The 71,593-nt window shown below is 44.9% G+C and overlaps 1 protein-coding gene and 1 pseudogene across 1 annotated transcript; one reads left to right on the top strand and one right to left on the bottom strand.

The window, feature by feature from the left end:
* Nucleotides 1–15,487: 15,487 nt before the first annotated feature.
* On the top strand, nt 15,488–31,856 carry Psma6 (proteasome 20S subunit alpha 6). The gene is made up of 7 exons (XM_034513736.2): nt 15,488–15,676; nt 23,193–23,287; nt 23,727–23,808; nt 24,874–25,029; nt 26,818–26,996; nt 28,631–28,725; nt 31,638–31,856. Exons 1-7 carry the CDS (start codon nt 15,601–15,603, stop codon nt 31,693–31,695), a joined length of 741 nt encoding a protein of 246 aa, XP_034369627.1. The 5' UTR covers nt 15,488–15,600; the 3' UTR covers nt 31,696–31,856.
* A 13,351-nt stretch (nt 31,857–45,207) lies between these two features.
* Nucleotides 45,208–45,697, bottom strand: LOC117717057 (small ribosomal subunit protein uS9 pseudogene; annotated as a pseudogene).
* Nucleotides 45,698–71,593: the final 25,896 nt, after the last annotated feature.

Below are 71,593 nucleotides of genomic sequence, written 5' to 3'. Positions count from 1 at the left end.
AGAGTGCAGATCAGCTTGTTCTGCGTTCTGGGTCCTAGGAAACTAGTTATCTACAAGACAAAATAGATGATAGATTGAATAGAGTTCAGAGCTGGGAGTTCAAGATAGCATGACCAAGTGCTATGGGTACCAAGAACTAAAAACTGACCATAAGATAGATTAAATAGGGTTTGAGCTGAGAGTTCAAGTTAGCGTTCTTGTGCATCCTGGATACCAGGAACAAAACAAACCACAAGACAAATTGAATAGTGTTTGATATTTCCCCCTCGTTTCCCTGGGTTGCGGTTCTTATTATAAAAACTCTATCTTTTCCCTAAGTGGGGGTCGTACTTCACTGCTTGCCTCTGCGTAGGACAGGCTGGAAGTGCGACCTCAACGCGTTGATTGAAATATACCTTTTGCTGTTACATCAAGTTTGGTGTCTTTGTGGTTATTGGGGTGGCCGTGAATTCCCAAGAGCAGGGAGGGAGTTCCTCCCTACCTGTCGGGCCTTACATTAGTATTAACATCTGAAAGGTTTTTGGTAACTCTGGCAAGAAAAGATCTTTTCAACTAAGCTAAAATTAATATGTCAGTCATCTTTTTAGTGCTGTTTAAAATCTACTCCAAGAAGCAAATGCCTGAGAAGTCACTGCTAACAACTTAATCTCTAATAGGTTAGAGAAATAAATTCAAGATGTCAGGTCAGGCGGCTTCATCAACTCTCAACTGAGCGGAACATTATTAGGAATCAAGTTCACCTGCCATCTAAATACTTAAAGTCCATTACTAAAGTTCTCTCAGAGTGTCTATGACTACATAAGGATAGAATGTCTGTTGTGTCCACTACGTGCCAATGGAATTCCAGACAGTTCTATCCATCTGGCTTTTCTGGGGCTCAGTTGAGTCCTAGGTTGAGGGGCTGGGACAAAGCATCCACCTCCACGAAACAGCTTCATTTAGGTGGATATGGCGGCCAGTCTCCGAAAAAGTAAGTGTCTCATTGTTGGTTATTCAGGCTACTTAAGAGACAGGGAAGGCTGGCTTTCCCTGCTGTGGACTCCCTTTGTAAATTTTGTATACTTTGTAATCTTTGTAAACCCTCAAGACAGGAAACTGGCCAGGTCCATGCGGGAGGAGCTCCGGCAGCCGGGCCCCTCCCCCAGACCTCCCTAACTGTCATAATTGCGGTTCCAGCCTCTGTAACTGTCATCTGCAAAAGGCATCTCCAGCCCCTCAACACTACCTCCCCAGATTATGCTAATTTTAGGTGAAAAGTCTGAAAAAACCCCACCAATCCCTGAACAGGAAAACCCATCAATCCTGTCAATTAAACTCAGGACTTTAAATCACATCAACCAGCCGGGCAATGGTGGCGCACGCCTTTAATCCCAGCATTTGGGAGGCAGAGGCAGGCGGATTTCTGATTTCGAGGCCAGTCTGGTCTACAGAGTGAGTTCCAGGACAGCCAGAGCTACACAGAGAAACCCTGTCTCGGGGAAAAAAAAAAACAAAAAAACAAATAACACCAACCCTCACCCTGGAAATCCACCCTAGAAAGTTACACACACACACACACACACACACACACACACACACACACACACACACCTATATAAGAACAACTCCTATATAAGCACTGCACCTTGTCCAATTTGCTGCTGTTTGCTCATTCCCAGGAGCACAGGCAGCCACTTCTGGATTTGTCCCTCCTCTCCCTGGACTCTCCAATAAATCTCTTTTATGGGATTCACTACCTGGTGTGACCCCTCTCATCTGAGGAAAACAAGAAGCAAGAGAAGAGAAGAAGTGACTGGGGGGGGGGGACGGACATGATCGGGGCTGAGGCTCAGCTCCTCAGGTCAGGACAGCCCTTTGTGAACTATGGCCCTCCCCTGGGAACTGCAGCGCCTCTGCTGAGGAGGCTCCCTCTCAGAGCTCTGTGGTTCCTGGGCTCCCGTGTCTCAGGATACCCTTCCATTGGGGAGACACTGTTCTACCTCAGAACTGTGTGGTTCCTGAGCTTCTGAGTCCCAGGACACCTCCCTATCTGAGCACAAGGGCCAACACTGGCGTCACTTGTTGCGTAAAATCTGTATCAGTGGATCTTTGCAAAAAAAAGAAATTATTCTTAGACTTTCTTCCTCTTTAGTGACCTTGCTGTAGAATTCCAGGTTCCTTTTCTTTTTGAGACAGGGTCTCCGCTCTATAGCCCAGAATACACTATGTAGATGAAGCTAGCATACATATATACATATATACACACATTTTTCTTGTTCAGTCTTCTGGCATATTTTTATATACATTATTGTTATTATTAGTATTGATGGGGGGGGGCGCGAAACAGGTTTTCTCTGTGTAGCTCTGGCTGTCCTGGAACTTGCTCTGTAGATCAGACTGGTTTTGAACTCAGAGATCTGCCTGCCTCTGCCTCCCAAGTGGGATTAAAGGTGTGTGCCACCACTGCCTGGCTGTTCTTCATATTCACTGTCATATACTAATAATGATGTAAATTCATAGAAAGAGATGACTGGAGTCAGATGTAGTGGTGCATGCCTATAACCCTGACACTTGGAGCTGGAGGAAGAAGGTTCAGGAGTTCAAGGTCATCTTTAGTTACTTAGATCAAGGCCTGCCTTAGCTAGTCTCTTGACATGAGACCCTGTCTCAAAATAAACAAGAGTTGACTGACTTAAACTAGGGCACTCCATATAGTGTAACATGCTTCTCTTTGTGACCACATTGTCAGACTCCTACTCAGGGCTAGCTTGAGTTCAGAAGAAACTGTTCCCAGAAGCGGTCTAAAGGGAAGGTCTGCATCCTTTGGCACTTAGTCTGTTCCAGCAGGAGTGGTCACATCCTTGATGAAATAGGTCCTTTCCAAGTCAGGCCCTCTGATCTCCGGCCTATAGAGAAAACTCTGGCCAGGCTGTGTTTGTGAAGAGAACTTCTAAAGAACATAAAGAGCTTTTTGTTATTCAGAGCAAATCACGTGGCTTTTGTTGCTGTTAATCAGGGCACAAAGGGAAGTTTAGATGAGAAAGTCATTACTGAACAGTTTGTACTTCGCAAATGTCAAGAGATTATTTTTCTTTCACTTCCAGAATCACCAGAGTCTCGGCCTCTTACCCTAGTGATTCTTGGCCCTCTGCGTAACGGCCCCTCTCTTTCTCCCTCCTATCTTTGCCTTCTGGTTTTTGAGCAGGATCTCTCACAGCCGAGGCTTGCCTCTAACCACTTTATCTTTCTGCTTCTACCTCTACTTCCCAGATGGTGGGATAACAGACATGCTTCATTATACCTGATTCTCTCTCTCTCTCTCTCTCTCTCTCTCTCTCTCTCTCTCTCTCTCTCTGTGTGTGTGTGTGTGTGTACACATTTTTTATTTTACAAACGGGCCACATGTATGCAGATGTGCACAGAGGCTGGAGGGGGCATTGGATTCCCAGGCTGCAGTAACAGGCAGCTGTAAGCAGCACAGTGCAGGTGCTGGGAACTTGCAATTTGGATCCTCTCGAAGAGCAACAAGTGCTCCTAACTGCCAAGCCACCTCTCCAGCTTTTGGATGTTTGTTTTGTTTTGTTCTTTTGTATTTTGTGGGTTTTTTATTACTTAAAATAGCATTAGTTTCAGGATCTCGAACTTTTCTTCTACATTCATTTGTTTATTTACTTGCTGTGTGCTCTTGCACACATGGAAGACGGTCCAACTTTTGGAGTAGTTGGTTCCAGGCATTGAGTATAGGCATCGAGTTTGGAAGCTAGCACCTTTACCTACTGAGCCATCCCACCAGCTCAGGATTTCCAAGTTTAAAAAAGATTTTTTTTTTTTTACATTTATTTTTCGTGTGTGTGTGTGTGTGTGTGTGTGTGTGTGTGTGTACATGTGTGGTGGTGGTGTTGAGATTGAACTCAAAGCCTAGTCTCTCCAACCTTACAAAGTCTCAACTGCCTGGCCCCTTCTGGTGTCACCAGACTTCCCCCTCCCCCTCAGAGCATTCCCAAGACATCACCGACAGCATAGTCTTCCGTTCGACTCACTTGCTACAGTGTCTGTCTTTTCAATTCTAGTAGTGGATTTCTGCTGTCTTCACCGCTTTATCTCTTACCACGGTGTTTCTGGGAAGGCCGTGAGGTTATGGTGTTGAACAGCACTCTGCTTTGAAAAACCCTCTTGTCATCTTAACTCCTGAAGGTGCTTTCCCATTCTTTTCTGTCTTAACTTGAAAATCAGCTAGCTGGTTGAGCCTTCATCTCCTGTTCCTGAGGAAAGTGGGTGGGGTGTAGCAATGAGTCCCAAACTGCAATGGGCTGGAATGACCTAGGGATCTAACTTCAAAGGCTGGTTCTAGCTGGAAATATAACTGTATACTAGAGAGTGTGCATAGCCTGGGTTCAGTCCCCAGAACCAAAGGAAAATGAGACTATCTCAGGAAGAGCACCCCTGGAGACGCCAACACTGAAGTTTATAATTTGAGTAGAAAGGGCCTCAGTGAGCTCCAAGATTTTATTAACTACATTTTAGAATTACAGTTGTGTAGTGAGAGACAGAAAACAACCTCAGCTGTCATCCTCAGGAATGCTATGTATCTCCTTTGTTACAGGGTCCTTCATTGGTCTGGAGCTCTGCTCAATGGCCTGACCAATGAGCCTCAAGGATCACACTATCTCTTCCTGCCCTGTGATTGGGATTACAACCGCTTGTCAGGCATTTTTATGTTGGTTCTGGAGATAATATTCTGGTCCCTGTGCTGCTGAGGCAAGCACGTCACTGGCTGAGCTATCTGCCCTCATCTGTTTGGAATTTCTTTTATAGAATTTCATACTCTTAACTTCTGAATTGTGATTTTGTTAAAATGACCGTAGGATTGTGTTATCTAAGGGGACCAAAGATGGACCGGAACTTTCTAGAGCAGTGGTTCTCAACCTTTCTAATGCTACAACCCTTTAATACAGTTCCTCATGTTGTGGTCACCCCCAAACACAAAAGCATTTCATTGCTACTTCATAACTGTAATATTGCTGCTGATACGAACTGAATGTAAACATCTGATATGTGGGACATCTGACCCCCGAAAGGGATGGAGACCCACAGGTTAAGGGCTGCTGAGAGATAGCAACTAGAAAGAGAAGAATGGGAAAACAAAACTCCATGTTTCCTGTTACAGTCTGTCTCACACTTGCTCCAGAAACACCGGTCTGCCCTGTCCCCAACTTCTCTCTCCATATTGAGCATTCGGAGAGGTTCCAGGCCAGGCCTATTACAAATAACCCTGCTTGTGACTAATAACAGGGTGGTGGGAAGCTAACGTCTGGAAGACGTTGTTTTCTGCTTCCTTACTTTAAAAGGCTACTCGTAAAGCCTTCACTTGGACTGCTAACAGTAGCCTCCTGGTTCACATGTCCTGACCTACTGACCCACTACCTCATGTATCTGTCCAAAGCATAAGTCCAGTCATGCTCCTTACTCTGCTGCTCAAAAACATCAAAGAGCTGAGCTGCGGTTGTAGCTCAGCCTAGCATGTGCAGAGAGCCCTGGGTGCAAGTGCCAACACCATACAACCAGGCAGGATAGCTCGCACCTGTCAGCCTAGCACTCAGAAGGAGAAGGAGTAGCAGGAAGTTCAAAGTCATTTTCATCAGAGACTATAGGAGACCCTGTCAAAACAAGCAAGCAAACAAACAAAAAGCCAACAGTGGTTGCATTTTCCTGTAATCTTAGCACTAGGGAGGTAGAGGCAGGAGAATCAGAGTTTAAGGCCATCCTTGTCTACATAGCAAGTTTGAGACCAGTTTGGGCAACTGTGTGCCGCTGTCTCAAAATCAACAATTAAAAAAGAAAAGTTTCAATTCAAGATCTCCCTGTTGCCTTCCAGCTAGAGTATAACCCCCCCCCCCCCTTATCTAGTCTCTTACCTCTGTGTGTGTGTGTGTTTGCTTACACAAGCATTTTGCAAGCTATTTTCTTTCTCTGCTTTCTGAACCCTCCCCCACCCCACCCCCACAAACTCCCAGCTCTGACATCTGCCACAACCTGTTAGAATCCTTGTCCTCCCAAGCCTGCCCTCTAGTGGGCAGTTTCTGGCACACCTGCATATAAACTTACTTCCTCCCCGACCTGCAGTGCTCTGAAATGCCCTATCAAAATTAGCCTCTCTTTCATCATCCTTCATCTTCAACCCCAACCGAGACCCCACCCTGTGAACTCAGTGGGACCCTACTGGGTTCACTTGTAAATCTCTCAGAGCAGGTAGGCCAGTTCCTTGCCCGTAGACATGGTTCAGTTAGCAGTGTTGAACTGCTATGGAGAAGTTGTTTGAAAATGTTTTCCTGACTTTTACCACTCTTGGCCACTTCTCCTTTGAGTGAATTTGCCCGGCTCGTTGGCATTTTGTATGTGAGCTGGGTGGCCAGAAACTTAATCTTTGATGTCTCACTGATCAAGAAATGATATTTTCTTAGAGCCTGGCATATTGGCATACCACCCGTTAGTCACAGCACTTGGTGGTTGGTGGAGACAGGAGAATCACCAGTTCAGCCAGCCTCATCTACATAGCAAATCTGTGGCCAGCCTTGGCTACATGAGACTCTATCTTCATAAAATTAACTTCTTAATACTATCTTCCATAATCATTCTATTTAACAACCCTCCACCCACCCAGAGCTGAAATGAATTGGATTTCTTTAGTAGGCATCTGTGCAGGAGCATGGTGCCGTGGGAGCCGGGCTGTTATAAGACAGAATTCCAGAGTCTGACATCATTCCCATGTTTTCATGTTTAGATCTGCTGTCTCTGGCTGGTTTTTCAAACATGTTTTACTTCCCCACTATGAAACAAAAGTCAATTCAGAGTAGCTAGAGGAAAAACTAGAGTGTTCTCTGCCTTTCCTGCCAACAACTGGATTTTCAAGACGCAGTTACTAACTCCGCACTCGGGAGGTAGAGGCAGGAAAAGTTCAAAACCAGCATTGGCGACATAGCAAGATCTAGGCCAGCCTAGACTAGAGAACCTGTCTCGAAACCAAACCAAAGTGGGAGGGGAAAAACAAACCCAAACCAAGCAACACAGCCTTGTTTCTAAATCAGTGAATGAAAATGCTTGTTTAATGGTCAGAAACCTCATTCTGCATTCTCCCTCTCTCCAATGACCCCGAGAGGATATGGTCCTTTGAGCCTGCCCATGTCACTTTTGTGGCAAGAAAATAGGAATTAGAGGAGGCCAATTCGGAAACCTCAAAGAAGAGAAGTGTCTTTAGGCTGAAGGCAAGGCTGCGGAGTTTTATTTCCTCTCTGTTCTTGACACTGCTGGTGGTCCCCCACCCACACGCCCCAGACAGGAAACGAGGTCTGGGATGAACAATGGAAAGTCTACAAGACTCCAAGGTGCAAGGACCCACCACAGCTGTAACAGTCCCAGTAACTGATTGATGTTTGCAGTTCTACAACCTGCCCGTTCATGGGTACAGGGAGCTGTATGGGGCGGGGTGGGTAAGAAGTGGCTGCTTTTACTGCTGAGTACCAGCAAGCACACTCAGGTCTGTGCGGCTCCTGGCTTCTCCGTTTGCTGGGAATAGAGCATATTCATGCTTGTTCACCAACACCATTCCCAAGCAGAGAGGCTGAGTCCAAATCTCGTAATACCTGGTTTTATTTTCGTTGTAGTAATTAATTTGGATTTTTTTTTTTTTTTTTTTTTGGTTTTTTTTTTTTTTTTTTGGTTTTTTTCGAGACAGGGTTTTTCTGTGTAGTCCTGGCTGTCCTGGAACTCACTCTGTAGACCAGGCTGGCCTCGAACTCAGAAATCCGCCTGCCTCTGCCTCCCAAGTGCTAGGATTAAAGGCGTGCGCCACCACCGCCCGGCTCAATTAATTTGATTTTAACTTTGCCTTTAAAGTAGAGATAGAATGTTCCCGTTTGAGAGACGAGACCACAGTGGTGGTCAGTAGGTGGTAGCCTGTAGAAAGGTTCAGATTCAAACACTGTTTTCTAGCCTTGTGTTCACAGCCCACAGCTTTGTCTCTGTCTTCCCTGGCTTGCTTTTTACAGAACTGTTAACTGTTCTCTGGAGCTCTGAGAAGCTTCCCATGTTAGCATGCCTAAGGGAAAGCAGTGTGTCACAAACCATCAATGGCTAAGACTAAACCAGCCGGGGTCTTCCAGCATCTGGGCAGACCAATGAGACTTCTCAAGGAATTCACAATCTCTTTGGCTTCCAGAAACTTCAGCTGAGCACTGGGTCTTCAGTTAAGGCAGTCTGGAAAAACAAAGAGAAATGTCACAAGTCTAAGACGGCTACAGTGAAGCTATAGCTAAAAATCAAGGGTGAGCTGCAAAACTGCAGGTCTTGGCTGTGTAGAAGGAGTCGGTGAATGGTTATAGTTAAATGTCTGTGTGATTGAACCAATACAAAAATCAAAGAATATCATTTATCATTGTTGGTAGTTGCTGCGAGAATCCAGGCACAGAATTATATTGATTGGTAAGGAAGGAGATGACACAGAAGGGAAGTAACAATACATGTGTCTGCTGTGTTAACAGACACAGCATTAGAGTGAGAGCCACACTGCACTGGACAAGGGGAGCCAAGGAGCCCTGCTGGAGCTTTAATGTATTCAACGTCTACTTTTACTGATGGTTCTTAAATGCTTTAACTTCCCTTCTAGCCCACCACCCATCAAAGGTAGTGGGGAAGAAAAAACAGGATATGGGGAAGTGGACCTGTTTAGGGATGGTTCTTTGGAGCAAATCCCATCTGTGTTGTCAGGAAATCAGCAATTCAGTTCCCAGGTCAGCAGTGGCAGCTGGATCCGCTTGCAAACACTTCACGGATCCACCAGCAGTCCAGTTCAGTAGTGTCAGGATAACAGCAGTGGTAGCACGGCCTACCAGGAACAGCTAGGCCTCGGGCAAATTGGCACGAGTCTGCAGGAGGGAACAGGACCAACAGGAACACCAGGAGCAGCTCTTTGCTGTGTCTCTCTCAATAAAGCTAAGATCAGCGAAAACGTAAAACCAAGGAGTGTTGCAGAGCTATCTCTACCAGCAAGCCCCATTCACAACCTGTTGGGTCCTACTTATACTCCCTCCAATCATCGCGTGTCCTCCCACAGGTCATGCCTAAGCACATGAGTCTGTCTTATCAAAACTCCCTGTGAGTCTGTATCAGCTGACATCATTCTGCCAATCAGCCATTGTTCAAGGAAGCAGCAAGAAGGTGCCAACATATCACCGGAAGTTTTTCGGTGCGTTTCTCTCTGTGGAGTGTCAACAAATGCAGCTCAACTATGAAATGTAGGGCGGACCAACACATGCCTGTCATCGGCGAAGAATCCTTCATCACGTGTCTTTTCACATGCTTGCTTTAGCAGAACATCCTTTCACCTGTGTCTGCTTCAGTGAAATGTTCCTTCATGAGTCTGCCTTGGCAAAACATCCTTTTACCTGTATCTGCTTCAGGAAAACACTCCTTCACATGGTTGCCCCAGCAAAACACCATCCCTCCCGCACAACTGACTTTCCATAGAACCCTTAAGTTTCCACTTCACACTGCTTTATTAAAATCCTGTCAGGCAGGAGTGTGAAGGCTTTGCGAGTAAAACTGTGATGGAGTTGAAGCTGGAGAGACGGCACTAGCTTTTCTTCCAGCGGTCCTGGGTTTTATTCCCAGCACCCAAGTGGCAGTTCATGACCCTCTTGTGACTCCAGTCTCAGGGAATCTCATGACTCTTTCTAGCCTCCTTGAGCACTGTATGTACTTAGTGCACAAGCATACGTGCAGACAAAACATTGATACACATGATTTTGTCATATATAAATATGAAATTAACCTGTTTCAGAAATCACATCCCAGCCCACATCTGATGTCTCACTTGTCACTCTCCTTTGTCCATAGATTATGGGACTGGAGTACAGATAAACTGCCTTTTCTCCTTCACACCCTTTATCAGGATTACTAGACTGCTAGCTGTTCAAACATAGCCATTGAGCTGCAGGAAGATCTGCTGGACAGACATGAGCCAGGGAAAGAGTTGGGTTTTTGTTGTTGTTGTTGTTGTTTTGTTTTGTTTTGTTTTGTTTTAATGAGAAGACTCAGAGTCCTGTCTTCAGGCAATTGTCTGGGAGACATGATTGGTGGTTGGTGAAAGTCTGGCTAGGGAGCTAGACAGAGTTCTCTCTCTCTCTCTCTCTCTCTCTCTCTCTCTCTCTCTCTCTCTGCTTTGGCAGGGTTGTTGCATCCTGAGATCCTACTCAAAGTTGCCTTTAAGGGCTCCTTCACATCAAGGAATCCCAATTCTCCCAAGATTCTCTACTGTAGTATTCAAATTCAGAAAACCTTGTGTTTTAACACCCACGAATATCACACAGAACCACAGACCTCATTTTTTCTCTATTCACAGCCTCAGTGAAACTACCCAGAGAGCATTTTAAGTTACGGACTTTTTGTGTATGGGGGTAGGCAAAGGGGGGCAGGGGGGCAGGAACAGAATTCGGGGTCTTGCACATAATAGACAAATCAGTCTTCACTGAGCTATGTCCCCCGTAAGAGCAGAATTCTTGCCTTTGAACACCATGTGATTCGGCATGTCACTGGAAAAGCCACACTGCCACCTTGTACCTTTGCCTTGTGGGTAACCCCTACCTTCCACCTTCTTCTATCCCCAGGGAGAGTGTGGGTTTTGTCAAACAGAGGCCCTGCCGAAAATTTTCCAAGACTCACGAGATGTCAAGTCATTTCTAAAAATTTTCAAAAACCCAGAAAGTCATTTCCAAAAGTCTTGACTTGGTGGCCTTGTAGGGTGGAAGAGCAAACTTTCCACAGAAGCAGCAGGTCTGCCCCATGGGCTGCTGCTAAAGCTGCCGGAGCCTAGACTTCAGTGACAGCTCCTGAGCCAGGGGAAGTCCACTTGGCTGAGTGGGTTAGCTGCTGCCCAGGGCACGTATTCCAGGGGATTTCCCTTTGCAATGGAACCAGCAAAGTTTCATCTTTCTGAAAGATTTCCCAGAGGAATGCATTTGACTATGTGGAAAAATCTCAAATGTGGATTTCTCATTTAGTCACAGGTCTCTTCAAATAAGGAAAAATTAAACACAATTAGCTCAAGTAGTAAGAATGTATATTCTCTGAATGAGCTAATGCTTACTTCATCATAGGCCCTCTGCTTTACAACACTGAGTAAAACACGTGGCTCCTGCCTCATCAGCTAGGTTCTAATCCCAGCTTTCAGCGTCAGTACTGAAAATTAAATGCTAAAATATATCATTCTCAAAATATGCTTCTTTCTCCGCCTAGTTAAATACAGCCACCCAACACGAGGTCAAGATTTGTTTGGATCTGTGAAATCTCATGGCCTGTAGGGTGTGTGATTTGCACCATCCCACCACTACAAAGTAATGATAATTACTTTGTGTAGTCGTGTCTACTTGGGAATCAAAGGGTTATGGCTATGAAAACATTTCTCTGTTGTTACCTTTCTCGCTACAGTTTTCAATTTAGTGTTAACAGTCATTTATTGAATATTATGAGCAAGTGTTGTTCCAGGTGTAGTAGAGGCTACAGCCATCTCCAGGCTCTGCTCTGCCAAAGTGCTGAAGCCTAGACACACACGTCTTTAAGTAAAACCACACAGCTGCCAATTATTCACTCACAGATGGCCTGCTTGGACTGGAGGCGTAGTTCAGCATTGGAGTATTTACTTAGCATATTGTGAGACTCCAGGTTCACTCCTCGGTTCTACTGAAAATAAATAAATAGCCTTTGCTGGGAGCAGTGCGCAGATTACAAAAGTGTCCATAGGCTAAGTGGATCCCTTGTTTAATTGTGCAATGGCTGAAATTGAGAAAATGGGGTGGCAGTATCAGCTGGTTCCAAGGATGTCAAGGAACCAAGATTTCAACAATTGCCATTCACACAAAACCTGTGCAGATAACCGCTTAGTACAGAGAGTTAGGTCAGCACAAATGCCTCAACTGATTGTGATCCTGAATGAAGAGTCCCTGGGGTTCCTATCTTGTACATTTCTGACCACAGAGATGTCACCAAGCAGGTAGCAGATGATTTCGGAGCTGCTCCGTTCTAATTCTTCTGAGACAGAGTTCCTCTGCTTTCCTTCCACCAATGTTGTTAGCAGTCCAACATCCAGAGCTCGAGTTATTCTAGTCACCCAATGTCTTTATTGTGAGCCGAATATGGTTAAATACACTCCCTTTTATGCTTTTTAAAATAATCTTGAGAATTCAAGCCAATAAAAATACGGGTTTTTATGCAGTGGCCATGCAAAGTCCAGAGGCAAACTCGTAGAGTAGGGTTTCAGTAAGCAGAGATGGGCGCCGACGCTCTCACAGTGAAGGGGAGCTGGAGAGTGACAGGCAGTGGAGGCTGAGGCAGAAGAGGCCAGCTTGTTAACAGCCCTGATCCCCACCTAGATGTTAGTCTTCCTTTAGCAGATGGTGGGCCCCAAAGGAACCCAGGCACAGAGGCTACTTGAGATGTTGCTCAAAAAACATTAATACTGGGAATTGTCTGGTCAGCAAGAAGCTATTGTTCCAGGGTGGATCAAGAGGACTCGAAATCTGAACAGTAGAGAAAGAATGAAGAGCAGGAGAGTCACGTCACAGGAATAGTCAGCAGCATTAAATAACAGCATGGGAAGCAACACTGCACACAGTCCTCATTCGCTAAATACTCATTGTATGCTAGGGGCTCAGCATTACACCCTTAGTATTTCTCTTATTTAATCTTTACTCCTGTAAAGTGGACCTTGCTTTGCAAACTTAAGAGAATCCAGCTTGTATTAGATCACATATCTGGGAACTATTGTAAGTGGAGTTTAAATTCAACTTTAAATAGAATACTTTTTTTTTTTTAAAGTGTACACTTACATGAATATACCACGTCTGTGTGGGGCGCCCGTGGAGGCCCTATACCCTGAAACTGTAGTTACAGGTGGTTGTGAGCTGCCTGACATATGTGCTGTGTATGAAACTACCAGGACCTCTGGAAGAGCAAATGCTCTTAACCACTGAGCTATCTCTCCAGCCCCAAGGGACTGAGCTAGCTCTCTAGTCCCAAGGGATATATTCTTAATTCATATGCGCCAAAGGATTAATATACTCATTCAGCAAATATTTATTGTTTTATATATGCTAGGTATTGTCCAAGTTAAGCTGTGTCAGTGAGCAATGTCATGGAATTTTGTCATCTTGGTGCGTAGAGTAAGAATGGAAGGACAGTAAGAAGTAAGTAAAGGTTTTTTCTAGCTTTCTGGGTGTGAGCAGCCATAAACATCAAAGACTGTGGAGACACCTTGAACCAGGCAGTGTGGGAAGTCCTGCACAGGAGCCAGCGCGGAGTGCCACAGGTTTCTGGAAGAGCAGAGCTGCGGATGAGCCTGGAGGTGCTTCTCAGGCATCCTGAGACCTAAATCCACCCCCTGCTCCAGGTTCTCTGTCTATGTGCATCTTGGGGCACTGGTAGCATTGGGATGGGGCCAAGGCTGTGGCCCTATCTCACATGGACAGTGAGGTGCTGCAGAAGCTTAGCACGAGCAAGAAACAGGACAAGAAGCTGGCCAAGATGTGTGATGGCCTCCAAGTCTCTGACCAAGTAGACCCCAATGTCCTGGGTCCTAATTAAGGCCGGCTAGTTCCCTCCCTTGCTGGTACACAGTGAAAATACCAGGTCCTATTGATGAAGTAAGGCCCACAATCAAGGTGAAGAAGGTGCTGTGTCTGGTTGTTGCTGTTGCTTGTGTGACAATGAGGAATGATGAGAATCTTACGACACCCACTGGGGTGTCCCTTTCTTGGTGCCATTACTCAAGATCGGGTAAAGCATCCGGGTTTTATACACCAAGAGCCCGGTGACTAAAATGAAGAATTATATAAGGAGCCAACTAAGACATCAGGAGCAGGGAGAGAAAATGCTGAAGACCGACTGCTGCAAGGTGTGGGCTCTGAATACATAAAGCAGGAATCGGAAGGGAAGAGATGAGGAATTCTGGTTTTGCCTGTTTGGGGATTATGAAGTATCTGTTTACTATGACTAGGGAAAATTCAGCTTCAAAGGAGAGTGCAGTGTGAGACCCAGATGTGAGACATCTGGAAACTAAGGTACTAACGGAGGGCATCCCCCAGCGGTCTTACAGAGAACTCCTTCTCTGTGACTGCGGAACTCCTCAGGCAAACCGTGGGAGGTACAGTACACCTGGCTGGGAGACAGAAAAGTATGCAAAAGGTCAGGAGTTAATCCTGATGTAAGGACCTCCACTAGAACCCAGGGACAGCAGCTTATCAGCACACTTGGGAACTGGAGCTGGAAAGTACCGGGTCTTCCAGAGTGGCTGTTTACATGGACTGCTTTCTTAACCCGTGTCCACCCCACCCCAAGACACCTTTCTTTTTCTGTGTAGCCTTACTGTGTCCTGGAACTCATTCTGTAGATCTGGCTAGCTTTGAACCCAGAGATCTGCCTCTGCCTTCCAAGTGCTTGGATAAAAGATGTGGCCCACCACACCTGGATTATACTTTTTTTTTAAAAAAATACTTCACTTTTTAAAAAAAAAGAAAAAAAATTACTCGAGAAATTAAAACTTCCTTATGAAGAATCTCTTCAAATGTTTTTGCTTTAAAATAAGTGCTTTTAGAGAGAATACCACAGATACGAATATTTCAATATTACATAAGTATATTGTTATAAATATTGGTGTGAACAAAACTTTTTTTATTTAGGGGAAAACATTATGCCTCGACTTTTATATTCACTAAATAGGGGTTGTGCCCTGGGGTGCACGATGTGCAGAATTTTACAATTTGAAAAACCTCCAGTTTTCCAGGAGCTACTTCATTGACTTGGAATTACTCTCCTGTAATCAGCCACCAGCAATGATCTTGAATTTAGACTGCTTAATCTCAAGTTCCCATTACTTGTATTTCAACTTCACAAAAAAACAAAAACAAAACAAAAACAAAAACAAAAACAAAAAAAAACCCAAAAAACTCCCAAACCAAACCAATATCAACGAAAAACCCTGGGCCGCTGTCCAAAGGAAAGTTTTGCCAGACTAGAAAAAAACTTTTATCTCCAGTGGCTTCTTCCACTAGCCCTCTTTCCCGTCCTACATTTAAGGGTGGCTGCTGCAGCAGATGCCTTCCTCTCTCCCCTGAAACGTAGACAGAAGCGGCCGGTAAAATGATGGTTAGGAAGAACAAAGCCAGAACTCCAGTAAGACAAGATAGCAAGTACAGGCGCCAAAACTGACTACGGACGCGTTGATCATTCTGTCTCCTAAAGTCACAAGTAGGCAAATCACAACTGCGGGTCCCTTGAAAACTTCCTCTTTTGGCCAATTTGTTCTCCAGAACGCACTAAAACGGCCGAGACCCAGAGCCACCACCCAGAAGCACGCTCGCCCGCCCTCCCGCCCGCAGCCTGTGCGCTCGAGGCCCCGCCTACTTGGAGGCGGTGCTTTGGAGCTTCCCCTCTAGAACCCCTGCCCGAACCTTACCAGAGCGGAAGCAGCTCGGCCGGTGCTCCGGAAGCAGTAGCCATAACTTCCGGGAGGGACTTGTGTGCTTGGTGTGTGTGCTACGGGGTGCTGACTGTGTTTGAAATAGCGGGAAAGCCATGTCCCGTGGTTCCAGCGCCGGTTTTGACCGCCACATTACTATTTTCTCTCCCGAGGGCCGACTCTACCAAGTAGGTGAGTGAATCAGGGCCGCCTGTGGGACATCCGAATTGCTCTGTCATGCTTCGGCCTGGAGCGAGCAGACGCGGCCCAAGTATAGTTTGGGGCTTGAAGAAGGGCCCGAGCCAGGAAAGCAGAAGGGTCGAGGTCGGGTTCACACTCGTGTTCCCGTCTCCGTCTCCAGTCGGGCTTTGAGGCTGAAACCAAAGCCTGGCTCTCTTCAGGAGCTCCTTACTGTCCAGACACAAAGAATTAGGGTGTTGCACTGTAATGCCTGACTCTGGCTTCCGGAGTCCCCTTTAGCTCAGGGATTCTCAATCTTCCTAATGTTACGCCCCTTAAATTCAGTTCTCGTGTTGCGGTGACCCTCAATCATAAATTTATTTTCGTTGCTACTTCAGAACTGTAATTCTTCTACTGTTGTGAACTGTAATGTAAATATCTGTGTTCTCCGATGGGCTTAGGCGACCTTGTGAAAAGGTTTTTGTACCGGGGTCGTGACCCACATGTTGAGAACCACTGCTTAGCTTCATTCTAGTTGGAGTCTGAGTCTTCCCTTCGCTGACAGTGGTTCCTTAACCATCCAACTGAAATGCACACACATGCAGACACACTCATACACACACTCACCCTCCTTTGCAGTATAGGTAGATGACTTTGTGGTTAATTCTATACAAGTGTGTAAAGCCCTACACGGCCGGTTCTAGAAAAGAGGTAAATGTCACTCGTCCCTACTGAAGCCGACAGCTTAAAGGAAGTGACAGGGAACCAAACGAATAAAAAGAGAAGAGTGCAGGTTTGCAAGAATTTGCAAAGTTCAAAACTAAAAAATAAAAAGAGTAATGAACTTTCCTTGAAGCTGACAGCCCGATTTAACCCCCATCTGTAAGAATGCTTCTGTAGTTTTAAGGCTGGCTCTCAATCTAGTTGAGGCACAGTGTGTTAGTCTTTACTAAAGGAACAGCTTTAATGGACAGAAACTTGAACTTGGCATCAGTTACTCCGTGTAACAATTCATTTTGGTAAATTTAAGTCGTGGCAGGCTTTAGTTTAGGCCTATAGGGCAGACTTTTTAAACTCTTGCCATAGAAAACTTAGTGTCAGAAGGGCCTGACATACATCTGGTCCATGATAATTTTATTTTGAAGTCTTTTATCTCAGTGTCTTGACAAGGAGAGTCATACTATCTTGGTTGGAAATCCTAGAGTTGATCTGTAAATGGAGGTCTACTCACCTATATGCTTTCTATATTAGATTGTTGTTTGAGTTGTTGCTTTCCCTTTTTTACTCAGGACATGAGTTAGGCATTGCTGAGAAAGAGAAACTGAAAGAACATAGTGTGAGCAAGCAGTACAGTAGTGCAGAGTTCAGGCCCTGCAGCCATCCCAGGATTAACCTGCTGTGCTCCATACTAGCTGGCCTGGCTAGCATAAAATCTTTGCTCAATTTCTGTTTGCAAAATTGGGCTAATAATTCCTTCTATTGTGTTTTTGAGGTAAAAATTAGACAATGCACATATTGCTTATTGTGTGCTGTTAAATATTGAGTATTTGGTATAACAGGATGCCTGTTTGAATCTTTGACTTTAAAAAAAAAAATCTGTTAAATTAGTCCCTCTGTAGATAAGGAATCCCTTTCTTTGGGTCCATTCTTAGTTTGCTAGTGAAGTGTATTTGTCTATTCACGATATTGTAATTGCTGTGTATTAGGCTAAACTTTAGTTCCCCAAAGACACAGAATCTAAAAACTGTAAAAATGCAAATTGTTAAACTAGATAGCTGTAGAATAATACAACAAACTGGGGTGGTGATAAGGAAGTAAGGGTTAGCAGCATGCTCCTTTGCCATAGTTTAAGCATTTAATTCCCAACACCAAAATAAGTAGTCTCTCAGTGATCAAGGAATAAATTTAAATTACACTACTAAACACAGTTATAAACATGATCTGTAATTTTAATAGTGCCAGTTGGTAGACTTTTAAAGAAATAACACTTTAGTAACTATTGAATTTTTTTTCTTTTGCTTTTCCTTTAGACCTTAAAATAATAATTAAAAAAAAATTACATCTATTTTGTGTATACAGAAGTCAGAGGACAACCCTCAGGAGTCGGTTCTCTCCTCCCATGTACACCCTGGAAATCAACTCAGGGGGTCTGTCCTGCTTGCTAGCAGGTACCTTTACCCACTGAACCAGCAGTCTGGCTCTGAAATACCAACCCTGCCCCAAGTGTGTGTGTGTGTGTGTGTGTGTCTGTGTGTCTGTGTGTCTGTGTGTCTGTGTGTCTGTGTGTCTGTCTGTGTCTGTGTCTGTCTGTGTCTGTCTGTCTGTGTCTGTCTGAATTCAGGTTCTCTGCAAGAGCAATGTACTCTTAACCGTTGAACCATCTCTGGCCTCTGAAGTTTTTTCTTAATGTGTGTGTGCAGGCTGTGTTTGTGTATAAGCATGTGTTAGGAATTGTAGAGCATGTAGATTTAAAATTCAGTTTTTAAAAATTACATTATGTTTGTTGTCTGTGTATGTGTCTGTGTGTTCATGTGCATATGTGTGTGTGTGTCTGTCAAAGGGAAACTCAGGAGAGTTGGTTCTCTCCACTCTGTGGGTCTTAGGAATGTTAGCTCAAGTTGTCCTGTCTGGCTGTGTGGGGGCCTTTACTCGATGACCATCTTTCTTAATGTGTGTATACAGACTGCATTTGTATAGGTATGTGTTAATAGAGCACATTGGTTTAAAGTTTAATTTGAAGGTTTGGGGTGTAGCTTGGTGGTTATAGCACCTGAGAAGAAGATGAGGTGGTGTACAGAGGAAGAGGGAGGAGACTATTAAATATATGTGTGTACACATACATATGTCTACACCAAAAAGTTACAGGCTCAACACTGTTATATATAAAGTCTCATATGGAATCGAAGCCAGATTCCAAGATTGCTAATGACCCCACTTTTGAAGATACCTGTTTTAGAAAACAAGTATTAGGAAGTTATGTGACATGATTATGTAGCCTTCAGATTTAGGGGAACAGCAGAATATCTCTTGGGCTTTGTTGTTTTTTAAAGGCTTATTTTATTTTTAATTATATGTATGTGTGTGTAGGTCTGCATGGGGGTATTTGCACGTTAGTACGAGTGTGTGAATTGGATTCCTCTGGAACTGAAAATTCAGTTGATTGTTCAGCTGGGAACTGAACTTGAGTCCTCTGAAAGAGCAGTAAATATTATTACCTGCTGAGCCATCACTCCAGTTCCCCGTGTCTTGTCTTTCTTTCCTTTCTTTTCTCTTCTTTTCTTGTTTGTTTATTTGTTTTGGGGTTTTTGTTGTTTGTTTTTTGTGTGTAGTTTTTCTAGACAGGGTTTCTCTATAACAGCCCTGGCTATTCTGGATCTCACTTTGTAGACCAAATCGGCATCTTTTGTTTTTGTTTTTAATAACCAAACTTTACAGGTTTCTTTGGATCTTTCATTTTATCTTTCCAACTAATGTTTATCTAGAAAGAAGAAATTATATTTATATGCCCAAATTCAGTATAGCATTTTAAGCAAAAATGTGAGTGGAAAGTCTTACATTGTGTTGCTGATTAGTAGCATCCACTTGTACATGCTTTATCAAGCCTGATGTGTGTCCAAGAGAGGAGCAGGTGCTTCTCTGCTGTTGGCTGGCATTACGGTGTGAGCTGCTTACACTGAGCCATGCATTACCTGGTATTGTTTGCTTGTCCTGAGCTTTTGACGTAGTAGACACAGTACTTTTTATAGTTAGCCTGCTTCCAGCCTAATGTTTTAGAAATTAAAAGTTGAAGAAATGGTAGGAAATGTAAGATTTAGTTTTTGTCTGCTTGTGGTGGTGCATGCCTTTAATCTCAGCTCTTGGGAGGCAGAGGCAGGTGGATCTCTCGAGGCCAGCCTGGTCTACACAGTTGAGTTCTAGGATAGCCAAGGCTACACAGAGAGAAACCCGGTCTCAAAAAACCAGCCACACAAAAAGATTTGTTTTTATTTTATGTATACGAGTGTTTCCATGGATGTGTTCATGTGTGCCGTGTGCTTCTGGGTGCCTGTAGATGTCAGAAAAGTGCGGGAATCCCTTGGGACTGGAGCTCGGGCGTTGTGAGATTCCATAGGTGCTGGGAATCAAGTCCAGATCCTCAGAAAGAGCAGCAAGTGCTCTCAACCACTGCACCATCTTTCCATCCCAGCAGTTTTCAACTTAATAGTTTGTTTTTCTAAAACTACCATGTTTGACAGTTTGTTTTGGTTTGGTGTGATGTGTGCACATGGTAGATAGAGTGTGTGTGCTGGGTGCAGATACCTTCCTCGTTCAATTCCTACCCTATTCCTTTGAGACAGGAGCTCTCACTGAACCCTGGAATAGGTTGGCTACCAGCATCTCCAGTGATCCTCCCCTCATCTGCCACTTACATGTACACGTGTGCTCAGGAATTACAAGCATGCGACCATGCCTGGCTTCCTATGTGAGTGCTGTGTTATTTGAGTTTAGGTTCTCATACTTATATAGCAAACAATCTTTCCTGCTGAGCCATCTTCCCTAGCCCAGGTTTTGTTTTTCAGTTTGGAGAGAAATTGTGTAGAGGTCAGAGAAAATTTGCAGGAGTTACTTTTCTCCTACCGTATGGAATTGGGAATCAAACTCTTTGTCATCAGGCTTAGTCGAAAGGTTTTTATCTGCCAAGCCATGGTGAGGGGCTTACCACCGTGAGGGGCTTTGTGATTGTTTATTTTGAGACAGTTTCGTTGTATCTGAGACTGGCTTTGAACTAGAGGCAGTCCTCTTGCCTCAGCCTCCCCAGGGCTAAGATTATAGGCATGTCACTGCACGTGACCCCTTTTTTTCTTTCCGAGACAGGGTTTCTCTGTATAGCCCTGGCTGTCCTGGAACTCACTCTGTAGACCAGGCTGGCCTCAAACTCAGAAATCCGCCTGTCTCTGCCTCCCAAGTGCTGGGATTAAAGGTGTGCGCCACCACGCCCAGCGACCATTTTTTTAATATCAGCTTCAAGGGCTGGGTCTCAAAAAACAAAGGAGGGTCAGGTGTATTGATGCATATGCCAGGCAGATCTTCGTAATTTCAAGACTACGTAGGGCTACATGGACTCTGACTCCAAAATAAAAGACCTGTGTAAAAAAGCCAAGCATGGTAGGGGTATGTGTGTATAATCTTTGTAGTCCCAACTCTGGGGTGGCAGATCTCTAGGACTTGCTGGCTAGCCAGCCTAGAATACTTTGCAAGCTCCAGGTCAGTGAGAGACCCTATTTCAAAAAACAAGGTAGACAGCCCTGAGGAGTGAATGGCACCTAACATTGTCCTCTGGCTGGGGTTCATACACACATGCGCATACACAACATTCGCTTGGATCTTTACTCTTTTTTTCTTTCTTTGAAGAATGTTATTAGTTTAATTATGTGTAGGTGTCTGAGTATGTCCATACGAGATGCCCATGGAGTACAGAAGAGGGCAATAGATTGCTCCTGGGACTGGAGTTAAGGGAAGCTGTAAGCATCCTGATACGTGTGCTAGAACCCAACTTGGGTCCTCTGGAAGAGCAGTAAACTCTCTTAACTGCTGAGCTCTCTCTTAGCACCTATTTATTTATTTACTTATTTTATCACCTCCAGTCTGCACTAAAGTTCACTTGATAAATTTTTCTGGATCATTGTTTTATTGTTTGAAACACAGTCTTGTTATGTATTGTAGATCAGGATATCCTTGAACACAGGGGCCTTCTACCTCAAACTTAGTACTAGAAATACAGGCCAAGGCTATTGGTCAATTTTTGTATTTTAGATACTATGTTTTTCAGTTCTATAATTTCCATTTTGTTGTTGTTGTTATTATTATTACTTTGTGAGTATGTGTGCTACAGTGCACTAGGTGGTATTCAGAGGACAGCTCTGTGGAGTTGGTTCTTTCCTTCTGCATTCTGATGTCAGTTCTGGGAATTGAACTCAAGTCAGTAGGTACCCTAGTTAGGTTTCCATTGCTGTGACAAAACACTGTAACCAGAAACAATTCAGGAAGGGAAAAGTCTATATGGTTTTCATTTCATGATCACAGTCTATCATTGCGGGAAGTCAGGGCAGGATCTCAAACAAGGAACCTGGACTCAGGGACTGAAACAGAAGCTTTGGAGGAACATTGAATGCATGTGTCTCTTATCCTGGTCATTTACAAAGCCTCTGGCTAGTCCTCAGACACCATGTCCAGAATACCACTTAAAGTAAAGTTTTGAAGTTGTCTACTATGTAGCAAAATTTAGGTCATAACTGGGATTATATATATATATTTTAATTTTTCTGAGTTGGATGATGGTGGCACATACCTTAAATCACAGCACTTTGGAGGCAAAGGAAAGCAGATGTCTGTGAGTTCAAGGCCAGCCTGGTCTGTAGAGCGACAACCAGGGCTACACAGAAAAATCGTGTTTCAAAAAATAAAAAACAGAAATTATCTTCTGTATTTTCTGTATTAACACAGAAAATGATAGTCATATTTCAGATCTTATCAAAGATGGTCCTTATCAAGGAAACTGGGATGCCAGAGTAGTTTGTGTTTGAGTAGTAGTGGTGTTGCTCCCATCTTAACACCAGTCTTTCAAACCAGAGAGTTCAGTGACAGTAGTTACAAGTACACATTCTGAAGTTTGTAATAAACTGAAAAGCCGTATGTTAATTGTAAGTTACAAAAACTGTAATATTTTCTTTTCATTCTTGAGACAAGATCTTATCATGTAGCCCTGGCTGGCCGGGCTGTGCTGGGATTTAACTTCAACTGGTAGACAATATCAGTATGAAATCTAATACCAAATATTAAAACTGCATGTGGTAAGTTATTGACCAAAAAATCAACAGAAGTACTAAATCTTTAAAGCACCAGTTTTGACATAGGAAAAGCAGGTGTGGTGAAACAGTGCCCATAAAACAGCTTTGAAAAGGATAAGACATATTAAGATCTGCTGTGATCAGATTAGAGTAAAATTCATGTCAAAATTTGGCACTTGAACCTAATGAAAACTCAGTAAATAAAACTGACTAGTTTATTGACATTTTTATTATTTTGATTTTACTTCTCTTGGTTGGTATTGTACATCCCTATAGCTTAACCTGATTCTTTTAATGACAGTTTATTAATTTCCTTGTATGATAAATTATCCCACGTTAGCTAGACATGGTGTTACATGCTTTTTAACCCCAGCACTCAGGAGGTCCAGGCCAGTCAGACCAGTCAGAGCTATATAATGACATCCTGTCTCAAAAATGGAAAGAAAATGTTTTTCCTCTTTTTTTGAGACAAGGTCTCATGTATCTCAGGCTGGCTTCAAACTCCCTGTACAAAGATGACCTTGAATTTCTGACTCTCCTGTCTCCTCTTACCAGATGCTAACATTCTAGTCAGCACGCTCAGACTGATGGAGTATTTTGTGCATACTAAGCCAGCACTCTACCGACTGAGCAACGTCCCCAGGCCCTATTCCACCTTTTAAAAACAAAAAACCAAAAACAAACCTGTTTTGTTTTTCCAGAATATGCTTTTAAGGCTATTAACCAGGGTGGACTTACATCTGTTGCTGTTAGAGGAAAGGACTGCGCAGTTATTGTCACACAGAAGAAAGTACCCGTAAGTAAATCTGCCCAGGTAGTCAATGGCTACAAAATCAAATGTAGGAATTTTCCTGTGATGTTGAACAGAGTTATATTACTTCCAATGCACATGAGCACTGGCCTTGGTTTGACTCCGCCTTTTTACGATCACTCAAGGAACACTAAGCAGCTGTAGCTTGTTTGGCTGAGTTTGTAATAGATAATCACAATAAATGGAATGAGATTTCTAAGTCCTTTGTTTTCTGGGACCTTTAATCTACAGAAAATATCTAGAAAAAACATCTTCCTCTACCCCCTTTTGAAAGATTGATTTTAACTGTAAATGAACAGAACACACATGTCTCATAATTCCTGTTTTACAGTTTATTGTTACAGTTCCATACTGGTGGGTTTTATAAGTCTACAGAGGCTGTGGACTTTAAAATGACATGATTGTGGTTTACTTTGTTCTTTAGGACAAACTACTGGATTCTAGCACAGTGACTCACTTATTCAAGATAACGGAAAACATCGGCTGTGTGATGACAGGAATGACAGGTGACTGAACAGCGCTGTTCTGGGGGTGCAGTCTGCCAATACTTCCTGCCACATGACTTTGTATTTGTGTTGTGTATTTGTTTTTGCATTTATTGATGGTGTATGTGGGAGGGCTGCACTTTGTCAGGGCCTGAGTAAGGTCAGCAACCTGTGGAAGTTGGCTTTCTCTACCATGAGGGTTCTAAGGATGGGACTCAGGTTGTCAGACTTAGCAGACACCCTTACTTGCCAGCCCTGTGTTTTCTGATTTAAAGATCCCTTAGTACCTGATTTGGGATGTTACTAGTAGATTCACTCACTATCTTCCCAGGTTAGTATTAGTTTGTGTTTGTACAGTATGTTCACTTGTGCTTGTGGAGGCCAGAGGTTGAGATCTGATGTCGTCTGCTATCACCCTACTCCTTATTTTTTAAGATAATTTCTCTTCCCAAATCTATCTGAATCTCTGTTTCAACTAGACTGTCTGGCTAGCAAGCCCCCAGGATCATCTTTCTATTTTCAGAGTGTATATACACACACACACACACACACACACACACACACAGAGAGAGAGAGAGAGAGAGAGAAAGAGAGAGAGAGAGAGAGAGAGAGAGTGAGTTAGTTCATTACAGAATAACAGGTCCCAGGGTTACAGGTGTATGCCTAGCTTTTACATGGCTACTAGGGATTCAAACTTAGGAGTTGTTTCTCTCCTTCCACACTGAGTCCTGGGGATCAATCTCAAAGCCATCAGGTTTTGGTGGCAAGTCCCTTTATCTGCTGAGCCATCCTGCCAGCCCAGGTTACTAGATTCTTGTAGAAACTATTTTGACTGCTGATGAAAGGCTTGGTATAAAAGAGCAATATGGTATAAAATTTAGCTAAATGTTTTAATCTCTTTTTGTTCTTACACATACTCCATGCCAAGTCACTCAGTGCTTATTATCACAAGAAAAAGCCACAGAGAACCCCTTGTCCTTCTATGACGTGTATTTGAAATAAACATAGATATCTGTGGTGAACTAGACTTTTAGGTTCATTCTGTTTCTAAAGTGGTAACTCTTGGGCTTTTGTGTATCCTTCAAGCTGACAGCAGATCCCAGGTACAGAGGGCACGCTATGAGGCAGCTAATTGGAAATACAAATACGGCTATGAGATTCCTGTGGATATGCTGTGTAAAAGAATTGCTGATATTTCTCAAGTTTACACACAGAATGCTGAAATGAGGCCGCTTGGTTGTTGTAAGTATGCTTAGAAGTCTTCTAAGGAATCGAGTTGTAATTGTCTTTTGAGAACATGTATAAAGAAACTGAGGCCACACTTAAGTTCTGAATATGTAGTTTGCAATTACAGCTTCCAGTTCTATTTATTTTTTAATCAAAATATTTACTTAGGCTATATGATCTGAAAGTCCTGTTTTATTAGGCTGTTGTAATGGGGTTAATTCATTTTAACAGTGTCAATGCCACTTATGATCATTGGGTAAAGAACTGGGATAATGTATAGGCTTATGGTTCCTCTCTCTCCCTCCTTCCTCCCCCTTTTTCTCCCTCCCTCCCTCCCTGCCTCCCTCCTCCCCCTCTCTCTCTGTCTCTCTCCTTCCTCTCCCTCTCTCTCCCTTTGTCTTTTGAGACAGGGTTTCTCTCTGTAGTCCTGGTTGTCTTGGAACTTATTCCACAGATCAGGCTGGTCTTGAACTCAGAGATATGCCTGTCTCTGCCTTCCGAGTGCTTGGGGTAAAGGTGTGCACCTGGTGTCCTGTTTGTTTCTGACATCGGTGATTAATGAAAAGTAAATGTTCCGGGCTCCCAGTCTTTTTTTCTTTGAGGTGCTGGGGTTCACAGCCATTGCTGTGTTTGTTAGGCAAGTGCTATGCCACAATGCTGCAGGCCTAGCTCTGAGAGCTGAGTGTAATGTTTCTTTTCAGCAGATGACTCTGTTGACCTCTGAAACACTACTTCTCCTTTGACTTCTTATTTTCATAATATGTGGTGTTTGCCTGCATGTATTTCTGTGTGCCACACATGTGCCTGGTTCTTGTGGAGGCTAGAAGAGGGTATCGAGTCCTTAGAACTAGAGTTGAGATGGTTGGAAGCTGTTGCTGGGATTCGAACCCCAATCCTCTGGAAGAACAACCAGTATTGTTTAACTGCTAAGCCATCTCTCCATCCCTAGTTTCATACCCACCCTCCCTTACTCCTACCAAGTAGCTCAAGCTTCCCTCAAATTTATGATCCCCTTGCCTCAGCCTCCCAAGTGCTAGCTTACAGGTATGCTCAGTTTCTTTTGTTCGTGTTCCTCCATTGGTCCCTTAAATGTTGTCACGTACCATGCTTTGTTCTTGGGCCTTCTCTTCCTCTTTCCTGTCTGGTTAATGTCAGCCCTTGAGGGCTTCACTTACTACCTTACTTCTATGCTAGTCATTCACCTGGTTTCTTAGCCATTCCTCCCACCTCTCAGACACTTTGAGTAATTGCTGTTTTACATGCATCCTCAGCTTCTCCTTTACAATCTTAGTCCACTCTCCCTGGTCATCTAATTAAGCCGTCGAGGTTTGCTTCAGAGTATCTATTCCCTCCTGTCATTTTCTCATTGTTTTGTCGCTATTATTTCCTATCTAATTTATTTGTTTCTTCTGTCCCTTCTCTTTCTAATCTGCCCTCTGTATTAAAAAATTATTCTAAAAATGAATTTTGATTGTTACAGCAAAAAAAGGGATCTGAGGAGACTGGGGATAGCGTGGGCTTTGTTTTTTTTTTTTTTTTTTTTTCTAAATCTCTTAACAAGTTCAGTAAAAAGCTGAACACGTTTAAAATAACAGCAACTTGATAGATCCTTTTTCAAAACAGAAATGTACCTGTTATCTAATTTGCCATTGTTAATAAAACTACATTTTAACGGTTTTGGGAAAACAAATAAGCCTAAAATTAGTGACCAAATAATGGTTAACAGCAGGTATATGATAGCACCAAGAAAGGGACATTTTTGTAGGACAGTGTAACATATTTAACTGGACCCTTTCTTTTTAGGTATGATTTTAATTGGTATTGATGAAGAACAAGGCCCACAGGTGTACAAGTGTGACCCTGCAGGCTACTACTGTGGCTTTAAAGCCACTGCAGCAGGAGTTAAACAAACAGAGTCAACCAGCTTCCTTGAAAAAAAAGTGAAGAAGAAATTTGATTGGACATTTGAACAGACAGTGGAAGTAAGTTAGCCGGAAGGAAGGCATGGCAGACCTTGTCTAACAGCTAGGGACGAGTGAGTGTCACTTATTGTGTTGTTGATAGGCTATGAGAGCTGCTTCTTAATGGTGTCACAAGATTCAGGTTTGTTAGTTTAATGGTAGACTTGATACCATTCAGCTCACATGGGGGGAAACTGGGCTGCTTTTATTTGTTTTATTTCTATATAATGCATATGAAACATCAACAAACACAAAATAGGAAAATAAGACTAGACTCAAAGACTGGTATGGTTACTATGATTAATAGACTCAAATTGGGTTAAACTTTCTGAATAATAAAAGAAAAAACACCAAGATCTGGTGATACTGTTTTGTTAAAACATTTATTTGTGTGTGTCTGCAGGTGCAGACATACATAGGAGTGAGGACCAATTTGCAGGAGGCAGTTCTTTTCTCCCACAGGGCCTCCGAGATTGAACCCCAGTTAGCTTTGGCAGTAAGCACCTTTATCCACTGCGCTGTCTTGCTGATCCAGTACTAGTTATTTTCATGGTTCTAAATACAAACAGCTACAAGCCAAGTTCTTGGAGAACAAATTGTTTCCTAGTAAAAGAATATGTGGACAGAGGGCTGGAAAGGGCTCAGTAAGTGCTTATCTAGTGAGCTCAAAGATCTCAGGTCAGACCCCAGAACCTACATTGCAAACCAACAAAACCTGCTTATCATGACACATGCTTGTGGTTGTAGCTTTGTTGGCCAACCCAGCCATGCTTAGTTCAAGCCAGTGAGAAACCCTGTCTCCTAAGATTGTCCTTGACATTGACACCCACATGCACTGTTTTTTGTTTTTGTTTTTTTTTAAAAACTGGATATAATGATATACACATGTAATTCCCATGGGGAAGACAGAGGCGAAAGGATCATTGTAAGTTTGAGACCAACCTGGGCTACGTAGTGAGTTCCAGATTAGTCCGGGCTGTAAAGCAAGGCCCTTTCTCAAAACAGACAAACTTTTAATTGTTTAATAATTTATCTTATACTGAAAGAAAATATAAAATATGTTAGTTCAGATCTAGAAAATAGAATGATACACCTTTAAATGTTTCTTAAATTTATAGTTACATTAATCACATCAGATATAAAATCATTTAAAACATTCTTAAATTGTCATAACCATAAACATTTTAAGGTAGTCATCAGTCTGAATGACCAAATCATTCTTTAGTCTCTTTTACAGTGGGTGCTAAACATAATTTGCTTATATTAATCATCAAGCAAGTCAATTTTTATTTATTTATTGGCTGATTGATTTTATTTGTTTGTTTTGTTCTTTGTGTAGCCCTGGCTGTCCTGGAACTCATTCATAAACTAGGCTGGCCTCAAACTCAGAGATGTGCCCACTTCTGCCTCCCAAGTGATGGGATTAGAGTGTCGCCACCACACTGGGCTGCAAATGAATTTTCATGTACTCCATCTATTTTGTTTGATGAACTCCTTTAACTTGTGGCTATTTAATAGAAGCAGATTATGTCAATAGTTTATTAGTAATAACTGCCACTAAACACAGAAGCAACTGTCTTGTGTTGCTAATAAGCTTGGGGTGGGGGGACAGTGGTGGCTGGAAAGCATTGTTTTAATGTTGATATTCTTTTTAGACTGCAATTACATGCCTGTCTACTGTTCTGTCGATTGATTTCAAACCTTCAGAAATAGAAGTTGGAGTAGTTACAGTTGAAAATCCTAAATTCAGGTGAGTTACACTTTCAGCCATGTGCTAAATTCTAGACTAAAAAGCTAGAGATATTAGGGTTCCTTTGTGCTATATTTGTGTATGATGCTGTGGTGAAGAAATGTGATTCTCTCTTGTTTTCCCCAATATCTGAGGATCTATTTCAAAACTTCTTGCAAATACTTATATAATTCTGGCACTGGGGAGGCTGAGGCAGGGGGATCATAAATTCAAGGGGCATCCTGGCTCATATAACAAAATCCCTATTTCAATAAAACAAATGACTAAAGGGTAGCTCTGTAGAAAAGTGCTTAACTTACATATTCTAAAGTCATGGGTTCAATCCCTAGCACTGTAGAAACAAAACAACTTTATTTGAAGTCTCTTAAAACAGAAGCAGCTTTTCTCCCTCTTCCAAGTAACTTTATATATAACACGAGAGATGACACATGTGCATACACACACACAAATAACCTTTGTACAAGAAGTAAAATGAGCAAGGCAGCTTGGTAGTCAGGTGCTGGCCTGGCATGCACATTGCTCTGGATTTGAGTAGACAGAAAGTGAGATGGACTTCAGTCTGGGTTTTTGTTGTTGTTGTTGTTTTTTTTTTTTCCTCTTCTTCTTCTGTGTAAAGCCAGTAGCCAGTAGAAGCAGTTCTAAAGTAGTGCCTTTCAGGTGGAAGTTGCTTATCCACTGGGTCAGAGTTACTGAGCTCCTGCACAGCAGCTCCCAGGGTCCAAGTGTTGTAGGTTAGTTAATAACTCTATTAGTTCTTCTTATGATCCAGCCAGACCCCCAGTTATTGAGACAGAATCTCCTCGATTTATTTAGTCAGCTTTTGCACAATTCCTGGGCAGTTACCCCTAAACTGCTTTTCTATGCTAGACTGGCTGTTTCCCACTGTGCTCCCCAAGTTCCTTGCTGTTTGAGTCTTGCCAGGCTCTTTCCAACATCCAAGTGTGTGCTGGTTGCTTATATCAGTCAGCTCATCCTCCTAGGTTTGTAATCAGTGAAACGCACACGGATCCACAGCTACAGAGAACTGCTGAGGTGTTTGGGCTGCTGGTGTGTCTCCCCTTAACACTATATCTGCGTATATGTGTCAAGACCTTGAAGAGTTTTTCAGTGGCATGTTTGTGGGTTTTTCTTTTGTTGGTGGTGGTGTTTTTTGTTTTTTTAAATTTGGTTTGTTTTGTGACACTGTTTTGGGAAGTAGTCCAAACTGGACTTGAACTTTGGCTCCTCCTCCCTCAGCTCCTCCTCCCTCAGTCTCCCGAGCGCCTGGATTACAGCTTGTTCCCACACAGACTTCTGTAGTAGGGTTCTTTTCCCCACTGCTGAGTTGCTTACTTACAGTTGACACACACACACACACACACACACACACACACACACACAGACTTACGAAAACAACACTTGTATCTAGCCTGATAATTTTTTCTATACAAAAAGTTTCCCTTTATTGTTGGTTTGTTTCTTTTTGAGGCCAGGCTGACCTTAGTCTCCAGAACTGGGACGATCTGTTCCCTTTTTTTAAGCACTGAAATCTCAACGGGCACTTCTTTCTGGTCTCTTATGAAACCTTTTTACTGCATCTGAATGTTACTTGCATTTCATTTTAAAATTGAGCAAGAAACCATTGTATCTGGGCATTGTACACAGGCCTGCAGTCCCAGCTATTGGGCAGTTGAGGCAGGATTATAGGTTCAAGGTCAGCCCTGAGAACCTAGTGAAACCTATCCCAAAATAAAAATTTCTTTTTTATTGTTTTGTTTGTATGTTTGCTTGCTTTTTGAAACAGTTTCTTTGTGTAACCCTGGCTGTCCTAGAACTGGCTGTGTAGACCAGGCTAGTCTCAAACTCATAGAGATCCTCCTTGTCTCTGCCTCTCAAGTGCTGGAGTTAATGACTTGAGCTCCTTTGGGGGTTGAATGAGCCTCTCATAAGGGTCTTCTAAGACCCTCAGAAAACACAGATGTTTACACTGATTCTTAACAGTAGCAAAGTTATGAAGTAGCAACAAAAGTAATTTTGGATTGGGGGTCACCACAGCATGAGGAATGTATTCAAGGGTTGCAGCATTAGGAAGATTGAGAACTGCTGCTTTAAGGCAAACATACAGAAAATTGGAAATATATGTTCCACATGGAGTATCTTCTGGTAAGTAGATTGTAAATAGTGTTATGACTCTTTTTCATGGATAGTTACTGAATCCAAGCAACTCTCTTTTTTTTTTTTTTTTTTTTTTTTTTTTTTGCAAGTATATGTGTGTGTGCATTCACATGTGTGTGCAGAGGTTAAGGTTTGATGGTGTTCTCTACCTTAGACACTGAAGGGGTATCTCTCACATGCTTGTTGATTCCCCTAATCTAGACACGCCAGCTTCCTTCCTAGCTCTGGGATTACAGGCAGGCCGTCATGCCTTCCCCATGATGGGATTGAAACTCCAATTCTCGTGCTTGTGCAGAAACCAGTTCATTCACTGGGCTATCTTCTCAGCTGCCCTTCTACCAACAGTTTTTTTCAAATTTGTTTAACTTTCTCATCCCTCAGTTTATTCAGATTTAAGTTATATTAAGTTTTTAAGGCTTTGACACTCAAACTAAATTGAACATATTTTATGTAACTTAGCTTCATATTAATTTAGTTGAAATGTTTTCAACCTTAGCTACAATTAAATTCTGGGTCTGGTATCAAAGAACACTTTCATATATACATGAAATTGACTGGGAGTTCCTACAGTAAAATCTTTGGTAAGAGTTGTGGATATATAGACGTTTAAAGGATTGATTATAAGTTGGTAATTGCTGGAGTTAGTTGATCCATACTTCTGAGTTTGTTGTACTGTCTTTTTTGTATGTGAAATTTTTCATAATAAAAACATTTTTAAAGTAAGCAGTTGTGGTTTTTACCCTTTGCCTTCCTTCTAGGATTCTTACAGAAGCAGAGATTGACGCTCACCTTGTTGCCCTAGCAGAGAGAGACTGAACACTCTTCTTATCAGCTCACCAGATCCATGATGCCATGTGCCTGTGTGTTCGGTAACAGCAAACTGTCATCGAGGCCCTGGATTGAAGATGGAAACTCTCCCACTCCTCCTGCCACTGACTGGTTAGGACTCTGTATAAATAAAACAGTGCTTTTGGAAACAGCTGTGTCCTGTCTTTCTTGAGCTCAGTCTTAAGTCTTAGTTCATACAGGGCAGTAAGTGCTCTTTATGTCTGTGTCACAGCTTCAGCCGTTGTTTACAAAGATGCATGCTTTGCTGCCTTTGGAGCACAGGCCCCAGCTCAGACTATTAACTTGGCATAATGAGTAAACTCAGACTTGGGACCTGACTTTGAAACTATCTGAGTTGTCATTTGAGACAGGCTTTTATTTATACTTCTTGTTCGAGTGGGACGGTCCTGTGCTCAGTTCTCCGGAGACTTTACTGAAAGGTACGCTGACTAAGCTTGTTTTACTGTTGCTCTGCTGGAGGACCCGGTGTGCCGCCCTGTGCTCTGCTGAGCTGATCCTCCCGCCGGTCTTTGTAGTCCAAGTATCTATTTTGTTTTTGCATGGAATTTTGTTTTTAGTGGTTCTGGGTTTTTTGTTCTTTTTTGTTGTTTTGTTTTGTTGAGACCAGATCTCTGAATGCCCTGAAATTCATTGTATAGATCAGGTTGACCTCAAACAAAACTTAATCTTCCTGTGCCTCCTGAGTGCTGGAACTGTGTGTGTCACCACGATGTCGCTGTAACTGCTCCTACCCAGCCACCCTCGGGAAGTGGGGTTAGAAAAGAAGTCTGTTTTCTGTCTCATTAAGATGAAGGACTGAAAGCAGTAAACACAGAACTGGTTTTTTAAAATATTTATTTTTAATTGTGTGTGTTTAATACACTTGTGTGCAGATGCCCTTGGAGGCCAGAGGTCTCAGGTTCTCTAAAGGTTGGAGTTACATATGGTTGGGAGCTGCCTGACATGGTTGCTGGGAATTGAACCTGGGTCCTCTGGGATCAAAGTTTGAGATCTCAGCCACTGAGCCACTTCTCCAGCCCTGACACAGAACTGGTTTTACAGTTTAGAGATATAACATCATTAGCAAATGTTAAGGGGAAACTGCACATTTAGGATTTATTTTGGTTAATATAGTTATTAAATATATTTTTAAGATTTATTTTTACTTATGTATATACCTGTGTGACTTTATGCATATCATGTGTACAGTTCCCCTGGAACTGAGATTTCAGGTGGTTGAAAGCTATTTGATACAGGTACTGGGACTGAATCCCAAGTCCTTTATAAGAACAGTCCTTCTCTTAGGGTATTTTAACTTCTGAGCCATCTCTCCAGCTCCCTTTTGGTGTGTGTTTGTTTGTTTGTTTGTTTTAGTTTGGTTTAGACAGGGTTTCTCTATATATCCAAGGTTGTCCTCACTCTGTAGACCAGGCTGCCTTCAAACTCAGAGAGATTTACTATCCTCTGTCTCACAAGAACTGGGATTAATGGTGTGTGCCACTATGCCTAACTAAGTATATTTTTATAGGTACAGTATTAAATTTAAAACTCTTAAAAGTAGTTCCATAGGGACCTAAATCATTGATGGTTTGGAAAACAATTCAGTACATTCTGTGTCTTTATGTGCACTGAGCATTTGTTTGACTGACTGGTCAGAGTGTGCTAGATGAACAAAATACCAAATCCTTAAGCCAGGGCTGCCAGTCTGTAGCTGCTGGGCCTCTTTAGGAAGGCCATGTGAGCATGCTGCCACTAGAGGCAGGAAATGTCTCCAACTACTTCCCTCTTCGAAGCTAGATCAGAAGTAATACTTTTTTTTTTTTTTTTTTTTTTTTTTTGTTTTTCGAGACAGGGTTTCTCTGTGTAGCCCTGGCTGTCCTAGAACTCACTCTGTAAACCAGGCTGGCCTCGAACTCAGAAATCCGCCTGCCTCTGCCTCCCAAGTGCTGGGATTAAAGGTGTGCGCCACCACCGCCCAGCATACATTTTCTTAATAGGGAAGCAGTTCTTTCAGTTCAGTGGCTACCATTCTGGGATTGCTCTTTTGAATCTGTTAGGTGTTTGAAAGTGGAGCCTGGAAGGTCCATCCCCCTGAACGAGACAACATCCACGGGGCCTGGCCTGACTTCCCTGTGGGATAAGAAACTAGCCAGGAATTTTTTTTTTTCTCTAAGAAGATACTCTTTGGACATAGAAAACTATAATTAATTTGATGGAGAAATCTAAAAGGATAAGGATTAATTATTAATAGTGTAATCCTCAGAAAGACAAGTATGACATGTTTTCCCATATTTAAAAAAAATCCAGATTTTTTTTTTTTTAATGTATGTTATGGCAGGTAGAACTATAAAGTGGGGTTTTTGGCACCAGATTTCTAAAGTGAGAATATAACTGTTCCAAGATATGACTGAAAAGAAGATTTTTATTGTAGATGTGAGAGAGTACAGACAGAGGCATCTGGAAGGGTCCAGAGCAGGGGAGGAAGTAATAGACTAAACCAGGTCATGAGAGGAGAGGGAAAGGTAGGGAGAGCTCACAGAGAGGGGCCAGATGTTTAAGGAAGCCTAGAGGCAGCATGGCCGAAATGGCAAGGCTGAATAGGAATAAGAAACTGGGAAAAGAGAAGCTTGGGTTGGTGAAGTAAGGGGTGGGGGCTGGGGTGAGAGGAGCTGAGAGGACCCAGGCTGCCAGCATGGGCCCTGTAGCAGGTATCTGAGATGCTGAGAGAGCCTGGAGGCCAGCATGCACTTTGGGCGCTACTAGGGTAGTACAGTGAGCTATTTCAGACTTAGCAACAACATAATACGTCTGTAGCATATGTGACACACAAGAGAAGAGGGACTGTTGGGGGGAGCAGTCTAAAGGGACGGGAAGGGGGCAACCAGGTATGCTTACACCGCTGTAAGTGTGAAGCTACAGTTGAGAATTAAATAGGAGAGTCAGGGAGGAGAGGCCGAGCACCGCACGTCTCATCTCCCGGAATCTAGATCTAATAGTATACAACTGTTTTATACATATTGTTATGTCATGCAAACATGATATGGAAGCAAAGAAAAATACAGCGACAGGTGAGGGGGAGCAAGGAAGGAGAGCATGGCGGTGTAGCACAGTTCAATGGGACGTGAACATGCTGTCATAGAAACCATTATTATTTGTGCTGAGTGTGGTGATCCGAATGAGAATGGCCCCCATAAGCTCATATTTGAACTCTAGGTCTCTAGTTGTTGGAACTGTTTTGGGAAGGATTGGGAAGTGCAGCTTTTTTGGAGAAGGTATGTCATTGGGAGCAGGCTTTGAGGTTTCAAAACCTGTGCTCAGTCTCCCCCCATCCCCCCTCTCTCTTGCTCTCTCTTTCTCTCTCTTCTCCTCTCCCTCTTTCTCCTTCTCTATTTCCCTCTCTCTCTCTTCTCCTTCTTTCTCCCCCCTCCCCCCATCTCCCTGTCTCTCTCCTCTTTACCTTCAGATCAGGACATAAGCTCTCCGAATTGCCCTGGTGCCATGCCTGTCTAGCTGCTGCCGTGCTCCATGATGATCGTGGACTAATCCTCCGAGGCTGTACATGTGCTCGCAATTAAATGCTTTCTTTTATGCATTGCCTTGGTCATGATAGCTCTTCAAGTAATTGAAAAGTAACATAAGATATCAAGCAAAATGGAATTAAACAAACAGAAAAGCTACTACTACTACTGATGAAAGCATAAATATTTTTATTTATTTTTGGTTGCTTGAAAGGTTTGGTTTGGGGTTTGGTTTTTTGAGACAGGATTTCTCTGTAGCCCTTGCTGTCCTGGAACTTGTTTTGTAGACCAGGCTGGCCTTGAACTCACAGAGATCAGCCTATTTCTGCCTCTCACGTTCTGGGATCAAAGGTATGCACCACCATGTTGCCATGGTTTTGTCATTATTGTTGTGTGTGCACAATTGAGGGGAGACATGCTGCACTGCATTTGTGGAGATCAGAGGACAACTCTGAAGGGTTAGCTGTCCCTTCCATCTTTACATGGGATCTGAGGATCCAACTCAGGTCTCCAGGCTGTGCAGCAAGTGCCTTTTCCGACTGAGCTCACTAGCCCATAAACCTGTAGATGTGTACGAAAAAGAATAGAGAGCAAGAGAAAGGTAATTCTGTTTGTAAAGAATCATGAAGTAACTGGAGAGATAGAATTACACAGTAATTTTTACTTATCACAGTTATAAATTAGCATTCAATTCTGTAAAATATTAAGTAGTCGTTAAAACCCCTGTTCTGTGAACTAATCTGATGTAGAAAATGTAATTTTTTGAGAGGGACAGTGTCTGGCTACATAGCCCAGCTTGACCCTTAACTTGCAGTCCTTCTGCCTGTCTTCTAAGTGTTGAGATTACAAACATTTCACCACCTTGACATAATGCAGTATCATGCAGGAAACAAGATACAAAATGTACAGTGTTGGGGTGCCAGTGGGTACAGTTCAGTTGCAAAGTGTTTGCTTTCACGTGTATGAGGCATTGTGCTCAATCCCCAGCATCAGAATTCGTGGGACAAATTCTTCTGTTTGAATCCCTTTGTGTATGTCTTAGGGTTTTGTTGTTGTGAAGAGATAACATGACCAAAGCAACTCTTATAAAAAGCAAACATTTCATTGGGGCTGGCTTACAGTTTCAGAGGTTTAGTCCATTATTATCATGACAGGAAACATGGCAGCAGACATCTTGGTCTGCAGGCAGCAAGCAGAGACCGTGCCACTCTAGGTGTAGCTTGAGCACAAGAGACCTCAAAGCCCACCCTGACAGTGACATCCTTCTTCCAACAAGGCCACCCCTCCTAATAGTGCCACTCCCCATGGGCCAAGCATTCAAACACATGAGTCTACGAAGGGCATCCCTATTCAAACTACCACAGTGTAATATCGTCAGTATGGTGACGGAAACCTTTGAGTTCCACCCGTAGATCCCACCTTACAAATGTTTTGTGCAAGTCTCTGCTTCCCTTCCTTGGGGTCTTGTCTAAAGTCAGAAGAGCCTGCTCAGTCTGCAAACTATACAACCAGAAAGGGCAGGGGAATCAGGGCAATTGGAACTGATGTTCCAACCTCCTGGGGGCGTTTCTGGGATGGACTAGAGACATTCCTAGAAATCAGAGCATGTATTGATTTCTTGGAGAGTCCCACGGCTTTCATTAGACATTCAAAGTCTGTTTTCCAAGAAAAAAAAAACAGACGAATGACAATGGACTATTCATTGATTGTTTCTGGGGAAATTGAAACTGCATATTATTTAAGATACATTTCTGCATTTCGTGTTTTATTTTATTATATTCTGTATTTTTTGTTTGAGACAGGATCTTATGTAGCCCTGGCTGGTCTAGAGCTAGGTATATAGACCAGGCTAGCTTAAACTGGGGTGATCCTCTTGCCTCTCCCTCCTGAGTACAGGAATTATAGCCATGCCTCACCACATCAGCTGCATTATTTACAATTAAATTACGTTTATCTTAATGGGGTGGCGAGGATGTCCATGCCGCATCGTGCATGTGATAATTGGAGGACAACTGGCAGGAATCAGTTGTCTCCTACCATGTGGGTCTCAGGGAATGAATTCAGGTTATCAGGCTGACAACAAGCACCTTTACCCACTAAGCCTTCTTTTCAGCCCTCACCTTATATTTTAAGTAAGGAACATGTGTAAAGAAACATAAAATGGCTATGCATCGAGGTGACAATCATGAGCCAAACTGGGTATAGTAGCACATGCTTTTAGTCTCGGCACTCGAAGGCAGAAGCAAACAGAGTTCTGTGAGTCTGAGACCAGCCTGACCTATATTCCAGGTTTCAGGATAGCCATACTCACGTGGTAAGACCCTGTTTAAAACAGTGATCCATTAGAACGTGCCATTAGAAATGTTTTATGAATTTTAGAGGAAGGGCTGGAGGGATGGCTCGATGGTTAAGAGCACTTGCTGTTCTCGCAGAGGACCCAGGTCCTAAAACCTGCATGGCAGCTCACAACTATCTGTAACTCCAGTTCCAGGGATCCAACACTGTTTTCTAGCCTCAGTGGCCACTGCATGCCCATAATGCACATACATATGTCAAGCAAAACACATAGACAATGAAAGCATTCGGGGCTGGAGAGACGGCTCAGCAGTTAAAATGTTCTTCCAGAGGTAGGTCCTGAGTTCAATTCCCAGCAACCACTTGGTGGCTCACAACCATCTAGAATGGGATCCGATGCCCTCTTCTGGTGTGTCTGAAGACAGCAACAGTGTACTCACATACATGAAATAAATAAATATATCTTTTTTTTTTTAAAGAATCACTTTCCCTCCTTTTCCTTCTTCCAACTCCTCCTGACTACTGTGCATCAGGTCGAAAGCCTCTTTTTCTTTAATTATTGTTGTTACATACACATGTATATAAGTGTGTGTGTATGCCCAATATACATAGATACAACCTGTTGCATCTGTGTCAGCAATCAGCAGCTGGCTGTGTTCTTTGTCTAGGGTCGGAACTGGGTTCCATATTAACATGTCCATTTATATATCGATATTATGCAGTCATTCTAGGACAGACTTTTATGTCCTATGTTTTATGGCAGACTTCCTGATATTTTGACTCTTAAAATCTTCCCCACCTCAGAGATTTTCTTTTCTGGGTCATAGCTGCATGATCTGTGATGTATATGTATCCACTGGGGCTGGGGTCCCACAATCTGCTGATCTCCGCATTGTGTCCAGTTGTGGTTTTCTCTGATGGTCTCCGTTTGCTGCAAGGAGAAGCCTCTTTGATGAGGAGTGGTAGCTACACTTAGAAACTGTGACTCTCACCCAGACTCAGCTTAGCTTTGGCAGAGGAGCAGCAAAGCAGCAAGAACTCAGTGGAGAAAGAACTGTTGTTGTTTTGACAAATAATATTGCAAAACTGGGCAAGGTCCACAGGCAAAAACATAGATTGAGAAACAAATCTTACACCTTTCACAACATTAATTTTAAAACATACCATATACATACCTGGTGCCTGACTAGGCCAGAAGAAAATACCAGATCTCCTGGAAATGGAGCTACAGTGTGACTGCCGGGTGCTGAACCTGGTCTCCTGCAAGAGCAGCAAGTGCTAGTAATTATCAAGCCGTCTCTGCAGCACTCCAGAGAGTGAGCCCTGAACCTCACCTGGGCAGCACAATAGAGCTGGCCCTGTTGTTGTGGGTGAGGGTGAGCCAGTCCCAAGGGCAAGAGAGCAGGAAAGCTGGCCCTGCCCCTTGCTGGCTATGGGCTTTGTCACTGGATGAGCTAGCCTGGGCAGTACTGGAGAGCTTGCCCTGGTGGTTGAGTGCAGGAGAGCTAACCGACTGACTGGCTCAGCTACCACTCAGGCCCTGATCCAGGGCTTTGAGTTGATCCTCCCCAACATCTGTGAACTGCTGGAGCTCATGTAGGGACTGGTCCCACAGATCCAAAGCTGTGAGATCTCCGTGACACCGGGCAACAATAGGATATCAGAGAGGTGCCCCAGTGAGGATCCGGTACTGATGGTGTAACAGAAACCAGAAGCCTCAAACCAGACCAATGACTCATTGCAACAAATATTTGCAAGTAAAGGTATGTGGACAAAAGAGTGTACTGTGTGACACACTATGACACAGTATAGATTCCACAGAAAGATTTTTTTTTTTCTTCTGGGGGAGAGGTTGTAAGGACAGAGGGCAGGTGTGAGTGGATGGGAAGATGAGTGGGATTGGGTACATCCTGGTTTCACATTGATGTGAAATTCATAAGGAATCAATAAAAAAATTAAATAAAACAGATGTTAAGCTATCTCTTCAGCCTCAATCTATTTTATTTTTGTTTATCTCTGTGTGTTTGTGTGAGGGATGCAGCAGCCACAGAGGCCAGAAGAGGGCTTTAGCTGTTTTGGAACTGGAGCTACAGACTCCATGATCAGGCCCAATATAGGTGCTGTGAACCAAATGTGGGTCTTCTGGAAGAACAGCAAACACAACACAGAGACATCTCTCCAGTCCCCCTTTCTTATTTTTTCTGAGACAGGTTCTCACTGTACAGCCATAGCTGGCCTAGGATATCCCACGTAGACCAGACTGGCCTCAAATTTGCACCAAGTCTTTCTCTGCCTCCTGAATGCTGAGATCACAGGAATGCTACTATGACAGGCTCATTTCCATATTTTACTTATTTCTTATGTCAGGAAACCTTACAGTTTAATTCATGAATGATTAAACTGTGTGTGGGCCTGGATGCTGGCACACATGTGGACATCAAAGGACAAATTGCAAGAATTAGTTTTCTCCCTATCTAGATCCAGGAGATTGAACTAAGTTATCAAGCTCGGTAGCAGGCTCCTTTACTTTCTGAGCCATCTCTCTAGCCCTGTTAGCAGGTATTCACTGTATAATATCAGAGGTTTCATTGATATTTTTACATGTATACAATGTGCTTTCATCATATTCAATGCACATTTCTAGTTGGGGTTTTTTGACAAAGAGGTTTACTATCTAGACCACACTGGCCTCGAACTTACGATCTTCCTGCCTCTGCCTCCTGTGTGCTCTGATAACTAGGGTATGCCTCCACATTCAGCTGTCATATATATTTTTTTAAATCCAACTCCAAAAGAACAAAGAAACAAAACCTACTGAATTTAAATTAAGACCTCTGTGGAAGACAAGAAAATGAAAAGACCAACTATAGAGCAAGAAGAAATATTTGTAAAACAAATGCACTAATAGTAATAATAATAATATGCAGAAGACCTGAAGGAGACCTAAAATCCAGGCTGGCTCTATGGCCAGTTGGTAGAGTGATTGCCAGTGCATGAAGCCCTAGGTTTGCTCTCTAGAACAGCACTGCATAAAGCAGGCGTAGTGAGACACACTCGGGAACCCCAGCACCCTGGAGATGGAAGCAGGAGGACCAGAAGTTCAAAGGCATCCCTGTCATATAGTAAGTTAATGGCCACCTTGGGATACATAAGAACCCCCCAATCCCCTCCTCAAAAAGAAAGAATTCCTAAAACTCAAGAATAGAAACCAATTTAAAAATTAGCAAGGGATCTGAGCAGACAACTCACCAAAGTAAAACAATTGTCAGTTGGGGACTAGGGAGATGGCTTGGGGGTTAAAAGCACCCGCTGCTCTTCCAGAGGTGGGTGCTTAGTCCCCAACACCCACACCCTCCTCTGACCTCCTCTGCCATGAAGCATATATATATATATATATATATATATATATATATATATATATATGCAGGCAAAACACTCACACCTAAAAAAAGATAAACAGTTGACAAACACATGAAAAAAGATTTAATATTATGTCATCCAATTAAAACAACAATTAAATTACACTGATCTATTAAAATGACTAGAATTTGTTAACTTATACAAAATTCTGGAGAGGATATAGAACCACAGAAACTCGTGGGAATGGGAAGATAATTTGGCAGAGTAGAACACAACTGTGCTACACCATCCAGCTTGTGCCACAGGAACATCTGCAATAGTAGCTTTATATAACTGTGCCAGACTGGAAGAAAGCTGTTACTCAACAAGGAGAAAAAAAAAAACAAGCTGGGAACATCCACACAATGGAATATTACTGAACATGAAAATGAAGTGAGCTGCCAGGCCACGAAAAGACATACAGCAACATTAAGTGCACATGGAAAATCAGTTTGAAAGGTTACCAACGATGTTCATCCAACCATATGGCATTCTGGGAAAAGGAAAGTCTATGGAGAAAGTAAGAATCAACGGCATTCAGGGGCTTGTAATAGGTGGTTTGGAGTCGGTAAATGGGCTAGGCACAAGTTTATGGGGGTAAAGCTGTTGCTGGATACTGTAATGGAGGATAGATGACATCATGCATTTGTCAAGCCCCACAGAAGCTGGACGAGGTGGCACATGCCTGTAATCCTAGCACTCCACAGGCTAAGGCAGGAGGATTCTGAGTTTGAGGCCAGCCTAGGCTACAAACTGAGTTCCAGGCCATCATAGGCTGTATAATTAGACCTTGTATAATTTAAAAAATATATGTAGTAACAACAACAACAGCAACGACAGTAACAACAATAAGCGATAATAGCCAGAGAGATGGCTAAGCAGGTAAGGATGCTTATTACAGTCCTGACAGTCTGATTTGGTTCTGGAACTCACAAGATGAAAGGAGAGAACCAGCCTCCACAAGGTAACTGTCCTCTGATTGTCACCACACTGACTCACATTTGCTTCTACACACAAAAGTTTTCCCTTTTATTAAAAATAGATTCTGTTCTCATACAACACATTCTCCTCCTCCCAGGTTCTCCCCACCTCCCCTCCCATCTGGATTCACTCTCTTCTGTTTCTCATTAGAAAAGAGGCTTCTAAGAGATGACAAAAAAACCCCATAATAAAATAAGATACAATAAGATAAAAACAAAGGCCATCACATTGAAGTTGTGACCAACAGAAAGAAAAGAGCCCAAGAGAGGGCACACGAACCAGAGACCCACTCATTCACATGCGGGATTCTCAGGAATCCCATAAAAACCCTACACTGGAGGCCATCATAGATACTTAGAGGACTTGGTGCAGGCCGTGCAAGCCCTGTGCTTGCTCCTTCATTCTCTGTGAGTTCATATGAGCTTTGTTCAGTTGATTAGAGGGCTTTGTTCTGGGGTCCTCCGACCCCTCTGGCTCTTCTCCTGCTTCCTCTTCCACAGGGTTTCCTGATCTGAGGGGAGGGATTTGATGGACATCCCATTCAGAGCTGCCTATACAAGTGTTTTTTTGAAAGAAAAGTGAGTACCAGGGGTGCAAATCTATAATCTCTGTAGCCTCTCTCTCTCTCTCTCTGTCTCTGTCTCTCTCTGTCTTTGTCTTGTCTCTCTCTGTCTCTCTCTGTCTCTCTCTCTCTGTCTCTCTCTCTGTCTGTCTCTCTCTGTCTCTCTCTGTGTGTGTGTGTGTGTGTGTGTGTGTGTGTATGTGTGTCCATACACAACACCACTACTACCACCTCACACACACACACTTGCAATGCATGCATGAGGCTCTGGGTTCATTATCTCCAGAATGACAAAGGAGAAGGAGAAGGAGAAGAAGAAGAAGGAGGAGGAGGAGGAGGAGGAGGAGGAGGAGGAGGAGGAGGAGGAGGAGGAGGAGGAGGAAGAAGAAGAAGAAGAAGAAGAAGAAGAAGAAGAAGAAGAAGAAGAAGAGGAGGAGGAGGAGGAGGAAGAGGAGGAGGAAGAAGAGGAGGATGAAGAAGAGGAAGAGGAAGAGGAGGAGGAAGAGGAGGAGGGACATAAAAGGTAGAAGGTAAAGAGAAAGCCTGGTGTAAAGCATGGGTTGTATGGAGCTTGTTCTCCCAACATGCACAAAGTTCATCTCCAACATGGGGGTTGAGAACACTGACATTAGCTTATGACTGTGCCAACTCTGCAATGTAATATATACCAATGGGAGAGATGCATAATAACAAAAAATAGTGTGTAGGCTAATGTTTTCCAGGACTCTAAGTACAATATGGTCAGGTTTTCTGTAGGTCTAAAATTATTATAAAACAGTGTATTAATTTTAAAAGTATGTGACAGGGAAATTCTCATGACAATCCAAAATTATTCATAGTAATTATGAAATATATATAATATGTATGTTAGTGGATAAAAACATTTAAAGTATATATGTATGCATACACACACACACACATATATACATATATATATATATATATATATATATATATATATATATAGAGAGAGAGAGAGAGAGAGAGAGAGAGAGAGAGAGAATGGGGGAATGGGGGGGAGGAGGCAGAGATGGGAGTCTTACTATGCTCCAATGTACTAGAATTAGAGGCCTTGTAACATCACACCCAGTTTATGTAATTCTGGGAATCAAGTGGTGCTGAGTCCTTTCATGGCTCTAGGGATAGATCCGCCTGGGAAGGTGAAGGAATGAAGAAAAGATAGACAGACAAACATACAGATAGACACACACATACACACACAGAGCGAGCAATCTGGGGTCAGGTGGATTATGCACCTCAGTAGTCCTGCCCCCTCTTCTGTAATTTTCTCTGAGCCTTTTATGTGGGCTTGTATTACAGATGTATCAGTTAGAGTTTGGCACCCACAGTCACCTATTTTCTGCATTATGACTAGTTGCGGACCTCTAATATTCTCCAACGGTTGCGAAAGAACCTTCTTTGATGATGGGAGCTGCGTGTGTCTCTGGGCATAAGGGCAGCTATTTAGATACAGTTAGGAATTATACTAGCTTTAGGAAGTGGCAGTAGCAGGTCTTCCTCTAGGGTCTATGAGCTTACCAGCCATGGGTGGTTGGCTGGGTTTACAGTACCAGGCACGAATCCCCTCCTGTTAAGTGGGTCTTACATCCAAGTTGGTTATCCCCAGGACAGGATGCCACAATTATAAATATATAGAATGCCATCTTTCCACTATTGGGGTTGGAGAGATGGCTCAGCAGTTAAGGGCAATGGGCAAACTTTCCAGAGGACCTGGGTTTGATTCCCAGCTGTTTATAAGTCCAGTTCTAGGGGGTCTGATGCCCTTTTCCAGCTTCCATGCGTATTCATTGTGCACAAACAAACATGCAGGCAAAACGCCCATGCACATAAAAATGCCATCTGCGCCCATCCAGTCTGTCATTCACGGGCTTCACAGCTGGGTAGGGCCATGGTCCTTTCTCCCTTGGCAGCTTGCATGTCATCTTCCAATACTATGGAAGCTCACTCTCCAGAAGGAGGCTTCCAGGGCAGCTCAGCTTCTTCATTCCTTGACCTCTTGTGTCTAATGTTTTAGACAAAGTGTTTTAGGCAAAGGGGGTCTTACCTTCAAAAATAGGGTTAAACCAGAGGCTCAGCAGATGGCTTAGTGGATAAAGGTGCTTACTGCCTAGCATCGAAGAAAAAGAAAGCATAAACTTTGTTTTGTGAGCAAATAAGCCCCAAATCTCCCCAGTAAAATACCAAAAAAGGGGGTAGGTGGGTACTCTTAGCCATTTCTTCAGGGTTCCCACATCCTGTAAATAGCACAGCCAAGGACCATCTTACCATGCTGTTCACGACCTGTCCTTGAATGACTCTGCTTTTGGGTCACTGCCCTGAGCCAGGAAGTGCCACGTTGTGCACATTCATGAAGTGTCCTCCAAATTCCGGGGGCATTCATTTCCCACTATGCGGAGTACATGCACTGCCAAGAAGCACGCAGCCTCTGGGTCCCAGTGCCTCAGTTTCCTTTACCGTCCAGCTCCACAAATAGTCACTAACTGCAGGTTAGAATGACTTCAGTCCAGCCCTCGGTTACTACAACCTCGTCTTGTCTTCTCTGGAGACTCAAGGTGACATCACCATCATGTGGTGGCTTTTGGTTCTTTCTCAGATAGAGCTTCTTCCCAGATTCCTTTACTCAAGGAAGAAAAGAAGAAAGCTCACAGAGCTGGTCTCGAATGTTCTGTGTTACCACTTTTCTATACCATGTCTTTTTTTTTTTTTTTTAATCCTAGAATGTTTATTACAAAGGTAAACCCTGATCCTTGAGATGGGCTTATCCGTAGGTTTTCTGGTATCGGGCACGGGCACCAGGACCTCCAAACTTTTTGGATTCGCAGCGACGGGGGTCAGCTACAAGCAGGGTCCGATCGTATCGGATGAGGATGGCTTTGATCTCCTTCTTAGAGGCTTCATCCACATATTTTTGGTAATAAGCCACCAGGGCTTTTGAGATGGACTGTCGGACAGCATAAATTTGGGCCACATGACCGCCACCCTTCACAGGGACCCGGATATCCACACCAGCAAATCGCTCCTTGCCCAGAAGCAAAACAGGCTCCAGTAACTTGTACTGCAGCGTGCACGGCTCGATCATCTCCAGGGGACGTCCATTCACCTTGATGAGCCCGTTTCCTGGTTTGCAGCGGGCCACAGGTGTGGCTGTCTTCTTGCGTCCAAAGACCTGCATGGACTGCAGCGGACCCTTGGACCGCATTGCTACAAGTACGAACACGAGATGCTCACTACGGTGGCGCGGCCACCGGACTCTATATCATGTCTTATGAGGCTGATCAGTAAAGACTTTCAAACTGAATTGTGCTCAGTTTAAATTCAGGGCTTCTCAGCGTCTCACATGACAAGTCTAAAGGGTCTTTTAAAATTATTTATTGGTTTTAAAGATTTGTTTATTGGCATGAGTGTTTTGTCTGTGCACCCCATGTGTGCAGTGCCTGAGGAGGCCAGAAGAGGTCTAAAGATCTTCTGGAATTGGAGTTACAGATCGTTGTTAGCCTCCGTGTAGGTGCTGGTAATCAAATATGGGTTCTCTGAAAGAACAATAATGGCTCTTAACTGTGGAGCCATCTCTCCAGTCTCCTCGGGGGTTGTTTTCATAGTGTGTAAGCCAGCCTCACCCCCAATCCCACCAAAGCTGGCCCATAAGACCAGAAGGAGAAGGACACTGCTGCTCTGCACATGTGTGTTTTTAGAGAGCTCCCCAGTCGAGTCTGTTTGCTGACAATTAGGAAGGAACACCTATAGGAGACATGATCACTTATTCTAAAGTTTACTGGGGACCCATTCTGCTTCAACACCCTTCCAGCCAGTGTGCAGCTTACAGTGTACTGAGGTCAGGTTTCTAGAAGTGACCTTGTTGTGTGTTAGGTTCTTGTTGACTGTGTCTCTGCTGATCACATCCTTGACACCACAGCTCCTGGAAGGAATAAAACGTGCAAATGTCTGTCAATAATAAACCCTACTTGGAACACAGCAAGCTCATCTTGGGGCTCCTATTTCAAGGATTTGAGACAGATCCGCCATGTCTATCTACAGTCCCCTCTCCATGAGAGGCCTTTCCCAGGCCCAAAGGATGGCAAAGGAAAGGGCACAGAGAATTCTGACTTAGAAGACAGAACACCACCATTGCATGAGGAGATCCACAAAGCCCAGTTAACCAGGTTCTGCAGCTTCTGCACAGACAGCGCTGCAGCTGTGCAGTGATTAACCCTTGCTGGGAGTAGAATGAGGATGAAAAGAAACAGAACAGGAAAGACCTGGTTTGCCTGGGCAGAGAAGGGGTGCTCTGTGGGGAGGCCCTGCTGATAGCCTCAGAGGGGTTTTCCAGGGACAGAAGCCTGGAGCAGTTACTGACTGGACTTAGAATCTAGTCCACAGCTATCACCACAGTACAACCAGGCCGCACCGACTAGGCAGCCTCTGGAGGCTTAGCTGGCACTTGTTTCTTGCTTCTCTGTACCCTCTCTGTTCTGAAACAACCCTAGAAAATGCACTTTAAGAGGCAGACAGGTCTGGGCATGATGGCATATACCTACTTGAGCAGTAGACACAGGAGGATCAGGAGTTTAAGGCCATCTTCAGCTACATAAGAAGTATGAGGATAGCCTGGGACACAGGAGACTGTCTAAAAATAAAAATTAAAAAACAAACAGAGAGAGCCAGGGAAGAAGGCTGATCAGGGGCCGTGGGATTTCATCTCTCCTCAGTTTAGGAAACGTGTTTGTATCCCAGCACCACATTATGGCTCACAACCATCTGAGAATCCAGTTTAGGAGATATGATGCCTTCTTCTGACTTCCAAGGGCACCAGACACACATGCGGTGCATATACACATCTAGACAAAGCATTCATACTCAGAAAATAAAGTTACATAATGAAGGAGCAGGAGGAGGAGAGGAGGAGGAGAGGAGGAGGAGGAGGAGGAGGAGAAGGAGAAGGAGAAGAAGAAGAAGAAGAAGAAGAAGAAGAAGAAGAAGAAGAAGAAGAAGAAGAAGAGGAGGAGGAGGAGGAGGAGGAGGAGGAGGAGGAGGAGGAGGAGGAGGAGGAGGAGGAGGAAGAGGAGGAGGAGAAGAAGAAGAAGAAGAAGAAGAAGAGGAGGAGGAGGAGGAGGAGGAGGAGGAGGAGGAGGAGGAGGAGGAGGAGAAGAAGAAGAAGAAGAAGAAGAAGAAGAAGAAGAAGAAGAAGAGGAGGAGGAGGAGGAGGAGGAGGAGGAGGAGGAGGAGGAGGAGAAGGAGAAGAAGAAGAAGAAGAGGAGGAGGAGGAGGAGGAGGAGGAGGAGGAGGAGGGGAAGGGGAAGGGGAGGGGGAAGGGGAGGGGGAGAAGGAGGAGGAGAAGGAGAAGAAGAAGGAGAAGGAGAAGAAGAGGAGGAGGAGGAGGAAGAAGAGGAAGAAGAAGAAGAAGAGGAAGAATAAGAAACCATTTCATATTGATTCACTTTTGTATGGTCAAGGCAGGACAGGCTGAGTCTCTCCAGGACAGAGAGACTTCCTCTCTTAATGAGGAAACCATCACTGAGACATTTGTGGCAGCCTTGCATCCTGGCCTTCCAGCAGGATGGAAGTTTGACCCTTTGCAGATGCAAATTAGACATGGTACATTTGCCAAACCAGGCTCCTGGTCTGCTTCTAGACAGGTTCTGTCAGGGACAACCCCAGGGACCTGCAGCCTATGGTCCCTGAGACCAAGTCCTTTCCTGTCACAAACCATGTGATGATCTGGTCTGGGACCTTATTGTCGTTGTCTTTCTCCTCCTCCTCCTCCTCTTCCTCCTCCTCCTCCTCCTCCTCCTCCTCCTCCTCCTCCTCCTCCTCCTCTTCCTTCTCTTCTCTTCTCTTCTCTTCTCTTCTTTTTCTGTGCAGTGTATGTATTTGATGGTCACTGTGAAGTGGGGGGCCCTGCTTTCCTATGCAGTATATTTCATGGTCACTAGGAAGTAGGCAATTTCTTCAACTGACTTTTCATTTATGAAAACCTCCAGTTTCAGGTGTCCTTGCACAGAATGAGGGAGCTGGTGCCCCACCCCCCACCCATGAAGCCAGTATGGTGGTACACACCATATTCCCAGAAGTTAGGACCACCTTGAGTCTGAGGTCAGCCTGAGACCTTATCAAAAAAAAAAAAGTCACATGGGTCCTGGTTCTGAGACTTGCCCATCCCCCACACCTGACTCCAATGAGACTAGGAACAATGAAGAGCCTGTTCACAAGAGTGGAGCCAGGAGTTCCCCCAGGAAACCGGGAACACCAGACTGTAGGCTTCCAACTGCTGGTACTGAGAGCTCAGCACAGTCATCTCTCCGGGTGGGATTCTCACGGCACAGCTGAGGAGTTACAGCCTCAGTTTTGTGTGGCCATGGCTGGCCTGAAACTTAGTCAAGCAGACTGGCTCCCAGGGTGCTGGATTAAAGATATGTGCCACCATCCCTGACCTGAGACAGCACATGAGCAACGCTACAGAGGAAGCTGGCTAGGGCTGGGGATGTGGCTCAGTGGGTGGAATGCTTGCCTGGCAATCATGAAGCCCTGGGTTTGATCCTGGACCCCACACAAACCAAGCATGCTACTGTATGCATATAACCTGGCACTTGGAAGGTGGCGATAGAAGGGGCCAAAGTTCAAGGTTATCCTCACCATTTCTGGGCTACTCCAGACTGTGCCTCAAACAAAAGGAAACAACACTGACTAATAACTAGTCGTAGGATATGGCTTCTTCAGAGCTGCTTGCAAGTTTCCATGGCATCCTAAACTTCTAAAATGTGATTTCCTGAGAATATTTTCACACCCAGTAGACAGGGGTCAGCAAAGCAGAAGCCAGTCTGAAGTTAAGTCCCTGGCTGTTCTTTATCAGCCCCCCTCCCCCATTGGTTCCATACCTGGGCAGAGCAGACATGGTCCTGTGACTCCTACACAAGACTCGTTCAGCCAGGGAGTGAACTTCTCACCTTTTCAAAATGAAGATGTTCTGGGGCCCCCATCACTAACTTGCTCGGGATACACTGGGCCCTTCTTTCAGGGGGAGGGTCTCTGGCCTCCTCTAATGAGAACTGTTTCTTCCCGAAAGAGCACACCAGGAAGCAAGCTGCTTCTTACCCTCCTATGAGCCAAACTGAGAAGGGCCCTGGATTTAGGGTTGTCTCTAACTCCCTTTCTGTTCTGGGGTCTATAGAGTCCTCGAAGTCCTCATGGTCGTGATCCATCTGGACCCTCACAGCACAGAGCTCTTAGGTCCCTGACCTGCACTTAGAGCCCGACTTACCAAGCGTTCCTCACCCCAGCTTGTTGCCATGGAGAGGATGTGGGGGGGGGTCAAGGCCCACGGAGGAAGGTCTGATAAGGAGGCCTTAGAGGACAGAGAGGTAGACACTGGGAAACAAATTCATTTGATGATGTCTAGTTACTCTTGGTAGCTGGTGAAGTTAGTCAGCCCCTTCAGACAGCCTAGCTCTTCCAACTCTCTGTATCCCTATGGAAAGATATGGCCGCTTGAAGCCTTGATTGTGCAAGAGATTTTGCAACCTCATGATGACTTTTGTCACCTATAGCCGGCTCACAAGCCGACTTGCTTATCAGGTTATTGGAGTCAGGAGGATTATGGGCCTTCAGATGGGGAAACCCTATCTTGCACAGCTTCCTGCCCCCTGGATTGGCCCCCACGGAGCTAGGAAGACTTCCTGGACCTGGTATCTGGCTACTAGGCTCCTTGCCAAGTATCCCAAGGACAGTCCTCCCGACACCTGGATTCTTCTTCTCTTCCTGGGGCATGGGGACCCTGGAGCTCCTTCTCTGTGTAGAAAACACCCAAATGTGTCAGGCTCTGAGACAGCAGCTCCAGCTGCCTGTCCAGTTTATCCTGTATGACACTGAAGAACCCTGGTGGAGACCCTTTCTCTCACAAAGCTCAGGTCTGCCTATTGGGACGGCCCTTATCTGCCAGGGACTGAGTTAGAAGCTGGGTGTGAACCTGCCCAGCTCACAGCAGGTGCTCCATGACTGTTCTGTCTCAAGGCCCTTGGCCCAATAGCACAGAAATGAGCACCTCTGACTTGTAACAATTGCTATGTTTAAAATCTTAATGTACTACCAGAGTGCTGTTTACCAGAGTGCTGTTTACCAGAGTGCTGTTTGGCCTATTTAAGATTTATTCCTTAGTTTGTAAGTCACATGTGTGTAGGTGACACGCAGGAAGAGGCCAGAAGAGAATACCAGATCCCCTGGGGCTAGGATTATTGGTGGTTTCGAACGGCCTCAAGTGGTGCTGGGGCCAGAAAGAACCTTAGTCCTCTGGAAGAGTTGTTTGTATCTTTTAAGATCTTTTGTTTTGTTTTGTTTTGTTTTGTTTTGTTTTTTGAGACATGGTCTCTTTCTATGAAGGCCTGGCTGTCATGGAACTCTGTACAGACCTGGCTGGCCTCTGCCTCCCTTGCTGGGATTAAAGGCTTGTACCACCATGCCTTTAGGATTTTTTTTTTTTTTTTTTAAGGGAATGCTTTGAAATCAGAACAGTTTGCCACAAAGATAGACCAGAAAACAAACTCTGTGGAGGGGCACGTCGTAGTGTACTGGACAGAACAGGGTGTCACTAGTGCGGCTTCTGAGAATCAGCACAGGGGACGTGATGAGAAGTAAATCCTGTGCTGTTCGCTGGACGGACCTGAGCTTCAGAGCCTCAGCCTGCTGTCCTACATATGCACAAAGGAAGTCTGTCTTCCCTCATTTCCAGATTCTTTTCTGGCCCCTTCACCTTCCTGAAGATCATAGCCTACAGTCAGGATGGAGAAACATGAGCAAACTAGACCGGAGTCTGGCTCCAGTGCTTCCTTACGAATCGGTTTCGCTGCTGTTTCACCCACTGACCTCTGACCCTCAGGTGGAGCCAAGAAGGAGCAAAGTGTGGCTACTAACATAGGTGCAGGAGTGGGGCGGGAATATTTCATTTTACTCTTCATTCTGCCTGGCCACTCCTTAGGTCATCTTGCTGCTGACACAGGCTTGCAGCTCTCCTGCAGACCAGAGAGAATGGCTCAGGAAATGCCCTGGTCAGCTCAATAACCCAGGCTTCCCATGCTACAACCTGGAAGGGTGGAGGAGGGGGGTTCAAGTCTTCGGGTGCCCATCGCCAGAGCTCTAGGGCCTCTCCCGCCCCACTCCCCCTGCAGCCTTCTCCTCCTTCCACCCCCCCCCCCCCCCCCCCCCCCCCCCCCCTGCAGCGCACGCCGGGCCTCCTCTGCCGTTTCCTTGGCTTTTTCCCTGGGTTGCTCTCAGCTCTTAAAAAAATCCCCTCCAGGAAGTTTGTTGCCACAAAATAATGCAAATCCGCTGTGGGGCTGCCCAGGCAACAAGTCTCTGTCTCTGAGGAGACAGAGAAGGGAGGAGTACTGAGGAGGGAGGGTGGGGCAGATACTGAGCCCTTCAGTGCACCTCTGTAGGCATCCTGATGGGACGAGGCAAGAAGGCTCTGTGTCTGAGGGAGCCAAGCTCAACCCCAGGAAAGACCTTCAAATGCTCAATGGTCTTTGTATACAAATGGTTTACATGCATTACATTTTTGTATGTATTACAGCTAATGTCAATTTAAATTTTGTTTTGTTTTGTTTTGTTTTTCGAGACAGGGTTTCTCTGTAAGGCCCTGGCTGTCCTGGAAGTCACTCTGTAGACCAGGCTGGCCTCGAACTCAGAAATCTGCCTGCCTCTGCCTCCCAAGTGCTGGGATTAAAGGTGTGAGCCACCACTGCTTGGCTAAAAAAATATTTTTAATAATTTATTTATTACTTTTTTATGTGCTTTGGTGTTTTACTTGCATGTATGTCAGTTGACATACAGGGTGTTGGATCCCCTGGAACTGGAGTTACACACAGTTGTGAGCAGCCTTGTGGGTGGGTGCTGGGAATTGAAACAAGATCCTCTGAAACCAGTTCCAAGTTACTGTTTCTTATATGTTAAAGTTTATGTGGAGCTGGAGAGGTGGCACAGTGGTTAGAGCCCTTGATGCTCCTCCAGAGGTTCTGGCTTGTGTTCCCAGCACACACCCATACACAGAAAATACAAATAAACAAATAAGGTTTTTTTTTTTTTTTTTTAGCTTTTTTTTTTTTTTAAAGTCCTTGTCCAGTGTAGAAAAGGTGTGGCTATCTGAGAACTGGACCTTCAAGTGGGTCTCATGGTCCCAGCAGACCAAGACCCTTGAAACCTGAGTTTGCAGCCTCATATACTTGGTACATGCCCTAATCCCAGAACTTGGGGACTGAGGGTAGGAAGATCAAGGTGGCCTCAGCTATATAGTAAATTAAAGGCTAACCTGGACTACATGAGACCCTGGCAAGAAAGAGAGCTGGGGGAAGGAAGGAGAGAGGAAGTAAAGGAAGAAAGGGGGAGGGGAAGGGGCTCCCGACCAGGTACAGGTCAACCACATCACAATGAACCTAGATGGCATATGACAGGGATATGAGTGTCCTGCAAGTGGGTTCCCGAGAGACACCATTTCAGAGCAGAGGAGAGCGAGATGGTTAAACAATGGCTGATGACAGTCTCCTCTCAGAAGTTGGTTGGGGATACTGCTGTTTGGAGCAGGATCTCACTCCATCCCCAGCTGGCCTTGAACTCCTGGCGTTCTTCCTCAAGCTCCTGAGCGCCGGGACTGCAGGAGGACCATTGCCTCAGCATCTTATCGTTGTCTACACTGCCCAGCCTTCCCCAGTCACTCCACGGCCTTGGTGAAGGTCTGATGAGAATATGTCTGCTCTCCTGGCTGTTTTCCGATCCTGCTGTAATTAGGCCATGACCACTCTGAGAGGAATGGGATTTGCTGGGCTCCTCCTAATTGAGGCCAGGTGGTAGCAACATACACTGAGCATCTCCGACATACCTGGCCCTTGGGTTACTGAGTATAAACACTCCCTGCTTCTCAGTGGCAATCCTGTGAGATAGGTGTTTTCTTGCCTTACAGATGGGATTCTGGGCCTCAAGGAAATTAATGAGTGGCCCAAGGTCACACAGGTAACATATCAATTCCAAACCAGGCCTATTTGAAGTTCACGAGTGACCACGAGTCCTGTGTTGTCGGGTAGGGTGTGTTACATAATGTGCGGCTCTTAGTTGTAAAATCCAACAGTTGGTCCGTAGTCTCACCCAGCTCCAAACACAAAGGTCCATAGCTTCACTGTGAGGTTGCTTAGCAGAACACAATGGCAGGTAGGGACAGGAAGCCATCCTCACATCCTATAGCTTCCAGAGAAGCTACAGACCTAACAAGAGACAAGCCAAAGCAACTTCACCTTACTCATTAAAAGCACAATTTGCCTCCTGCTGGGAGATATTAGGCAGCTAGATCTACTCAGCTAAGTGTGATGTGCCTGGGGCAGGGCCCTACCTAATTCACAAGGCCACTGGTAAGGACAAAAGGCCACAGGTAGGAGTTAGGATAGAGCTGGGAAGGGGTCAAATCTTGCTTCCAACGAAGGATACTGACAAACAGGTACAGATTGGTAACTCCTAGGACAGGTCTCCTGTCCAGCCCCATGAAGGATATTGAGGTGGCCACACAGACAGGCTCTCCCCACCCTGTCCCCGCCTTGTGTTTAGGACACAATGGGCTGCAGAAGCCTAAGGATTTCTGTTTGTTTGTGTGCATGTGCATCTGTAAATGTGTGTGTGCCACTGGGGATAAAAAACAAGGCCTTTGTAAATTCGAAAAGCAACTTCCAACACTGTGCTGTACTTCCCAGCCTCAAAACTAAGAAACTCTCTTTTGTTTGTCCTGTATCGTGTATGTACACACACACACACACACACACACACACACACACACACACACCCCTCCTGTCTCAGCCTTCTGAGTGCTGGGATTGGAGAGCACAAGTCCACCCCTCCTAGCAGGCCTTGGATTCTTGATCATTCTGTTTCACTCTAGAGCTGGGATTTTTGAGTCTTTCTTTCTTTCTTTCTTTCTTTCTTTCTTTCTTTCTTTCTTTCTCTGTCTTTTGGTGTTGCTGTTGTTTGTTTGCTTGCTGTCTTGTTTTATGGGTTTCACTTAACCCAGGCTAGCCTTAAATTCACTATGTTGCCAAGGCTGACCTTGAACTCCTGACCCTCGAAGCATAGTGCTAGCATTACAGGCACCGACACCACAGCTATCTGTAGCTAGGAATCTTTTCTTTGTTTTGAGATAGGACTGATTGCAACCCAGGCTGGCTAGTACTTCTGTAGTCTGGTGACCTTGAACTTCTGCCTCTACCTGGGAAGTGCTAGTGTTACAGGATTGTGCCACCACACCCAGCAGGAACGCAGAGTCTTAGTGAGGCCTACCTACAAGCTCACACAATGTGTTCATCTACTCTTCTCCACCTCCAAACAAGCACATGGTCCTCTGTTCAACCAGACTTGGGCCCTGGAGATGAGCTCTCTCTGTCGCTTGGCGGTTTCAAGCCTTCTGGAACGTTTTTCATTTCCCACCTACTCCATCACCGAGACCTGAGTACTAGGGAGCTCTCACTTGGCAAATAAATACACTTCTTCTTTGGATTATCAGACCCACTGGAGGTGACTGCAAATCTTTATTCTCTTATTTTATCCTGCTTCCTTTGTGGGAAAATAGTATTGTGTTTGCAGGAGAAGGCTTTGGGCCTGTAGGAGCAAAGATGAAGCAGGCTGAGATTGGGTGCATGGGAGACCTGAGTCCTTCATAGTCTTTGCAGCAGGTAGGCTGCGGAACTGACATGAAGACAGGAAAAGTCCTGGGTTTCTTGATCCATTTGACCAACATAGGTTGCCCATTTCCCTAATGGCTTTGGGCTATATGGCCCAGCACCCAGCACTCTGGGATCACCAGCTACTGCTTGCTGTTTCTTTGAGTGTCATCTGTCTATCTGATTATGAGCTAAAATCTCACTCTAATGCATACTTACCTTGAACTCAATCCTCCTGCCTCAGTTTCCCAGGTACTGGGATTACTGGTGTGTACCACCAATGCCCTGCCTTGCCCAAGAGCCTGCCTAAATTACACGTTCACACCAGACATTCTGATCTCAGTAGAGAACAGGCCCCTCAGTCCCTGGTAATTCTTTTTTGTTTGTTTGTTTGTTTTTTGTTTTTTTTTTTTTTGTTGTTGTTGTTTTTTTTTGTTTTTTCGAGACAGGGTTTCTCTGTGTAGCCCTGGCTGTCCTGGAACTCACTCTGTAGACCAGGCTGGCCTCGAACTCAGAAATCCACCTGCCTCTGCCTCTCAAATGCTGGGATTAAAGGCGTGAGCCACCACTGCCCGGCCTGGTGATTCTTACAGTGAGCATTTGAGAACCTCTGTTCTGCACATACGTGCCCCCCTTACACTGCTGAATAAAGGCTGTCCTACCCCAGAGAGCTTTCCTCTCAGCCAGCGCCCAAAGTGCTGATGGCTAGAATGGCAGGCAGCAGCTGCTGCTGCTTTTCCTAGTGTCTTGCTGTTCCCTGCATCAGGAACTAGGGATGTGTCTGCTCCCAGGCACCATGAGACAGAGGGGTGAATCAACGCTATGTCCTGGTGGGTGAGAGAGTAGCAACGTTGTTCCCAAGGCACAGGCTGTTGCCCTGTCTGGGCCTTGCCCTGCAGGACTCTGGCCAGTTGACAGTTTGGGAAAACCCCGGAGGGGAGAGGCAGAAGCTGCTGCAGATGTGGTAGGGAGGGGAAAGAGCCACTGAGGGCTGGCACCCTCCTTCCCTTGAGTGCTCTCTGGCTTCCTGCCCAGGCTGAGACAAAGCTCCACTCCTCTGCCTGGCTGTAGGCTTTTCCCCTTTGAGTGCCTGCTTCACCCTATACAACTGTACCCACTTCCTCTTGATCCCCATGTCCACTTCTGTTCCCTCCATTGCGGTCTGTGCCTTGTGGCCCTCCCCCCCAAAACTCTGCAAATTCAAATTCATCAGCTCCTCCATTGCTTTCATGAAACTACCAGGACCCTGAGTTGATTCCTCCCTCCTTCTTGTGGTGCCTGGGAGCTGGCACGTCCTTCATATTTGTCTCAGGAGGTCACACCCATCTCTAATGTTTGTGGATGGATGGTCACACACACACACACACACACACACACACACACATTTAAAAGAAAAAATTTTAATTGCCAAGCCCTCTAGACACCTCCCACTCAACATTGTCTCTGAAGACCAAATAAAGAAGCAAACACAACCATAGCCACTTTGATGAGCTCACATTCTAATGGACCAAGGGACAAGAAAACAAACACATCAATAGTAAATTGCAGAGTCTCAGGGAGGGGAAGCATGCTGAGGTGTGGAGTGTTGGAGCTACCGTAAGTACCGAGGGTGTAGCTGGCCTTCACCGAACTCACTTCTGAAGTATAGCAGAAAACCCACCCCAGGCCATGTCCAGGAGAAGAAGAGCCTCGGACTACTCCAGACTACAAAGCTAAAACACAGCCCGCTTCCCTCCACACCTGCTCCAAGCTGCAGCTGTCAGCGGCGGGGAGGCCAGCAGGTGTTTTGAGGGCTGACCGGAAGCAGGCAGTGACCATCTACATTCATGACCTGAGACAGACATGAGGGATGCATCTGCTCCCAGGCACCATGAGAGAGAGGGGTGAATCAACTCTATGTCCTGGTGAAAAAAAAAATGGAGGAGCTGATGAATTTAAATTTGCAGGCTGGCCTGGGGGAGGCTCACCTGGCACAGACTACATTGAAGGAAACCAGCAGACATGGGGATCAAAAGGAAGTGCATGCAGTCAATAGTGTGTGTGTGTGTGTGTGTGTGTGTGTGTGTGTGTGAGAGAGAGAGAGAGAGAGAGAGAGACAGAGACAGAGACAGAGACAGAGAGAGGCACAGAGAGACACAGAGAGACAGAGAGACAGAGAGCACTGTCTAAGGTCAAAAACGTGTAGGAGTTGGTTCTCTTTATAATACGTAGGTCTTGGGAACTGAACTCAGATCCTCATGCTCTACCTGAGCCATCTCCTGGGCCCTGTTTTTGACTTTATTACTGCTGTGTGTTGTATGTGCTCTTGCACATGTAGTGTGTGTGGGGACGTCAGAGGACAGCTGTGTAGAGTCAGCTCTCTTTCCCACCATGTGGCTTCTGGGGATAGCGCTCAGACCTTCAGCCTTGGAGACAAGCACCCTTTACCTGCTGAGCCATTTTGCTGACCTGAGACTGGCTTTTGTACATCTAAAATCCTTATGAATTATGTAAGAAACACCATTAAATCAGGAGCCCACAGCATGCTGGAGAGACAACCGAGTAGCCTGTTTGAGAGACTATAGAAAATATCCCCACGTTGGGGCATATAGACGTCTAGAAGATGATTACCAGGGATGCCAGTTAGTTGGAGTTCTGGATCCAGAGGGTGCCCCTTGAAGAGTGACCCCTCAAGTGAGGCTTCCAAGTGAAGTGGCATATGACAGTAGGTACATGATATCATCAATTTGGGCTTACAAACACCCAGCAGAAATCAGCGGTGGATGATGAGGCAGTCAGCTGGAGTTCCCATTCAAGCTTTGTCTCCCCAGATAAACTTCCCATGGCTGAACCTGGGCTCCCATTCCCACTGCAGACATTTTTAATTTATTAATTTTTATTTTATATACATTGGTCTTTTGCCTGTGTGCATGTTTGTGTGAGGTTGTTGGACCTCCGGAACTGGAGTGTTACAGACAGTTGTGAACTACCATGTAGGTGCTGGGAATTGAACCTGGCTCTTCTGGAAGAGCATCCAGTGCTCTTAACTGCTGAGCCACCTCTCCAGCTCCACCACTGCAGGCATTTTTTACATCACAAGATAAACACAGTAACCCCTTCTGGAAATGGTTTACCTTGTAACTGTTCTCAAGGACACAATGTTTTCATTTGGGCTGTCTTGGGTTCTCGCCCTTCCTGTCACAGATATCTGGACAGTAAGTTCCAGAACAAAGGGTTTTGTAGGACACTTTGAAACAAATATGCTTGGGTCTGAAATGGGGGTCAGGGGAGGCAACCTCATTTCCAGAGTTGGCCTCTCAGTGAATGAAATCACACATGCCAACTTACCAAAACAATGTCCATCACACCCTTAAATATACACTACCCACCACAGGATACTTTTCTGATCCAATGGAGATGCCACACTGACTTGTGGCCTCAGCTGGCACAGGCTCGTGTTTCATTCCAATCCAGTGTGATTCAACGAGCCAGGGTGAAAACCAGTTGCTTCTATGAGCTAGACTTGCCACAGTGATGGAGGTTGGTACACAGAAAGGGAAGGACCCAGGAGCAAACAGCCTGAAGTGAAGGGATGCTAGCTTTTTCTCAGTGCTTCCCAAGCTGGGAATTCGTCTCAGGAGCCTGACATGATGATCCAAGCCAGATGTGCAGTATTCAAGATATCACTGGTACCCTGCTCCTTGATAACGACCCTCTGGGGACCAGAACACAGAACAGCAGTGCAGATTCATCTCAAAAGAGAAGCCTTCCTGTCGCTGGCCTGACTGACATCAGGTTCTGGCCTACACAGCTTGGCTGTGATTTGGGCAAAGCTACTGGTCGTTCAGATGGACAGAGCTCAACACCATCTGAGCACCCTGCCCCTTCTGCCTACTCTCAGTAGCTGTATTTAACAGTCTTGACCCCAGGAAAGTCTCTGGGCTGAGGAAGGAAGAGCAAATAGCTTTCGCCACCAGAGGGTTCTGTCCCTTTAGAAGTCTATGGGGTGAACCCCTGGCCACTTTTGGTGGACTATGGATCCTGGAAGGAGATGAACTCACCCCCCTCCTAGGATTTTAGGTCAAGTCCTTAGCTGGAGCCAGGCAAGGACTGGGCCTGGCTCCTTTTCAAGGCTGACTATAACTCCTCCCACCTGCTCTTGGCCCTTCTGTCCCCACACCTCTCCACAGTGTCTACCACACAAAAAGAGGCACGCAGGGAGGCGGGTGAGCTGGGAAACTCCCGGCACCCGGCTGCCAGTTGAATATAATTAGCCTGTTGCTTTCACAGAGACAACACTGTGTGCTTGCCAAGGCCAATGCTATCTGTGGCTTGTCGGCTGCTTGCTTCTCAGGGCAGTTAAGCCTCCAACCTCCCTTCACTAGGAAAAAAGCAAAGGCTGGGACAGAAGGTTATGGCAACATAGAGGCCTGGAGCTTGAGGATAGGTCTGAAACCTAGTGGAAACCCTAGGGTGGTTGTTTCTCCAGAGTCCCCCTCAGCCCTCAGCCCTTCTGCCTCTTAGCCACTCATAGAAGTGAACAGTCAAGCAGGAAGATGCGTGCATGTCTCCTGCCAGCAGCTGCCTTTCCTGGCTGAGGGTTTTTGTAACAGAAGCCTCTTGGGCTATTGGGGGCTGGTCACTGGGCCTCAGCTGTCCCAGATGACATGCTTCAAGTGGTTTTGCTTTTGAGGAACCTATTGCCAAGCCCTCAAGGACCTTTAACTGACTCGTGTCCCACGCCTCTACTGGCCATAGCTCTGTTCCGCTGCTCACACACTCTGGCTGCTACCCACTTATTTCCATCCTGGGCTTTGTGTCCAAGGAGATGTTGGTTAGAGCATCTTCTTTGCTCCTTGAATGACACTAGGCTGTGCTGAAGCTTTGAGGGGAGGAAGAGCAGCCTGAAAACACGAACCCTGGTTTGACAATGAATGTATGTATGTATTCTGCCCTCCCCTGGGACCCTGGTCGTCAAGTAGCGTATCTGCATGGCAAGTGGACAGTTTTCTTTCTTTTCTAAAAGATTTTTGTTTATTTTTTATGTGCACATGTGTGTGCCTGAATGCGTTTACAGACATCACATGCATTCTGGTAGCCTGTGGGGGCCAGAGGGCATTGGATTCCCCCGGAGTTTTGGAATTACAAGCGGTTGTGAGCAATGTGGAAACTGAACCAAGGTCCTCTGTAGGGGCACTCAGTGCTCTTAACCACTGAGCCGTCCCTCCAGCCTCTGGACATAGCTTCTTGTTCCTGCTGAAGGCGCTAGTTAACCACACCTGCTACAGGTGCCACTTCCTCCAGATTTCTAGGCCATTTCTCAGACGTCTATCTGTTTTCACTCCTCTCCGAGGCTCTGCCCCCTTCAGCCCCCGAGTGGTGACTCTGAGGCCAGTCCCTTTTCCACTAGCCTCTCCAAACTCCTTGGGAAGATGAACATTCCTTAAAGCTCGTATTACATGCCATCGTTTTCTTGTCCCAAACCCAGTGGGACACTACAGTCTCGATGCTCCAGTCTCATGTCAAAGCTCTTCCCCTGTACCCAAGTTTTCTTTTTCAAGCTTGTCACCAGCTCCTCTCCACCCTGGCCAATTTATCTTTCAGATTAACCATTTGTCTACTTATATTTATCACAAACCAAAGCTGATAGAGGTGGGACAAGGGCAGAGAGCACGGAAGCAATTCATAAGTTCATTGACAGATCTTGATACAGGATGACTTTGAGCTGCAAAAAGATTTTGAGGGCTTAGGGGTCTGGCTCAGTGAGTAGCCATGCTTGCTTGTGCAAGACTGATGAGTGGGATTCAATTCCTGGTACCGACGAGACGGGGAAACAACTATCTCCCATCCAGAGAGAGCACTTCACATCACTGCTCCCCACCCGCACCTCTGGCTTCTACGTTCTTTCTGTTCTTTCTTCCGCCATGTTCTTGGGTCTTTGTGCAAGGGAGTGATGCAGGTGTCTCTTCTGTGCTTGAGTACTCTGATTAGTTACCACTCCCAACTTTTAACTGCTGGCCAGATTTGAAGGAGCTTCTCTGGCCAAATCTGAGAGCAGTGCAGATTTGGTTTTCTTTGTTTCCCGTTGCTGTGATAAAACAAACATCATGATCAAAAGCAACTTTGGGGAGCAAAGGGTTTCTTTTCCCTGGTTTCCCCTGGTGATAGGGAGAGACTTATGAGGTCTCATCCCTAGCTGAGGAGCAGCCGATGGCTGCTGGGGGAGGGAGACTTGGTTTCTTTGAGGGCGTGGTCTCTGGTCGCTTGCCTATACTTCACTGGGTGGCCTCAGACCCATTCACCTGTGGTCAGCACTGATTGGATTCAATGAATTATAAAAGAAAAAAAAAGATGAAGACAGGAGGGAGACACATCTGGGGAGATTAAAGGGAGTTGGGGGGGTACGTGAATGTAATCAGAATGTATTCTACACATTTATGAAAATTTCAAATAATAAGTGAAAGATTATATAACATACGTACATGTGTGTGCTTCTGTGTGTGTGTGAGTGATTTGTTTTCTTCTGCCTCTGCCTCCCAAGTCCAAGTGTTTGGATTCAAGTTGTGATGCCTAGCTCCCATCCTATTCTTAAATGGGAATCTGCCCATTGTGTGAGCTCTTATGTATCTGGTGCACTAAGAAAACTTCTGCTGAGTGGAAGACAATCTTAATTCAGTTTTTCATATTACAGTTTGTAAATGTTGTTCGTAAGGGCCACTGTGTAAGAAGAGTGTGCCAGACGGAAAGACTGTAGCAATGAGACCATGAGGCTGGGTCCAGGCTTCCATTGGCTGTGTCACCGTAGGCAGGAGGTGCCACATCTCTGAGCTTCAGTGCCCCCCCCCCCGGGAGACAAGGAGGATTCTACCCCAATCTTCATGTATACTGGGACCAACACAGCCCTGGCAGACACTTCGGTCACTTGGTTCATAGGTGCTGCTGTTGGTTCCAGTGACCTGGCACCTATGGTGGTCCACCTCTTCTGTGGGCCTGCTTGATTGGGTCCTGCCTCTGCCCCTGTCAGATGCTATATAAAAGGTGTAACCGCTGGGCAGTGGTGGCGCACGCCTTTAATCCCAGCACTTGGGAGGCAGAGGCAAGCGGATTTCTGAGTTTGAGGCCAGCCTGGTCTACAGAGTGAGTTCCAGGACAGCCAGGGCTACACAGAGAAACCCTGCCTCAAAACAAAACAAAACAAAACACCCCCAAAAAACAAAAAACAAAACAAAACAAAAACCAAACCAAAACAAAAAACCCCAAGGTGTAAGGACCCATACAGCAGCACCTGTAATGGTCATCCTTTCTACGTGCTGTGCTGTCATGTGCGTGTATGGATTTGGTGTGGGCTGGTGAGTTTAACCCTCAAGGCAGTTTGGGAGGCTGAGTGCAGTTGTGAGCTGATCATCAGCCCCTGGTTGCATGGAGAAGTGCTCGTAACCTCTGGCTGACTTTTGGGGTTGCTCAGTGGACATCTCAGATCATCAAAGAGCAGAGGAAGGGAGGAAAGGGAAGCCTATTCATTTCCTCCTCCCCCTGCCCCCACTACCCTACAAGGTCATCCAGACTAGGTTCTGACCCCAGAAGAGAGGTCACTGCTTCCCTCTTCTCTGGATCCCATTTAGTAATGTTAGTGTTGCTACAATCAAGCACATGTGCACATGTCCACGCATGCGTGCTTGAGCACACACACACACACACACACACTGCTTCCACATGCTCTTCCAATTTTGTAAACAGTCCCTTTGTAAGACAGGCTAGCCTATCCTGCACTGCTTCTCAGCTTCGTGTAGAACAAAGCTTAGATTGTCCTGGGCCTTATTGGCTTACTGCTTCTCATATTCTTGCTTTCATGTTTTGTTTCCTGTTTTTCTACGATTTGAGGGACTGGGAAGATGGCTCAGTAGGTGAAGGGCTTGCTACGCATGCCTGAGCCTGGATCCCCAGCATCCATGTAAAACTCCAGGCATTGTGGCAACACACACCTGTAACCCCAACACTGGGGCGTGCAACAAGTGTATCCTGGGGGCTCTCTAGCCTGCCAATCTAGCTGAACTCAAACTTCCGGTTCAGTGTGAGATGCTGTGTCAAGAACTAATGCAGAGGATAACCCAACATCAGCCTCTGGCTTCCTCAAGTACTCCACAGCCAGTGCCCCCACACATACAAACCCACATGCATCTACCACATACATAAAGCTAAAAGATAAAAAATAAAAATGGGCCAGTAAGATGGCTCAGTGGTAAAGGCACTTGCTGGTGAGCCTTAACAAACAAACAAACAAACAAACAGAAACAAAACAAAAACAGAAAAGAAAAACCCAGGCATAGCAAGCAGCACATTGTCTCTGACCCCAGAACTGGGCCAGTGGAGAAGGGTGACTCCATGGAGCTTATAGTTCAGCCAGTCTAGCTAAATCAGCAAGCCTCAGGTTCAGTGAGAGACTCTAACTCAAAAAGTAAGGACGAGCCAAGGTGGTGGTGTATGACTTTAATCCACACACTCAGAAGGCAAAAGCAGATCTCCAAGAGTTCAAGACCAGCCCAGTCCACAGAGTAAATCCCAGACTGGCCACCCAGGGCTACACACTGAGATAGTGACAATGTCTCAGAATAGAAGGAAGAGAGTGATCAACATCTTCAAAGGAAGAAGGGACACCTAAAATCTACTCTCGTCACTGCACGCATGTTCACACGTGTGCATAAACATCTGAATGCACACACACACACATACACACACACACAGTCACAAACATAGTTTACACACTATGTGTTGTTTGCTACAATTTGTTAAGTTATCCAAGTTTCACTTAATAGTTGGCCATTGGCAGTCACAGATTCTTTTAATCCAATCTTTGTGTGTGTGTGAGTGTGTGCGTGTGTGTGTGTGTGTGTGGTGGGGGAAGGGTCATGGAGGGTGGACAATGTCAGCAAGTGTAACCGTTTGATTTTCTCTAAGTCAATCCCAGTTCCTGAATAACAACATGGAGGCTTATTTATTTATGAACAAATACCTAGGCCTTAAGCTAGGTGTGTTCCCTGACTAGCTTGTAACTCAGTTAACCCGTTTATACTATTCTATGTCTGCCATGTGAATGGCTACCTGTCCTCAGTTTCATACATCTGACTTCCTCTGAGTCTCAATGAATCTCCTGAGCCTCTCTCTTTCCCAGAGTTCCTTCTCTGCTGGATGTCCCACCTTAACTATCCTGCCTTTTGCTATAGGCTTATTTTAACCAATTAGAAGGTGCCTTAGGCAAGCAAGAATGGACAGAGACACATCTTCACTCAGTATACAAAAACATCGCTCCAACAAGCAAATGGCTTGTTCTATCACTCTCTGACTTATGCCTTTGAGGCAGGGTCTCTTTCTCAAGCTACCTGGACCTAGGCTGGTGGCCAACAAACTCCAATGACATTCTGTCTCCAGCTCCCATGGCATTAGGGTTAGCAATGCCATGAGACTTTTTACCTGGGCACTGGGGACCAGCAGCTCTGTGCACCTGCCTCCATTCCTATCCTGCTCTGATGGGCTGCAGCTATGAACTAAAACAAACCCTCCTTCCTTAAGCTGTGTTTGCCAGTCATTTTATTACAGCAACGAGACAGGTGACTTCCAACCAGAACTAGTATGGAGAGGTTGCGCCATTGCTACAGTAGGTCTGACCAGGTGGTTAGATCTTTAAATCTTAAGAACTGGCTTGCCGGCAGTGGTGGTGCATGCCTTTAATCCCAGCACTTGGGAGGCAGAGGCAGGCAGATTTTTGAGTTCAAGGGCAGCCTGGTTTACAGAGTGAGTTCCAGGATAGCCAGGGCTACACAGAGAAACCCTGTCTCGAAAAAACAAAAACCAAAAACAAAAGAACTGGCTTACAGGCAGAGTACGAAAGAGTTTGAAATTTCGACCTAGAAAAGCCCTGTGCTGTTATAAACAGAGATCAATGAGCCATTCTGATAAAATTTTGAAGAGATGTTGAGAGAAATGCAGACAGTAGAGGCCTCATTCATGAAATTTAAACAGGAAACAAGAGCTCTCTTGGGAACTGACCTAGAGGCTACTCATGTTTTATTTTGGTAAAGTATCTAGCTGCATTCAGCTCTTGTCTTGAAACCTTGAGTGAAACTGAACTCAAAAGTCTGATGAGATGGCTCAGCAGTTAAGAGCACAGACTGCTCTTCCAGAGGTCATGAGTTTAAATCCCAGCATCCACTTGGTGGCTCACAACCATCCATAGTGAGATCTGATGCCCTCTTATGGGGTGTCTGAAGACAGCTACAGTGTATATGCATATGTTAAAAAATGGGGCCGGAGCAAAAGGGAAACAGGAAGGAAGAAAAAAAAGTCGTGACTCCTCTGTCTGACAGAGAGAATTTCAAGACAGTGTGGCATTCAGGCCATGGCATGGTCACTACTCCTATTCAGAACTACAGTGAGAGAGCAGAAAGATAGGAAAATGTGAAGTATGTCAGGAAAAGGAACAATTTAAAGTTATAGACAAAGCAGCTATAATTGTTATTATTATAGCACCATTAGAAACCTCGTGGGGCTGGAGAGAAGCTCAGCGGTTAAGAGCACTTACTGCTCTTCCAGAATTCAGTTCCACATCAGCTGACTCACAACTACTGGGAACTCCAGCTCCAGGGAATCTGATGCCCTCTTTTGGTCTTCATTCACACACACAGAATACAGTATACAGAAATACACAAATATACCCACACCTGAAAATAAAATGAGAGGGAGAGAGAGAGAGAGAGAGAGAGAGAGAGACAGAGAGACACCCTTCTTACTGTCCTGCTGTACACTGGGACAACAGGAAAGATGCCTTAAAGGCGAAGACCCCACATATCACAGTGTCTGTCTTGTGAAAAAGCAAAGTATTTTAAAGGAGAGAACTTTAACTTACAGTGCAGCTGGAGGGGTACCCCGCAAACAGCTAACACACACACACACACACACACACACACACATACACACACACACACTGCCCAGACACACAGAGACCACTGCAGTTACCGTCCAAGGAGGCCAGTTTTCCATAGCAGCGTCATCCATAGGGTACTAATTTTAATCGTGAAAAATCCAAGACCTGAGGCATCATAGAGTCTGACACCAAGATTCCAGAGAGCTGATGAGGTCAGTGATATGTGTCAGAATCAGGGTCCCTGCAGGGAGCCTGTGAGTGGCTGTTGAGTGAGGCTGTAATGTAAAGACAGTCTAAGTTGCAGTGGAGATCCCAGGATGTGAGGGATGGGGTGTTTGCTAGAGAGAACTGCAGACACAGCTAGCACTGGTTCTTGAGAGAAAGTTCAACGCTCCAGGAGGCAACTGGAAGAGTCACTACAAGCCCTGGCCACATGTGGAGCTGCATTATTTGATGTTTCCCCTGGAATATTTCAGACTTTGGTCAGATCTTTCTTTGCTGTGCTTCTTCCATTTCTCCTTTTTGGAATGAGAATGTTTACTCTGTATCATTATATGTTAAAAGTATGTAACCTGTCAGATATTTTGTTACAACAGTGAGAAAAGTAACCAATATAAACACAGACTTTAGCATTTCAGGTTGAGTGTGTGTTTGCTGGCAGAGTCTCATGTCTATCACCTCAGTGTAGGCAAGGGTGAACTTGACTCTTAATCGCCCTGTCTCCATATCCCAGGTGCATAGAGTTCTCCACCCCAGCTCCATTTTGGTTTAAATGATTATTTGAAAGTATATACATCAGTGGCATTTAGTACATTCACATTCTTGTGCCATATTACCTCCATTGTCTCAAGAACTTTCTAGTTTTTACCAAATAAGACAGAGAAGCCTTGTCAAAAAAAAAAAAAATTACAGGTGATCTTATTTTAAAACTGTATCTTAGGTATTGTATTATTAGTTACTTTTAATATTGCTGTAGCAAAAGCAATATTAATTATATAATTATATAATTCTCACTTGGAGAAGGGATACTGTCTTACAGTTTGAAAGAAACCGTTCATGGGGAATCTTGGCAGAAGGAGAATGAGGCAGCTGGTAAGACTGTGTACATGATCGCGAGGGAGCAGAGAGACGAAAGCTGCTGCCCAGCTTACTTTGTCCTCGTTATTTAATCTAGGGCTCTCATCCACGGGATAGTAGCCCTGCATTCAGGGTACCTATTCCTTCCTCAGTTAAACCTCTCTGGAAACACACTCAAGGGTATATTTCCATAGTGGTTCAATGTCTTAGTCGGTATTCTATTACTGTGAAGAGACACCTTGACCATGTTAACTCTTATAAAGGAAAACATTTAATTGGACCTGGCTTACAGTTTCATAGGTTTAGTCCATTATCATCACGGTAGGGAGCATGGTGACATGCAGGCAGGTGTGGTGCTGGAGATGGAGCTGAGAGATGTACATCTAGGTCTATAGGCAGCAGGGGGAGAGAGCCACTGGACCTGGCTTGGGCTTTTGAAAACCTCAAAGCCCACCCCTGTGGTATCAAGTACTGCCACTCTTTGCCAGCAGTGCCTGGGCTCCACCAATTCACTGGTTCAGAGAGGAGAAGGCAGAGACCTCATCGTGACGTTCCCCTTGGGGCATCACCATGCCACGGTTTGCTGGACTAGAAGGGAAAAGTGGGGTCTAGGATGAATACTGTGGTTCCTGGTCTCCTCTGTAGGTACCCCGGCACCTCTGGTGTACTGTCTGGAGAGGAAGTCAGGAACAGTGGAGTCACGGTCCTCATTTCCCCTCGGGTATCAGCTCACCAGGTAGGAAAGGGAAAGCAGAGCCCAAGATAAGATGGAGCAAGTGCCAAGTACTGGAGGGTGGGAGAAGAGAAAAGCTTCTTCGGGAGTCTTAATGTCATGGCTTTTAGGTGAAGGCCTTCCGGGTGGTGATCAGCTCTCTGAGATGACCTTAGCTTGTTCTTAATTCTTCACTGGGGGTGGATGTGGACAGATACCCTTTATTCGGTGTGAGCCAGGGAAAAGAAGGTCATTGGCTGAAGGCTATTAGCACGGAGAAGAACTCCAGGTGCTATACTACAAGACCGAGTGCCAGTGGTCATCTTAGTTGGTGGCCGTGGTTACACTTTCCAGAGCCAGTGTTGGAGGCTGGGAGGGGACAGCTCCATTCCTACCCAGATCTCTGAGATTCCTGGGATTTGAGCAAGTCCCACCTCACCAGTTCTTACATCTGTCTGGTATTGAGGTCCCATGTGCCCTACACACCCCCAGTGACATACATTCCTACAACAAGGTCACACCTCCTAATCCTTTCAAACACAAATCTTGGCCACTCCCTGGTGACCAACATTCAAATCTCTGAGCCTTTGGAGGCCAATCTCATTCAAACTACCATACCAGTCAAATTGACAATGAAGATTAAGTTTCACAAACATTATTCTGCATTAACATATAATGTAATTTCTCACTCACTATTCAGCATCCCTTGTATGGATATAAATACTTCCTGTGTATTTGTATTGGTCCTTATCCCCGAGGACATTTGCAATCCTCTGATGTACAGATAGCTTTGCGATATGTTTGGTTTGCTCTAACCTCGTTTCCTTTCCCAGCTTTGCTGACACAATAGATTGCAAACTTACTGTCTTTTCTCAGACGAATCCCTGCTCGTTCACTTCTGGCACCGTAGAGGCCCAATGTGTATCTCCTTGGGGTTGTGTCTCCCGGTGTGTCACTGGAGGCTTACGTTCTAGATGTGATGAAGTGCAGTAACAAACTGAGGGCCCTGTGTCCATGGCCCTGACTAATATAGATCATGAGGAGAGACCAGGCACCATCTCTTCTCCACAGACCAGACGTGAGGAGGCTGGACCCAAGTTTCCAAACTTTATTCATTCACAGCTGGATGTGCTGGCAGCTACCCTGCAAGGCAAGGCTGCCCAGAACCTATTTGTCTTTCCGTCCACACCCTAGGCTGTTTTCCATTCTGAGGCTGCCCCACTTTCTGATTTATAAAAAGTGGGGGCAGGAAATGGTAGAGAAAGGCCTCCCACTTCAAACAAACACGGTAAGATTTGTGATTGCCCAGCATGGTAGCACATGCCAGTAATCCCTGCAGGGAGGATCAACAAGAAGATAGTCTGAGGCAGCCTGGGCTACTTGGCAAGTCCTTGTCTCATGTACACACAAAAAAGAGCTAGAGGTCAAGTGATCCCTTTGCAGGGTCACATATCAGATATCCTGCATATCCAATATTTAATTTATGATTCATAATAATAGCAAAATTACAGTTATGAAGTAACAACAAAAACAATTGTATAATTGGGGGTCACCATAGTATGAGGAACAGTATTAAAGGGTCTCAGCATTAGGAAGGTTGAGAACCACTGTGCTAGATGGAGTGAGATAATATAATAATTATGGAATAGAAATGCAATATTAGCAATAATTGCTATATTCTCATAAGATCTATGGAATCCTTACTGGGGTTTCCCCACCACTACCGAAAGAGCCTCAGAGAATTTAAAGTTCCAGGTCAGTTGACACAGATGGCTCTAGATAGGTCTCTAAGACTGAGAGTGACTCATGCTCTCCTTTGGTCAGAGGCCATAAGGCAAGCTTTCTGGTGAGGCCCAGCATAGAGACTGCAAAGAGAACATGAGTCAACATAAGAGAACTAGAAGTAACAAGACTTGGGAGGAACTACCAGATGCTGAGGAACAGGCTTAGGTCAACAGACAGCTGAAGATGGCTAAGAGGCAGATGTCCTGAGAGCTGGCTCTTCCTAAGAAAGGAAGAAGATGGGTACAGAAGAGCTGAACATAAGGAGGACGCTTTCCTGTGTCCAGGGGGCTGGATCATACTGCTAAGAAATCGTGGGGCCTTGCAGAAAAGATCCTCTCCTTTCACAGGCTGAGAGGTAGGGCTTTGAGCCCTCAGCAGGCAGCTATAGGCTGGAAGCAGGGCGTGTAGTCTTGATAGGATATCCACATAGGGAAGAATCAATTAGGTTGTGTACACATGAAGAATGGTGTGTAGCCGCCTCTCCTGTCTACCCAGGTCTGCAGAGGGGCTGCACTGTCTAGGTTTCTGGTCTGAAGAAATCTCAGCAAGACAGAGGTGGAGGGAGGATTCCTAAACCCTTGGATTGCAGGCAGCCTTATCCACAGAATGACTCTTTGGAGAACCCCACCCCAGTCCTTGAGGGTCAGCAGAAGGAAGTCTTTAGAAAAGAGCAAATGCCTAAGAGACCACCTAGGGGATAACTGGTTGTCCCCATCACTTGCTCCTATTCTTCTGGGCTTCTTGGGGAGCACCAAGGACAAGAGTAGCTTGTTTGCTAAAACTGACAGGCACCTTAGAATCACCCAGCCTCATCAACTGTCCTGGACACTTGGGTAAGTGAAGCCAGTGGCTATAAAGGACAGCAAAAATGGGCCATCCCTTGCCCACAAAGGGCCTCTCAAGATGAGAGCTATCCACAAGTACAGAAACCACAGTAGAAGCCCAGGCGGTGTCAGGGGAGAGCTGGAGTAGAGGAGCAGCAAGCAACAGAGGGAAGGATAGTAGGAAGCCATTGACAGGTGCTCTGAGGGATGGCTGAGCCCAGCCTTGCCCCACCCAGCTAAATTCTTCTCCTGAGAGGGCTTGGAAACCAGGGGAGAGATTTGAGAGGAAGCACTGAAAGATACACAGGAAAGTGTTCTGAATGTCTGAACTTCAACTCCCTAAAGAATTGTAAAGACACAGGATTCCATGGGAAGCTGCCTGAAGAGTTTCAGTAAGACTGAAGTCTCTGGTAGAGGTTGAGGCTAGTCTGAGATATACATAGATCCTGATAAATTCCCACAAAGGGGGCACTCCAGCCTGGATTTTACCCCTGGTGGAAGAGAAGCAGCACAGTCCTGTTTAAGAAACAGTTATGGAGCCGGGCAGTGGTGGCGCACACCTTTAATACCAGCACTTGGGAGGCAGAGGCAGGCAGATTTCTGAGTTCGAGGCCAGCCCGGTCTACAAAGTGAGTTCCAGGACAGCCAGAGCTGCACAGAGAAACCCTTTCCCTAAAAACAAAAAAAAAAAAAAACAAAAAAAACAAAAAAACAAACAAACAAAAAAAAACGAAACAGCTATGGAGCATGTCCTGGCATATGAACCTCTCTGCATCTCTCTGCATTGCCATGGGCTGCAGAAAGTCCTCTTCTTGAGACCACAGGCAAGGAAGTAGCTGCCTGGGGGCCTCAAGGGCAAGAAGTGCCAGCCTAGAGGTGATTAGACAGGAACACCAGTGGAACACAGCTGACCTAGGATTACAGGAGCCCCAGCCTCCTCTCAGGTGCTGTGTCAGTGTGCCTAGGCTTGGGTGGAAAAGGCACAGATGCTCTGTACTGACTGAGGTGAAGTATGTGCCCATGCAAGCAACAAGAGCTAAGAGAGAGATGGTTGAGGTAGAAAAAAAAATCAGTGTGCTTAAATTCCATATTGTGAAATCTATTATAAGACACAGAAAGAGCTGGCTTGTAGTGG

The sequence above is a fragment of the Arvicanthis niloticus genome, chromosome 11 (genome assembly GCF_011762505.2).
Source record: "Arvicanthis niloticus isolate mArvNil1 chromosome 11, mArvNil1.pat.X, whole genome shotgun sequence".
Classification (NCBI taxonomy): Eukaryota; Metazoa; Chordata; class Mammalia; order Rodentia; family Muridae; genus Arvicanthis; species Arvicanthis niloticus.
Note: the sequence above shows the minus strand (reverse complement) of the source record. Positions and strands in the feature narration are given on the sequence as shown.

What these genes read in the sequence shown, in the direction of transcription:
- Psma6 (XM_034513736.2), top strand. Translation starts at nt 15,601, where the DNA reads ATGTCCCGTGGTTCCAGCGCCGGTTTTGACCGCCACATTACTATTTTC. An exon ending in GGGCCGACTCTACCAAGTAG is followed by an intron (nt 15,677 to 23,192) that starts GTGAGTGAATCA and finishes TTGTTTTTCCAG; the next exon opens with AATATGCTTTTAAGGCTATT. An exon ending in TCACACAGAAGAAAGTACCC is followed by an intron (nt 23,288 to 23,726) that starts GTAAGTAAATCT and finishes TTTGTTCTTTAG; the next exon opens with GACAAACTACTGGATTCTAG.